This window comes from Cryptomeria japonica, chromosome 6 (genome assembly GCF_030272615.1).
Source record: "Cryptomeria japonica chromosome 6, Sugi_1.0, whole genome shotgun sequence".
Lineage (NCBI taxonomy): Eukaryota > Viridiplantae > Streptophyta > Pinopsida > Cupressales > Cupressaceae > Cryptomeria > Cryptomeria japonica.
In genome coordinates, this window is record NC_081410.1 from 95,795,124 (window position 1) to 95,867,212 (window position 72,089).

A 72,089-nucleotide genomic window follows, 5' to 3' on the forward strand; every position below is an offset into this window, starting at 1 on the left:
ATTGAAGCCAAAGGAATCATTTATTTCATTGCTTGTAGATCGAGGATGTCATTGACGTCAAACAAGAGATCATATTAAGAGGAAAGGGAATTAATTAACATAGAAGAATAGCCAACAAATCAAGATGTATAGTGAGATTGAAGAGAGTGCAATCAATAAGGAGTTTAATGTTTGATAACAAGTGATAATAGTATAATAAGACTATATCATCTCAAGGACTATATTATAATAATGCCTTTGAAGATCTTGGCACATACAAACACACACACATGCACATGAGATCAAGACAATAAAAACTCAGACTAAGGATATCTAACTATCTGACGTACTAATAAAATATACATGAGATCAAGACAATAAACTCAAACTAAGGATATCTAACTATCTGACGTAACAAGGGTGATAAACTAACTTAGGGTCAAGATCAATAGGATGATATGGACCTTACTCTACCAAGGCCGAGATGCTCAAGATGTACATCCAATTAACTAGACCTAGGACTCATTGGCAATGCTCATTTCTAATATCTGTGACTGTCTCCTTGATGATAGTCTCCATCCCTCTCGAGGGTAGTGCACATCCTGCATCCACTTGTTTGCATGAAAAGAAATCGATTACTTAGATCTTTAACCAATGATTTTTAGAAATGAAATATCGATTATCAAAATAATTTCTGCAATCATTTCCTATTCATTAAAACTTTTTCATTCATATGAGAAAATAAATATTAACCTTGATTATCCAATCATAAAGACATAATAATCATAATTCCAAAGTTACAAAAGAGGGATGTAACACATACATACATATACATACATGTATTTATGCATGTATATATGTATACGTATATGTATATGTTTATGTATGTGTGTGTGTGTGTGGGGTTGCTAATTTTTCTTGAACCCTCTTATTTTTGTGTTGCTTCTTTGTGTAATAATATTTTTATGTATAGGTACCAATGTGATGGGGTTGAGAGAGGTGTAGACCATCTCTCATGGAATAAAATATGAAGTATAATGTGATTTGGGTTTTAAGAGCCTCATAGATATGAGCATGATATAAAATCAAAAGTATAATATGTTTTGGGGCTTTGAAAACCTAATGGATATGGGCATGATTGAAAAGAATGGTTGAGTTTGTGTGTTTGCATTAAGATGGTGTATATATTATGGTTGTGATGGATGTTGTGTTTTGAATAAGATATTGGGAGTGATTGATGTATGCTGATGGTGTTTATACTATAGCATGCATTTCTAGTTGGAAACATTGTTATCATTAATATCAAAGGAAGACTACTATCTCAATTGAAATCGAATGAATCGTTGCTTATACATGAAGGATGTCATTGCCGTCACCTCCTCAATCTTTCTAAAATTGTATCTCTTTATCTCTCCTTTCTATTCATATCTCTCCCTCCCTCTCCCTCTTTATATATCTCTATAGAGGTCTCCTCTCCTCTTTCCATTTTCCTCTCCCCTCCTTCTAATTAAAACTAATTATCACATTTTAAATTCTAATTATTTGTTAGTAATAAATAATTAGTGTGTGTGTGTTGAAATCAACACCTAACAGGCTAATTTCCCGCAACGAATCGTGCACGTCTCTCTAACTACTGTAAATTAATTTTCCCCCTTTTTTCTTCAACGTGTGAGAACAATCATATCAGCTAAAAGCAAAAAACTTTAATCAGTCAAAAACAAAAAACTATGCCAGCCTGGTGAAGAATACATAAAAACAAAAAACTTTAATCAGTCAAAAAACGAAGAATACGTTTCTGTCTATAGTTTCATTAAACTTCTTAAAATTTTGAATTGATTAGATGTGCTTAAGAAAAGCGATTATTGAAACATAATGGGCTGTTGAAACATTTCCCCTATCTATTGAAAACCTTAATTTCTAACATATGTTTACTTTTGTCAAGGCGGTCATTTATTTGCAATGGCCACTAATTATTTTTCAGGCCCCGCTTGAAATGATGAGTCGATAGCCAAGAAACCAAATTACTGAAACATTACTTTAATTGCTGTCAAATTCAAGCGTTTTGGAATAAATGAAAATTAAAATTGACGTGATTTAAACTTCGACGGTCTCAATGAAAGACGAAGATGTTTCTGTCAATTCTAAACCAACTGTCCCTCCCATTTTTCTCCCTCAACCTCTACCTTTTCTTTCTTGATCACCTCATCCAATTCTTTGATCTGGACTAGCAGCTTTAATGCTTCCCATCTCGACCAAGCCTCCATTCTGCGGTGGAATTTACATTGCCTGGGTGACCACCTCACAAAATGAATTATTACCTCCTTAATTCCTTCACCCTCATGTTGTAATCCTTCAACAATGTCAAACCCCATGCCTGGTACTTTCCATTCTAACAGAGAATCCAACTCTCCCAGGTATTCAGACGAGAGCAACACCTCCATAATTCTCCTCACCGTCCCTGTATCATCTCCACACTCCAATCCCCATGCCATTACCAAGGAATACACATCCAGCCATTCTTGTTTTGTATCGGTGTTTGATCCCTTCAAACACTTTTCCCACAATTAGAACTAAACATGGCGTCAAATGTTCATCCCAAAACTTGAAGAAGCACCACACTCTTCATGAATTCAACTCCCAAGTTAATTTCCCAAGTTAATTTCTTCTTTCATTCTATAAACATTTATATTACACTTATCACCATGCACATTTCTATTAGCTATGTTCACATTCATGTTACAATAATCAATTTAATATCTCTTGATCAAAAAATTTATCTTTAGAATAATGTGAAGTTTTAACTTGTTCTTATCTCGCATAATAAATTGAGGTTTTTATCAATGAAATTGAGCTTTGATTGTCACATTGATAAGTGTTGGTCAATGTACCTTTTCTCCCATATGTTGAAGAATGCACCTTAACCAAATAGCTTCCAAAATAAAATTGGACAATGCTCTATACTCCACTTCAATTAAACTTGGCTGTTTAAGTATTCAATGCTTACATAAAACTTGTATTTAACAACACGCTCCTTAAATTGTGTTTGACGATAGAATTCTACCATCATATCTTTTATTTTTAATTGTTGGATAAAATGTTATTTAGTTTTATGTAACTTGGATATTAGTTAGCTAAAAAACATCTTTATAGTGAGGCATGTAATAAAATTTTGAGAATCAATCTATAATCATTTAATTAAATTACTGATATCCAATAGGATTTAAATTTTGGTAAGGTTGATTATAATGCTAATATTTTCATATTAAAGTCAATTCTCATCTTTTTAGGCTCATATTGAGTTCCAAAATATTTTACTATAATTATATAGCAATGTGCAACACACAATTTTGTTAATTTTGGTTCCTTGCCTAATACTTGACAAACTTCATTTACTCTCCTCTACACATTTCTATGCATGTCACTTATCTCTATCCTATTCACACCAATATTTGCATATATCACAACATTATTAGAATTAGTTTCCTTATACTTGATTGCCTCCTGAATATCTACTTGCTCTAATATTTCTCATGCCATTTACACACGTGTGAGATAAAACATATTTATTCTAAATTATCCTTTACAAGTATCAAATTTATTACTAACAAGATATATTCTACACAATGCAAAAAGAAATCTTAGAAATTATTAAGGAAAATTTGTATATATTGTTTGCAATGGAGATCATTATTCCTATTTGTTAGTTATTATTTGGTTTAAATTTTTCAATTAGTTTATTTACATTATAATTATAATATTTTGTAGTTAAACAATAGACAAGCATTAAAAAATGGTGAATAGCATTGGAAGCATTCAATGAGTGCAATAGGTTTTTAGTGTTTGTCATGGTTTTAATTACTTAGCACAGATATAGTTGACAGGTTCAACATGTTATTTTAGAGCATCATATATTACATGGGAAACATACTATATAGAAAGGAAAGAGTTAATGTTGCATCACATCTTTGGTGACTTGCTTTGTACACCATTCTATAAAAAAATTGGCCATGTGTATCTTTAAATAGTTATATAAAATGTCATTCTAGTATATAAGGAATTATTAAAGTTGGTAGATATTTTCTTAGAATCAAAATTAGATGTCATGATAATCATGATACAAATAGAGGGGGTGTTTTTATTGATCAATATTAGGGACCAAAAGATCTATCCAATAGAGTGGAAACTAGAATAAAATTAACTATTTATTTTTCTCATCTAATTGTAGAATTGAGGGCATTGCAGATATGATATTAATATTGCAAACTAACTATTTTACACAAAGTGGACAATCCTTAGAGTGTTAAATTAACATGAAAGTAGTTACACATGACTAAACATATTACATGATTGATTGCCATGTCTTCAAATCTTATTTCAAAATGATTAAATCAGATCTTCATGGTTTGACCAAAGGATAGGATCTTTCCCTACCAAAATTATTGAAGGTATTTGTTAACTTTTTTTGTGTGTAAATTTAGACTCCAAAAAGTGGGCTAAGGAAGTTCTAGTGACCAAAATGTATAAGATGAATGCATAAACATAGACCAAATTGGTGTATGTCAATTGAATCTATGGGTAAAATAATGATATATATATAATTTTAAAACAAATATTCCTACCTAATAACAATCATATGACAACTCACATATTAATCGATATTGAAATCTCTATGCCTCTTCCTGAGGATGTGGTTCTTGTGGTTGGGGATAGATCTTGGACTCAATCATTGGATTATGAGGGCCTCCCTTTTCACTGTCAAAGATGCTTCTCAACGGATCACTTAACTTCAAGATTGTTCACTCTCACACCATAAAGGTGCTACTACTTGGTGGAAAGATGCTACTGCTGATCATTTAACCGTCAAGGCTTCTAATTCTAATGACTTTGATGACTCCTCACAGATAGATGACGACCCCTGCTAGGATGAGGTTTTGCCTCTTAATGTTGAGGCCCTTGCTGGCTCTCTGGTTGCTATTGGTGTGGCCTCCTCTGGCCCGTGGTTTCTCCTACTGCTCATGTTCTACAACAGTGATCTAGTCCTAGTAAGTCTACTCTTGATGCTATTTTGTAGCAACAATATACTCCTGATGCAGACTAGAACCCCATGGGGACCTCCCCACTTGATCCTTTTTATGATGGTCCTAACAATAGTATTGCTTGGACTGTTGTTTGTCGTAGGCAGAAAGGTAAGTCCCCCCCCCCCCCCCCCCACCTCAAAAAAAACAAAAAACAAAAAAACTCTGTGTTTGGTTTTGGGTGTTTTTCCCCACTCTTGAGTTAGGTCCTTTGGATTTTTAGTGGTTCAACAAGCCTCTAACTGTGGTATTTTGACTTTTTATTAAAGTCCTGTCCAACCTGAGTTTGTTAAGAGTCAGCACCCTTTTATTGTTTCCTTTCTTTTTTTGTCACCTATGGGTTGTTTGTGTAAACGGCCAACACCCTTGTTTTGCTGCTTATTTTAATCAAAACAATTTGTTAGCACCCCTCCATTTTCAACCTTAAAACACTTGCTTTCATTTTATGAGTAGTCTTCTTTATCAGTTATGCCTTCATCAATAAAACTTTAAAGGTTCTTGAGTTCTAATTAGACCCGATGTCGTGATTCCAAAGGAGGAGTCGTTATCTATCAGGTGATCGAGTGACAACCAAAAATCTGCACTATTCAAAATGCCCAATTCTTACCAATGACTGATACTCCATTAGAGGAAGATGTCAGGGTATTAGAGAATTCTAATTCTCTTGTTGTGTTCTCCAAAAGCTCCCAGGTCAATCAGTTGTCGTACATTACATGACTCCGAAAGAACAAATCAAATGAATATTTTCAAGTACCCAATTTAATGGTTGATTAAATGGATAAGGGCACGTAAAGGTGGCAACACGACTCACAACTTTCCATATTGTCACCTTTTACAGATGAAATTTAATGCACCACCCTTTGAGCTAGCCAAAGTAACATGCACTATCATTGATAATGAATTTCCTTTGTCAGAATGGTTCTACCTTGTGATAACCAATTGCTAGTTGTTGATCCTAATTTAAATTGGCCAGATAGATAACAAGGGAATATTATCCAAGGGTTACATGCCCTTGCATGGAAACAATAGTGGTTTAGCAAAATATAGAAAGACAATCACCTTATTAGGTAAAATTGTGGAGCAAGCTGAAAATCACGAACAACGGTTACAAGAAGAAATAATTGTGAGAAGAAACCTTGGTAATTAGCTTTTCAGACAACAAGGAAGATAGTGCTCAAAGGGAAAGCTCCAATGATGCAACCTAATGTTGAGTATATGCAGGAGGACATCCTCTTCGATTTGACTGATTTTGCTTGAGAATAAATTCAGAATGAAGTGGAATTTGCAATGGTTCTCTAGGTACTGATTGAAGAAGAGACAAAGACTTAGATGATTGAAAATCAAAATTGCGAGTAGGAATCTAGGTTCCGATGAAGAAGTAGAAAATTAGGATTATTTATGGTATGCGTTTAGTGTTAAAGATACTTTTTGATGAGTTTTGCTTTGTTTAGGGTAATTTTTGAAATGGTCATTTCCAAGACTGTTACCTTCCCAGAAACTGTTACTTTGAAACTACAAATGGATGCTAGCTATAAAAAGGGGTTTTTAGATAATAGAGGGGGGGGCGGGGTTGATCTTTTCATGCAATCTTATTATAAAGAGAGATGAGTATGTGAACTCATGTTTTGACAGTGAAAAAATAAAGAATATATGTTTAAACCTATGAATTTCTTAATGTTTTATTTAAATTACAACGATCTGTGTTTCTTTTTGGTTACTCTTCAATGTAATTTTGATATAATGAGTTGTATATGTATTTAATTATGGAGCTTTGAATTCAGATTAAAGCATTTATTGAAAAGAGTTTACTATTCTTTCCTAGATAACATCTGTGGGTGTGGAATAAGTAAACTTTGTGTTATTTATCTACATTCACTTCATTTTGAGTTTAATCTTTCACATCTATTTTCATGGTTATGGGTAGGTGTTAGTTTACCTTTTCTGCTTTATGGTGAAAAGCAAACCCCGTTTTCATTCATTTCATATCATTCGAAGGTAGTTTCGCCTTGTAAAATAAGTAGAGAGTACTTGCAAATACCATTGCAAGTGACTCAACTGTTGGTCAGATTGTCATTGATATGGGCAAGTGAGTATAAAACTGCAATGACAAAATCTATTAACTAATAGATTTTTTGGGGACTCGGCTGGGAAAAGAAAGACTAGTACTTGTTTCAAATATAAAATGGTGCCTTCAATAAATGAAGGTTGGCGACTCTATTAAATCAAGGTATCTTAGAATAATGGTTTGATGCCAAGCCAAGCAAGGAAGTTAGTTCACACCAAGAAATAGATCTACACCAATGATTGAAGAAATCATTGTTGTGAATGACCAAATACTTCAATCTTTTTGGAATATTTTCAAGGAAAGTAACTTTGAAGCTTGAAATATGGGGTTTAATCCTTCCAAAGATCACTAATCTGCATTACTGTTGAAAAGTGTGCATTAGAGATATTTTCAACTCAAGGATCTTGAAAGAGAGATTCATCAATTGCAAGCTTTGATAAACGGATTAAAATTGTTGGAAGAAGATAAGGAACTAGTATCTTATAACTTCTCGGTTCTTGGTGGGAGGAATACTGTGCAAACATTAGTGGAACCATCAATGCCTTGGGTTCACAATCAACAACATAATAATTTTTTGCACCAAGCTGAAGATGAGGAACTTGAATCTTTTCCATCATGCATGCAGATGGAGCAAAGAGAGCACTCATTAATTTCTCTTGAAGAAAAGGTGTTACTAGATGAAAACAAGACTGTCTTTGTTTCAAGTTGGTTCTTGAAAGGTTCAAAAGATGAATTTGGTGTGGAGTTGAGGATGAAAATGGTCATGTTACTGAAGTGGAGATAGAGGTGCTCACTTGCAACTCCGGAAACATTGAAAGAGGTATAAATGTGTCATTGTTTGAATCTTTTGATAAAAGTTTTAAAGAGGAGAAAATATCAGAAAAAGAAATACATACATACATGTAAAAGTAATCTGGTTGAATCAGTTAAAGGTGGGAATAACTTGTCTTTTCAATCCTCTTGCTTTCTCAATGAATATTTTGTTTATGCAAAGGGAAAGGATGTGGTTTATATGTTAAATTTGACCTCATGATAGTAGAAAGTAATATTCAAAAGTCATAGCCATCAACTATTTGCCCCAAAATTAATTTATCCTATGGTTTGTAAAAAGAATCTTTAATTTTTTATGCTTCTCTTTTGCGTCAAAGTGAGATCATGATAGATTTTGCATCAAAAAAGAATGTTACAATAGTGATGAAAATGGAGGGTAGATGATTTAATGCATTATATGTGCCCACATAATATTGTGAGGATTTGAAAGTTAGAGAGAATTCGCTCTTCAAATTTTATGACTCTGAAAAAGATAGTTTTGAGACCATGTCGCAAAATCATATACATGTCGAATCTAATGTTTTTGGATATTGTAGACAAGTAGAAGGTGGTCATGCTCATAATCTTTACATTCCAAATCAGTGCTTAAAGATTCCTACTCATGATTATTTTCTATAAAATAAAGTTACCATGCCTTGTCGAAAAACCATGGGCAATGATTCTTCAGCTGATGAACAAGAAGATAGAGAATTGGTGCTCGGAAAGGACAAGTTGATTGAATTGGTTGCTAAAGAAGATAGTCTGGTTTCTTTTTTGGATGGTTCCTGTTCATCTGAAACAAAGCAAGAAGTTGTGGATGGTCATATTCAGGAGATCTATGATGAAAGATGGCTCTTTACTTGCATGTTGATATAGAATGGCTTCTTATATCTGGCGAGTCTCCAATTGACCTACGTGCTATTTTTTAGTTTGCAAGGGATTTGTAGGTGCATCCCTCTTTTCTATAGTGGTTTTGCATGATTCAACATGGGCTTTCTCGAGGTAAGGGTTTCCCACCCCTGTACATTTTTGTAAATAGTTTTTGGTGTGCTATAGTGTTAGTTGGTTTTGGTGCACTCATTTTTATCTTGTGCCCTATTCTTCTCCATTGCTTCTACAAAGTAATGCCATGTCTTCCTTCTATGCTTACTAACTCTGTAGCCCAATATATAATGCACTAGTCTTATTTGATATTCTGGGTCCCTTGCTTTGTCCTTCGCAGTCCTTGTCCCCAATCAAAGCCAGTTGTTAGCAACCCTCCATTTTCAAACTTAAAATGCCTACTTTCATTTTATTAGTAGTCTTCTTTATCAGTTATGCCTTCATCGGCAAAAATTTAAAGTTTATTGAGTTCTAATTTGACCCAATGTCGCGATTCCAAAGGAGTCATTATCTATCAAGTGATCAAGCGACAACGAAAAATATGCACTATTCAAAATGCTTGATTCTTACCGATGACCAATACTCCATTAGAGGACGACGTCGGGGTATCATAGAACTCAAAATCTCTTGTTGCATGCTCCACAAGCTCTCAGGTCAACTAGTTGTCATACATTACATGACTCCCAAGGAACAAATCGAATGAATATTTGCAAGTACCCTATATTAGTGGTTGATTAAATGGCTAAATGAACATAAAGGTGGCAACACAAGTCACAACATTCGATATTGTCACCTTTTGTAGATGAAATTTAATGCACCACCCTTTGAGTTGACCAAAGTAACACACACTATCATTGATAATGAATTTCGTTTGTCAGAACGATTCTACCTTGTGATAACCAATTGTCGGTTGTTGATCCTGACTTAAATTGGCTAGATAGCGAACAAGGGAATATTATCCAAGGGTTGCATGCCCTTGCATGGAACCAATAGATTGATTTTGTAGAATATAGAAAGATAATCACCTTATTAGATAAAATTGTGGAACATGCCGAAAATCACAAATAGCGGTTACAAGAATAAACAATTGCGAGAAGAAACCTTGGTAATTAGCTTTTCAGATGACAAGGAAGATGGTGTTGAAAGGAAAATCTTGATGCAACCTGATGTCGACTATATGCAGTAGGACATCCTCTTCGATTTGATCAAATTTGCTCGAGAATACATTCATCATGAATAGGAATTTGCGGCAATTCTTTGGGTAATAATTGAAGAAGAGACAAAGAACGAGATGAGTGAAAATCAAATTGCGGGAAGGAATCCAGTACCTGATGAAGAAGCAGAAAATTAGGATTATTTATGGTATGGGTTTAGTGTTAAAGATGCTTTTTGATGAGTTTTGCTTTGTTTAGGGTAATTTTTGAAATGGTCATTTTCAAGACTGTTAACCTCCCAAAAATCGATACTTTGTAACAACAAATGGATGCTAGTTATAAAAAGGGGTTTTTAGATAATAAAGTGGGGGGATGGGGGGGGGACTGATCTTTCAAGAAGCCTTGTTGTATAGAGATATGAGTCTATGAACTCATATTTTGACAGTGAAGAAATAAAGAAGATATGCTTAAATCTTTGAATTTCTAAATGTTTTCTTTCAATTGTAGTGAACTGTGTTTCTTTGTGGTTACTCTTCAATGTCATTCTGATATTATGAGCTGTATATGTATTTGATTTGGAGCTTTGTATTTAGATTAAATCATTTATTGAAAAGAGTTTGTTGTTCTTTCCTAGATAACATCCATGGGTGTGGAATAAGTAAACTTTGTGTTATTTATCTACATTCACTTCATTTTGAGTTTAATCTTTCACATGTACTTTCACATCTACTTTCATGGTTATGGGTAGGTGTCAGTTTACCTTTTCTGCTTTCTGGTGAAAAGCATACCCTATTTTCATTCATTGCATTTCTTTCGAAGGTAGTTGCGCCTTGTTAAATAAGAAGAGAGTACTTGCAAATACTGTTGCAAGTGACTCAACTATTGGTCAGATTGTCATTGATATGGGCAAGAGAGTATAAAACTGTAGTGACAAATCTGTTAACTAACACAATTATATGACAAGGTCTTACCACTCGTCATAATGATAAATTAATAAATATATTGTATCAAAAGATATTTTCTAACAACAATCATACAACTAAATCCCTTAATCATAGAGCTAAGATTTGATAGGACCAATCTTTTTATGTGAAATCAGTGATACAAGAAAGTTTGAGGATATTGCCCCACTTAAAGACTTTTACTATCTCATTTTGAAATGATAAACAAGAAATTAGGACAACAAGTGAAATGAAATAAAACCTCACACCAACTCCACTCATAAGTTATACATGTTTGTACACCTTATACAAAATTATATCTCTCTATACCTATTGTAAATTAATTTCTCCACTTTTTTCTTTGCATGTGAGAAATCACGGAGTCAAATTCAAGCTTTTTGAAAATTGAAATCGACGTGATTTAAGATGGACGGCCTCCGTGAAAGAGGAAGATGTTTCTGTCTATTCTAAACCATCGCTCCCATTTTTCTTGCTGACCATTTACAAGTGGCCGGCAAAGTGAAAAAGACTTTGGACCATTGCACATGCCCTCGCAGCTTTATAATAACCACACCATTTCAGGACACAACACACAGACTTGGATACTCAGTTTAATAGAGATGAAGATGCCTTTGGCTTTGCTTCTTTCTCCCCTCCTCCTCTTACTCTTGTTGTTTCTCTCTGCACTGCCTTCTTCTCAAATGTCCTCTTCTCCTCCTCCTTCCTATGATTCTGATCTACAAGCTCTGCTGGCTTTTAAGCACTCCCTCTCCCTCGACCCCTACAACTCCTTGCTCGATTGGTCTCCTCGCCACTCCTTTTGCAACTGGACTGGGATTCTCTGCTCTTCTCGCCATCAGCGCGTGCTTTCTCTGAATCTTACTGGTATGTCTTTACTGGGACCAATCTCTCCTTTCCTTGGCAATCTCTCTTTTCTTACAGTACTTGCTCTCAAGAATAACAGCTTCCAAGGCCGAATTCCTCCTCAACTAGGCAGGCTGTCTCGTCTTAGAATACTTAGATTGTCGATTAATCAATTGGAAGGCTCCATTCCCACCACTCTAACATCTTGCCGCTCTTTGCAAGTTCTCATACTATCCTATAACCTTTTGAGCAACACCATCCCTTCTCAACTTAGCCTTCTTTTACAATTGGAAACCCTTTATTTAGGAGGGAATCAATTCACAAGCACAATCCCACCTTTCTTAGGAAACCTATCTTCTTTAATTAAATTGGGATTGGAAAAAAATAGATTCCATGGTAGTATTCCTATTCAATTGAGTATGCTTACTCAACTCAAACAACTTTGTCTTTGGGGAAACAATCTCACTGGCACAATCCCACCTTTCCTAGGAAATCTATCCTCTTTAACTAACTTGGAGTTATCAAACAACAAACTCCATGGTACTATTCCTATTCAATTGGGTATGCTTACTCAACTCAAACAACTTTATCTTTGGGGAAACAACCTCACAGGCACAATCCCACCCTTCTTAGGAAATCTATCCTCTTTAATTGACTTGGAGTTAGCAAACAACAAACTCCATGGTAATATTCCTATTGAATTGGGTATGCTTACTCAGCTCAAAATACTTTACCTTTGGGGAAACAACTTGACAGGCACAATCCCACCCTCCCTAGGAAACCTATCCTCTCTAACTAATTTGTCATTGTCAAAAAACACACTCTATGGCAATATTCCTATTGAATTGGGTATGCTTTCTCAACTCAGTTTTCTTTATCTTGGGGGAAACAACTTGATAGGCATAATCCCACCTTCCTTAGGAAATTTGTCCTCTTTAATCGAATTGGAGTTAGGAGACAACATACTCCATGGTAGTATTCCTATTGAATTGGGCATGCTTACTCAACTAAGAAGACTCTTTCTTTCACGAAACAACCTAGTAGGCACAATTCCACCCACCCTAGGAAATCTATCATGTTTAACTTTCTTGGGATTGACAGACAACAGACTCCATGGTACTATTCCTACTGAATTGGGTATGCTTACTCAGCTCAAATATCTTTATCTTTCAAATAATATCTTGACAGGAGCGGTTCCATTCGAGTTTGGATAAATTTCTCAGTTACAAAAATTAAATTAAAGTAAAACCAAATCATTGGAGAAATCTTAAGCTCCCTCTCTAGTTGTATTTGAGAAAAGAATTTATATGTAATTGTTCCATAAGTTTTGGGTCAAGAAAAAAGTCTCATTAAGTGAAAGCATCTTTCCACAATTATTTCCAAATACTCTTGATGATCTCCCACAATTAAGACATCTTGCTCTTGATCACAATCTACTTTAAAAAAAAAACCTCCCAATTTAAGGAGATAACAATCTTTGGAATAGGTGGACTTATCTTGTGACAAGCGAAGAAGAAATCTGTAATGTATGGCAAAAGTCTAGAGATTTAAAGATGATATGTAATTTTTAGCCATTTATATGAAAACATAATTATTGATGTATATATGTATAGAAATAGAAAGAACATCCAAATAAAAGGAGTATGAGCTTATATTCTTAACATTGTCTTCATTCTTATTTACATGTGATTATTAAAGTTTGTAACTTTTTATAATATTATCACTAAGATTGTGGCACTATCTCAAATATGACCTTCCTGATTTCATGTAAAATGAATTAAATTTATATTCACCATTGCCTTAAAAGGTCTTCTATTTGTGAAATGTGCTTATCAAAATCATTGGAGATGAATTGTACCTTCATATTTTTGACATATAGGAAATCTATTGAAAGAAATGGTTATAAATTTTGTATAATGGAATAGTGGTCATTTTACATAATTTTTTTATATTATATTCACTATCAATTGTTGTATGTCAAACTAATTATTTGTTATGAAAGGCTACTTAGGAAATATTGAATAATACATTAATAACCCTTAATTGTTGTAAGTCACCACCTTACATGTTTTTTCTTGTTATGGTTTACTTTGCATGAGCAAAGGATTTAATTTTATATTAAATTTTTTTTGTACGATGGTGTTAGTCAAGGAGGGCATATGAGAGAATAAATGCAACAATAGCAAGTAATACCAACACTTTATTTTTACAACCACTTTTTCCTCAATTGATATCATGCTTTATGGGCTTATACAAATGCATTTATGTATTTTTTACTATTATATACCATCAAAATTTATTCAACACCATTTTTTAAGCAATATCATTTGCTTCAAATAACACAATGAATGTGATCCATAGTTGTAGTACTAATGCAAATTGCCTTAGGCTACATTCAAATTATATTTTTTCTTTAAATTACCTGATTTAACTTTACAATAAAATGAGTTTTAACATTAGATCTTTAACATAATATTAATGTTTAAATTTAACTTTCATGATTTGGACATTTTGAACTTACTACTACGTCTTTGCTTATTGTTTTATGTTTAAATAAAATACGAAAGTTCTTTATCCATATGAAGAATTCATTGAGAATCAAATTATTTAACACGATAGATAGGTGAGATAATTGTAGTTTTGCAAAGATTCTTTAGATGTTGGTTATATATCATTTCCCCTTAGCATACTTTTCTTCTCACAATAAGGGTTTAATGCAATTTTTGAGAGATAGTTTACACTATGGAGGGTCAATACATTTTTCCACAAATCTACCATGTAATACATTGTGATTGTGTTTTGAAGTGATAAAAATTTGGCTTCCAAATGCCCTCCTCTATACAAAATCTAGGTGTGTAGAAAACCTTTATGATATAGGATAATCAATAAATAGAAGGAACATTGAAAAATCAAAACTAAGTAAAAAGAATTTAACATTTCCATCTGTCATTCAAGGATTTAAGAGATTTACAACAAAGAAAATTCATGACTAGAACTTTAAGATTTTTTCTTGATATATAATTTTTCTCCTCTAGAATAGTACACAATTTTTTTTGTTAGAACATAATGTTATTAGGGATCACATCCTTATAACATTTATATATAAGTTTTTAATATAAGGTTATAAATTCTTATATATTATATGCTTTATAAGCATATCCCATTTGAAATAATTATAATCTAATAACTATTAGATTATTGATTATTTATGAGTGGGGGTTTTTGAAAAGGTGTGACTAGTGAAGCCACTCTTTCTCCTATATTTAAGGAGGTTCTCTCTCATTTGAGAGGGTGTGAATTTGGAGCTTATGGTGTGTTGTATCAGTATGCACAAGAGGTATTATTGGCCACGTGGAAGTATTTGAGGAGTGTCCCCAGGTTCATGTCTATTTTATTATAGACTATATTTGTAAGTGTTTTAATTAAATGATGCTTTATGGGGTTTTTTACCCGAAAGAGTTTTCCCCATGTATATCTTGTGTAATGTGTGCATTTATGCATGTATGTTTCATATTTCATTTACTTTATAATCTTGTTTATAATGATTAGTATCCTAAGATCCTATTTTCTAACATGGTTTCAGAGCGGGATATGCTATACTAATCATTTTTACAGGTTATACTTAGAAGTTATTGAACTTTATGGGAAACCTCTTTACATCCAATCAACACATGTAAGGCCATTTTTGCAATCCATTTGGTGTGTCTTTTCTATTACCGTTAAAATCATTTTTTTTTTTAATAATGTACACTGATTTACAACCCTATTTAGTATACTTAGTTTCCTTGGCTAAAACCATATGCATGATTGATAAAAATATTTTGGCCTATTTTATTTCTATTAATTATGTTTGTACATTAGGATACTAGAAGCTATAGTCATGAAATTTTTTCTTTAAACTTGCCAATTGTTTTTTCTTGAAAGATTCTAAGTTTTTTTTAATCAAGCATTCAAGATGTTTGCGCTATACATCCAAGAAGGATATGAATTTATACTCTAGGAGGATAGCATTTGAGATGCTTTACTTTTCTATGACTTATGTTTGAATCTATTTTCTTATTATTTATATTTACATTATAATATTCAATCTAATTGATCCATAGTTTATATTTGTATACATAGTAGCTAAAAATATTTCTCAAACATAATTATTTTATCATGTTCATAAATCATTTTTCCTTTTATCTTTATATGAACATTTTTTTTCATACAAAACCATCCTTTTAGATCTATTAAAAAATATGATTTAATGATTTTCAATAAACCTATTTCAAAACATATAAGAACATCCATTAAAACTTATTTTTTAAATATTAATTGAAAATTTAAAATATGATCTATTATAATATAAAATTAAATAAAGTCAAGACATGGAACTTATCAAGTACACCTGTATCTTGATAGACTTGATTATATATCCAGCATATTCTCCTTTTAATAAAAAAAGTTCCCGTGTGAAAGATTGGAAAGACGTGATTGTTTTGAGGAGCAATACGAAAGAGTGTATCCAGTTGATTAACAAAAGTCAGTTCCATTATCCTTTAAGAGAGTGTCATTATCTTTTCTTTTAAAAAGAGGCACGTCGTTGAAAAGAGTTGCCTCCTCCATAACTATAACTATTCAAATTATCCATCTAGAACTATTCATGAAACATGTAAGTGCATCCTTTGGTGCATTTCCAACTATAATATTTGTCAAGAATTCTTTATGCTTGGCAACTATCCATACAAACTACAACTATTTCAAATGCCATATAAAATGGTCACTCATAGATATCTGATCACATGTCATTGTAATTAGATTTTTAAATGGATTTTTCAGCATAACTGTATTGAAGTGTTGCTTTGCCTATCCACGTCTTCATTTTGTCTATGTCTTCAATCTCAATATCACTACATTTGTTATATATACTCACACCAGTAAAGCCATTAATTAGATAACATGGAAAGATGTGAGGGGTAGAAAACTCCAACAAAGAAAATTTTGTAATTGTTTTTATTCCTTGAGGAGTACACCCATATGAATTCTTTTTGGAGCACATAAGTTGTTATTTTTCCTTTATATATAATGATGATACATGTGCTCTTCAAATTTCTCTTTTTAATCATCTCACAAAGAAAAGGAGGCATGGTCGAACTGGTATCTATTCCCTCCTTGGTCAGTCCTTGACTACATATTTCATGGGAAAATGAGATGGAATGGTTGGGGATTTATTATAGCTTTGAACTAATCCATAAAAAAATAGGCAAAGTATCTCCTTTCACCATAGCATTATTTACATATATATTTCTCCTTTGCTAAAGTATCTCACATGTTCTTGAAATTGTAATATAAAACTTTCTTTAAGTGAGTTTCATTATTAGATACATCATTGATGTTCTCTATTGAATTTGTCCTTTAAATATCAATTCATTGTGATCGTTGAACCTAGATCATTTGTAAAAATATTTATTATTGTGACTTGTGCATGTATTTTTTCTTTTCTAGATTTTCTAGCTATTTCATTTAAATCGAGATCTCTTAAAAGATGAAATTTTCTATAGGATTACCTTTTTTGAAGGGCCCCCTCTCATAATTTAACTTGATGGATTTAATGCATTAATTTTATTTGAATGTATTTTACTTAATGTTGTATAAAACAAACTTTTTATCTCATCTTATTGAGAAATTATAAGAATCTATTTAAGGAATACCAAGGTTTACAGATATTTTTATGGGAATTTATCCTAAAAGGTAGTCTATTAGAATGATCTTGTTTAGGCTTCATGCATGTAATTATTTACAAACATTTAATATGTATCAACTTTGATTAAATATGATGGACCTTTTTGGACCTTAAACTACATAAGTAGCCTTCAAATATCAAGAGTTGTGTCATGCTTGAAGTTAACCATGAACTCTCCTATTATTTGGCATGAATTCATAAGTCCATGTGTATGTAAGCTATCTACCTCTTAGAAACATTAGACATAAACTTGCATACTTCATGTAAATGTAAATAATCTTATCATTAAGAATGGTCAATGTAAAAAATCTCATTGTCTATGATTAATGTAATATTATTATTATTATGTTTTTTCAATCACGACATTGAAGGTACATTGGATTAAATGATATGATCTATGTTTGATAAGAAAATTCCTTAATATAAAACTATCACAATGATAAAAAGGAATTCATCTACCTATCCATAAATGTCAGATAAAATATTTATTTATGGAATGTACATGCTAGTATATTTGCATAAGTAAATTAAAAAATTGATAAATTTCTCATTAGAATTGTATGGAGATAAAAGAGATTTATTGTTATATTTTTTGTATTTGATCAATTTTTAAAATTATTCTATTATGAAAAATAAAGCACCTTATATTGATCTTATAATGGGTGGCTATCGCCCATGTAAACTGTCCGAGGAGAAAATTTGGAAAGGATAGCTCACTCGTTACTTAATTTTTTTATGGATCATTACTATATGTAGTAGTATGTCTATTTTTTAGACAAGACAACTAATTATTCATGCTTATTATCATGAAAATATATGTTGATCTCCTTGCTATGAATTATTGAGCTATATTTTACATTTATGAGGAATATTATATGATCTTTGGCAAATGACAAAAAAAAAAATATTATGTTCTTTGCACCAAAAAATGAAGTTGATTACTATGTTACTAAGTATATTGTTTCTTTTATTGAGAGGTTATGCCTTCATAACATATGGTGCAAGTGTTATTACATGGATTATGCAATACTTTAATAAGAAGATTATCTTCTATCTGTCTTTGAATCAAATTGGCAAAATATGAGTGTAGCTCCTAAAGAATCAATATGACCTTGAAGATTTATGAAAGAGTTCCATTTGGATACATGTAAAAGTACCATCTTACTTGAAGTTATTTTACTCTTTCCAAAGAATATCATTTTTAAAGTTCAAACCAAACTTCGAAGATTATGGGCACCTCACTCAAGTGAAATTATTCTATAACAAAGGCACCTTGAATATTATGGGAACATCACTCAAGTGAAATCATTATATAATAAAGACACTTTGAAGATCATGGGCACATTCTATATATTGGAATTTTAGCCATCACTTTGAAATCCTCTCTACAATGATTGTTTTAAGGTGATGCCATTAAGGGGGAGTGTACATGACACCACCTAGTGGCTAAATCCTAGATTTAAGACCTAATAGGAATAAGAACTTTAGGAATTATATGCTCCAAATTCAAATAATGATTTTCCTTAGGTGATGTCATTGAGGGCGAGTGTGCATGTCAATGACACCACCTAGTGGCTAAATCCTAGTTTTTAAAATCCTACGGGTAGGCATATGTCCTAATAGGTATGAAATAAGACCTATATAGGCATTAGTAAGTCCTTTAAGCATGAAGATAGGCATATGTAAGTCCTTTTTTGTTTTAATTATTGCAGGTAGGCATTAGTAAGTCCTATAGGCTCATTTGTGCTTAAGTCCTACAGGCATTTGTAAATTCTTCTCCTTGTAAATCTTCCACTTGTAAAAGCATTGTATTAAGTCCTACGGGCACTATGTAATGAACCTAGGGAGAGGCTAATTTGAGGAGACCGTGACTCCAATATAATTTTTTAAGACCTCATAACATTATTTTTAAAACACTGGGATTATAAATTGTGACAAGATGACTTTCATGTAGTCCGGAATGCATGATCTTCATGTTGGCATATATTTCTGTCCCTCTTTATCACTGTCAAAGAAGACCTACGTTACTGGTGTACTTCATTTTTTCTTTTACAGAAATTGACATGTGATCCCCTATTAACATTAAGGGGGAGTGTTAGAACATAATGTTATTAGGGATCACATCCTTATAACATTTATATATAATGTTCTAATATAAGGTTATAAAATCTTATATATTATATGCTTTATAAGCATATCCCATTTGAAATAATTATAATCTAATAACTATTAGATTATTGATTATTTATGAGTGGGGGCTATTGAAAAGGTGTGACTAGTAAAGCCACCCTTCCTCCTATATTTAAGGAGGTTCTCTCCCATTTGAGAGGGTGTGAATTTGGAGCTTTATGGTGAGTTGTATCACTATGCACAAGAGGTATTATTGGCCATGTGAAAGTATTGGAGGAATGTCCCCAGGTTCATGTGTATTTTATTATAGACTATATTTGTAAGTGTTTTAATTAAATGATGCTTTATGGGGTTTTTTACCCGAAAGGGTTTTCCCCATGTATATCTTGTGTAATGTGTACATTTATGTGTGTATGTTTCATATTTCATTTACTTTATAATCTTGTTTATAATGATTAGTAGCATAAGATCCCAATTTCTAACAAATTTCCACTCTAAGATCAACAAGAAATGCCAAATTTTTATTCAAAATATTTTACCATTTTAAAATGAAAAAAAACACTCTACAAATCAATAAGAAATTTGAAATGTATGTTACAAATTGTTATTGGAAGCTTTTTGCCTATGCGGTTTTCTTTCTTAATTTGTGATTCCAAAGGTAATTACTCTCAAATTTATACCAAAAAATTACATTACAATATTTGGAATTCGTTTTGATTTTTATTTAATTTATTTTCTTTAAATGAATTTATTATTTTTCAATGTTTAATTCCTGATCAACTCTTCAATTATGGATATTAAATTGTTTCAATTTTTTAAATTTTGTAAAAAAAATAAATTAAAAATGAATGTGATATATATGCTTCTGGATTTAGTTGTGTAGGAGTTTTTTGCATCAATCCAAAAACATATATATCAATTTAGCATGGACTATGGAAATCTCATCTCACTAAAAATGAATGTCCCTATGGATAGTTGGGTTCATGTTTTTTTATTAAGGTTCAAACAGGTTTTGAAGGGACTCGAAACCTTTTTACATTAACCTACCATAGAGATAAGAACTAGTAAATTGATAGCAAACCATCAGCACAAAATTAGGCCAAAAAACACAGATACAAAAAAAAAAAAAGCTTATTTTTTTGTTCTTGAGAGCCTCCACTGCCTTGGCATCCAGTTGTCATACTGAGGGCGATTTTCTTCAAGTCCTAAATGTCTTGAGAGGATTGTTCTGCAATTATTGTCAAGTTTTCTCATGCATGCTTGCACTTGCCTTTATCCTTCTCATGTCCCTTCATCTTGTCCAATGCTTCAACATCCACCACAACCCCTTTTTGTTGATATTTTTCCAATTTCCAACCTAGGTATTGAAATTATCAACTAAACTCTTGACCAATCTGTGGCTAAAAGTAACAAGGGAGATGAGGTTTTCATTTATATTTTTAAACTTGTTCTCTAGGTATTAAATTCTCCCTTAATAATCATTTCTCAGAACTTCCACATTTTTCACAGTCTTTTGTAGAGAATCAACAATAGACTTCCTTTCCTCCTTACTCCATAGTCCCTCACTACTTCTCTCATGTTTGCTATTGACTGATCAGAGCTTGAGATTGATGTCCTCGATTTCATGAAACATCCCTAAGAAAATATCCCTATAGTTGGGTTCATGTTGATGCTAGATATTTTGTACGAAATCCCTAAGAAAAGCATGTTATTGTATGAGATCTATTCCTATTGATCTTTGAAAAAAAAAAAGTTCCTTGTATTGCATGATTCACACAAAATGTTTATTTTTTGGTTTTGAAAAGGATATTGAAATATTCAAACAAATACAATTTATAGGTATAGAGATGAATTCCACAACCTTTTGCTTTCATCTTATGCATATGCCAAAATGGAAGCTTTGTATTAGGGTATGGAAATCTAACAAAGCATTAAAGAAAAGGGTTTTGTTAGCTCTCTCTCTCTCTCTCTCTCTCTCTCTCTCTCTCTCTCTCTCTCTCTCTCTCTCTCTCTCTCTCTCTCTCTCTCTCTCTCTCTCTCTCTCTCTCTCTCTGAATTTGTGATTGGAGTCAAATACCACGTTGCATTGGAAAGAAGAATTAGTCTTCTAGTTTAAAGCTCCCATAATCCCTTGCACTAATCTTGTAGAGAGCACATAGCCCCTCTACCTAGAAACAATGACATCACCACTTCATTAATATCAATTTCCTCAATATTCTCATTGATTGATTGAGGAGAAAGTGTTTTTCTCATGCAAGCACAAGCTAACAAATAAATCAAATATAATTTCCATTGTGTAGTTGGCCAAACATGTCTATATGTGTCCAATTTACTACAAGGTTCAACTAATTCTTTAAGCATTGTAAATGTTTGGTTTAAATAGTCATGCTCATTGTTTGTTAGCTAGCTATGTCAACTGTTGTAAATATTTGTTGTTGGTAGTCATGATATATAAAGTTTTATTGTTCACAGTTGATTGTTTCAGCTGTTGTCAAGGTTTGTGGTGCATAGTTTGTTTTTCATTCAATGCAATCCTATAGTTGGCTTGCTTACTCTTTTTCTTTGTATTAATTTTCTTTTGACTTCATCAATAAAAAAAAACAAATAAATCAAATAAATTTTCTCGTGTAAATTATTTTAATTTGAATAATTTTTTCTTAATCTTTACATAATAATAATTCACTTAACTATTAATTAATTTATTTAAAACTTATTTAGTATACTTTAATTCTATATATATATATATATATATATATATATATATATATATATATATATATATATATATATATATATATATATATATATATATATATATATATATATATATTAATGATAATAGAGTATTGCAAGAGCAAAACCTACCAAATTATAGTATATCCGATACAATATAATAGTAACAATATCACTATGGGGTTACAGTCCCACAAAGTATCATAATAAAATTGCTATACAAAAATGGTATAATCACTAGACTGCTACAGATAACTAATGCAAAGCCTAATCAAAGAGATGGTTGAAGTCTTCATATTTTGCAACCCATCCTTGTTGGCCCTCCATCCAAATTTGTCTGCTCCTTGCAAAGTCTAGGAGAGGGATGGCTTCTAGGATGTCAAATGTAACCACAACTGGGGTTGCTGCTACAACAACTGATGGTTTCCTCTTTATCTCCAATTGTACCATGAAGTTAGGAAGCCCTTTCTCAAAAGCATTCCTCTTCTATGGATCTCTGTCAGGTATAACCATGGAAAATCTCTCTCAAATACATCCTAGCCTTTCCATCCCCAAGAAGCTATTCAAACTTCTTCCTGGATATCCTCATAACCACTATACCCTACCGAGATACAATATAGAATATGACTCTACTGAGAGACTCTGTAAGGATTATTTCAATGCCATTAAAATATAGTTATTTCCAAATTGTCAAATTGACCACAATATAGCAGATGAGAGAACAGACCAAAAGACATTGACACTTTTTGACAATCCTAACACATTCCCAATTAATGATATTTGCATTAATAGATATTCCAAACATCGTCCATATTTCGTTAGCAAATAAACATTCAAAGAAAATATGGTTCATAGTCTCAGGAACTCCACGACAAGAGAAAAGAATAGGACCACCATCTGAAAAATAAATAGGCAATCTGTGCAGGAGAATGCACCAAGAAAAATATTTTTGTTTAGGTTCAACTAGCTTGGCCCAAAGATGACCAAGGAGCTTGTTCCACTTAGAGGCCTCTAGGTTCACATTCCAATATTTATTAATTTGGTTCAAAATATCTTCTTTATCAATAACCTAGGTATAAATGTCTTTGGCTTTCATTTTGTGAAGAGGGGTGCCATTGTGCATTTCAAACTGAGTAAACCTACCCTCATTAGCACAGTATCTAGGAAGGGAGAGAGTAGAACATGCTTCTCTCAGCATAGTGTAAGTTATCCATTGAGAATGGGGAATGCCAAATTTGTTGCAAAGACTAGGCCAAGAGATAAGATGACCATTTCTTAGGATGTCCTTGAAGTATCTAATACCTTTAGTGGTCCAATTCTTAACCGAACATCCCTGAGTGAGAGAAAGTGGTTTTCCCTTATTGTACAGATTCCACAAAATTGAACGAACTCCACAAAATAGATAATCTTCACTAATGATCTCACCCCTTCCTAGGATCTCTAGATGGCCTTGAAAACCACCGACCTTGATGATTTGACCGCAAAATGTCCTGCAACTAGATCATCTAGGGGAAAAGATCTCCATGTTTTACCTTGCTTAGGGATTGACTAGGAAATATTAATTTTAATCAACACCTTTCATGGTTCCTTACCCTCTAAATCTTTGAAGATCCATTTAGAAGCCAGTGCCATGCCTTGCAACCGAAGATATTTCAAGCCTAGGCCCCTTTTGGATTTTCTCATAGTGCACCATTCCAATTTGACAACATGAATCTTCTTCTTACCTCTACCATTTGACCAAAGAAAATGTCTTATTTCTTTCTAAATATGGCTTGACTGATAATTGTTAAAATGCCTAATAGAAGCATAGTAGATGTTGTATGAAGATAGGATTTTTTGACAAACTTGCACCCTACTTGCTAGAGAGAGGAAATGTTTATTCCATTTTTTGAGCTTGTAGTCATTTTTCTCTCTAATGCAAAGCCACATATCTCTAAGGTTGGGATTGACTGAAAAAGGGATCCCCAAATATTTAACCTGATGATTTGGACCCCACCATGAGATAGAGTATTTTCCAAACCATGGGGGAGGTTGGAGGTCCCAACCAAGCATAATTGAGTTGGTCAAAGAAATATTTGTCTGTGATGCTCCACAAAATATATCCATCTTTTCTATCAAGGATGCAAAATTGACTTCAAAGAGATCAATAATGATAGTTGTGTCATCCGTAATTTGCACATTGGACAACTCCTCTTTGTTCGGTAGGGATAAGCCCTTCACCTTGGGAGATAAATTATTGTCTCTCAATAATTAGTGCATTGCATTAGCTACAATAACAAAAAGGGCAAGGGATAAAGGGCATCCCTATAGATCTGGAGAGACCAAACCTTTCAGATCTAAGCCCATCCACTTCAACACATGCACTAGCATCAGTCAGTAGTGTTCTAACCATGTTGCAAAAAACTTTAGGGAAACCCAGACCTTCCAACATCATGAAGATAAAGTTCCATTAAATTATGTCATAAGCCTTTTCGAAGTCAAGCAGGAGCATAGCAGTGAGTTTCCCTGAGTCTTTGGCCCAATTCATGACCTCCTAGCAAGTAATTAAATTCTCCATAGTATATCTCCCCTTGACAAAAATAGTTTGGGTGTGGTTTACCACTTTGGGAAGAATATCTTCCAACCTTGTAGCAAGTAACTTTGCTAAGATTTTATAAGATACATTCAAGAGAGTGATAGGTCTCCAATTCTTGAGTAGAGATCTATCCCCTTCCTTAGGAAGCAGTTTGATAAGACCAGTATTGATCTCCAAGTTACCCAATAAGCTAGAGGAAATGACCTCCTTGTAGACCTTCAGTAGAACTTCACCAATCCATTTAGAATTTACCTTATATAATTTAGCTGTAAGCCCATCTGGTCCATGGGCCTTGTCATTTCTAAGAGAAGAGATGGCACTCATTATCTTATCCACTGAAATATATTTGCCTATCCTATTACTATCCTCCTTATTCACCATGTTGGGAATGATTGATTTGATTTTGATCCTATGATTTTCCTTCTGGGAGTCATTTTCCTCCGAGTGGAAAAGGGAGGAATAAAACTATTTAAATGCATTGAGGATGTCATTAGAGTCCAAGATGGTATGGCCTTCCCCCCAAATAGCACAAATTTTCTCTTTAGCTTCTTTACTCTTGAGAAGCTAGAAGAAAAATCTAGAGCCTTTATCCCCTTGATCCACCCAATTAATCTTGGCCCTAGTCCTAAGACCTTGTATCTTGTGATGTTGTAACCTTCTAAGGGTATCTCTGGTGAGCCATATAGCTTCAAAAAGGGATACATTGTTAGGGTGGCTTTGACACTATCCTTATACTATCGATAATGAGTCATGCAGCTCAGATTCTAACCTCCTGGAGTTTTTTCTTTTTTTTCCTTAATCTATCTCAGAGACCAACAATGTGTTATGCTCATTGAACATTCTGATTAATAGCACCGTCTGATTGATATCATCATCTAGGAGTAAACTAGAGTTAAGGATAAAGTAGTCTCTTTTGCACTCTGACTCCCTTTCAGTACTTCCTAGAGAAACCACAATTCAGATAGGGTGATAGTATGAAAGAGAGTAAGGCACCACCCTAACACCAAATCCTGAGTAATTTCTATTGAATTGGAACACCTCTTTGTTGGCATAAAATCTGTCTAGTCGAATATATTCTTTTGCTGCCTTTCTGGAAGTTACACCATGAAAGCAAAATATCATTGCATTCACTCTTCTGATTGGCCATGGGATAAAATATCTTTAGTTTGTTAGTCAATCTGTTCCAATAGAACTTTTCATCCCCTTTCCACTCAAATTTCCTACCTCCGAGTTTATCAGAGGACCTTCCTATCATATTGAAATCACCACCAAACAACCAAGGAACTTCTTCCATATGAGAAGCTCATCTCCAAAGCTCAATCCTCTCTTTGACATCATTATAAACATAGACTAAGTTGATTCCAAATTCAACCTCCTTAACCTTAAGAATCACCCACACCAACCTATTGCAAGGAGAACATCCCCATCTCACTATGGCATTCCTCCATCTGTGGTTGATTAGGATGGATGCCCCTCCCTTACCCTTTTGATGCTTAGTGGTAAAGTATTTTGCATCTCTCGAAATACATTGTAGGTTGATTTCTAGAGAGAATTGCACTGCCTTAACTCTTGGAGCAGTAGCACATTAGTGTTCTTATAGAGTTTGAGGAATCTCTTAACCACATATTTTGTATCAGGGGATTCCAATCCCCTAACATTCTAGGATACACAATTTAGCTTCTTCATAAAGGATTAAGAAGAGGTATCCATGGGTTCCCTTAAGGTTTTATAACACTTAGGAAACTGCTTAGGATCACCTTTCTTGCTAGGAAAGGAGGCACGAAAGTTATTTGGCCTGTCCCTCTTCCTTTTGAATACAAACATTTTCTCTGCTCCTAAGTCTTGGGAGACGACCTTCTTTTTATCGTCTTTCTTCTTTTTCACTTTTTTAGTACTGATTTTTGAATTCCATAGGATTTCATTGCTTCAACTAACCACTCTTGGTTGGGATCTTTAGTGTATGGGACAATTTCACAAGAGAATCTCTAGTCTTCCCTAGGCTCAATGCCATCATGACCCTTCTGAAGAGAATCTTTGCAGTTAGCTACTTCCAAACAAACATCCCAGACCTGCCTCAACACCTTGGGTAAAATTTCCCCTATTTCCTTCCAATTATTTCTGAGAAGGGCATGAGTGAGGGGGAAAGCCTTGGCATCCCCAAAATTTAGATCAAGAGAAACGCTGAGGGTTCCAAAGCTGGTTTTAGAATGTGACGGAGTCAAAATTATTTTAAGAATTACACCTATTGTTGGGATGTCATTCCCCTCACTAGCATCCTTGCACTATTCAAAAATAGGTTTAGGGGAAGGGTTATCTAAGGTTTTTCCCATAGGTTTGGTAGGGATAACTACCAGATCAAAATTATTAATTTGATCTTCAGTTCTTTTCCTGGTATCTATCATATTTTATAAATTTTTCCATCACAATTTGCTAAGAATTCAAGTTTTTGGATTTAAAGAGTGATTCCTGGGATTATTTGTCATTCATGACTTCACCAACATTATCTAGAATGGGATGGGGTTGGTTTTGATAGCTGTTTTAACTGTAACATGAAGAGCATCCAACTTAGAGAGAGTATTATCTTCACACATAGAGGAGGAGAGCCCAGGATCGACTTTATTAGTCAGGAATATTTTAGGCGAGGAGTCATCTTTCCCTTGAGAACCAGAGGGAGGGAAGAAATCTAGGGTCTTCATAGGCCCATCTAAGTCAGGGGCATTTTCCACCTTATCACCCTGATTAGGGATGTTTTGCTTAGACAGAGGAGGGAGTTTTTTACCATCAGATGAAAAATTTATAGGTTTTCTTAGAAGTGGGTAGTTCTTCTAGATGTGCCCTTATTTTTTACACAAAAAAAAAGCATTAATACCACCTAGGTATTCAATCAGGCGTACAAATGCCTCTTCTTCCAACTCAAACTGAAGTTCGCTCAGAATATCAACTCTAGGTTTAATGGAAATGAGAAATCTAGCATTCATATGAGGGAGGAGAGACGAGTAATTATACATCCTTATCACATTGCCAATGGAAGCCATGGCCTTGGGAAGCCAGGGCCTTGGGAAGCTAGGGCCTTGGGAAGCCAATTCCATAGAACTGGAGGAGCATTTGTCACTGTGACCCATCTAGGGCAAGGATTTCATCATGAGTAGCCTTGGGAGTCCACCCTATTGATCAAAAGCATCCATTGCCAATAGACCAAAAATATTTTTTGGCAACTTCCTTTTGACTATTTGGCTCTTTAAAGAAAATAATATATAACCCTGTAGACACTTAAATTAATTATTTTAATTAATTTAATTCTCACATAGTTAGTTTATTTAATTATGTTAATCCGTGTTCTCCTCAGTATTAATTAAATTAAATTTAATTACTCTTGTCACTATGGTACAATAATTTATTTATTTAAATCAATTCTCCCCCAGTCTTCTAATGTATCAAAAATTAATTCTTCCTAAATCCCCCCTTTAATTAATTAATTTCGATTAATTAATTCTCTTGTGATTCCTATAAATCACCTTTTTTTGATCCATCATTAGCCTAATTAATTCTTCTAGAAACTCTCCTAATCCCACTTACCATTATTCCTCTAATTTTTAATTGCCTCCACTCATTCTCTCTCCTAGTCAAATCCTCCTACAAATCCCACTTTCTCTAACCTCACCTAATCACTTTTCTAATCTCTCTTTTAATAATTTTCTAGTGGCTAATCCTCATGATTAGCCACAAAGTCAACTTCTTGTCCCCTCACTCAACCACTTTCCTTAAATGATCTCCTCACATCTATCTATACATCCCCCTATCCAACTACCTTCCTTAAATGCTCTTTTCCTAGGTGAATGTGAGATTTTCACATTCCTCTAGGTATTCCTTCCCCCAAGGAATTTTTAATTCCTCTTTATTCTTCCAATCCACATGCTCCTCTTTTTAGGTAATTTTTTATTCTTCCTTCTCATCATCCAAGGAATATTTTTATTCCTTTTGTCTTCCCTAGGTGCATTGGGAAGCCTTCCCAATGAACCTTGAGGAGTGTGGGGACAAGAAATGCCTTTATGGCATATCTCTTGGACTCCACACTTGTCTTGTCAACTTCTCTTGATCCCTGTGTGGGTTCACATGCAATCTTGACCCTCCATCTTGGATCCATCCTAGCCCTCCATTTCCTCCCTCCTATAAATTGGAGACTCCACTCCCTCATTTTCTATCTCCAAATCAAGTAAGTTCATACTATCCATTTGAGTTTAGATAATCATCCAAAGCACCCAAACTATAGCCAAATCCATACTCATCTATCACTTAGCCATTTATCCCTCCATCTCACCCTCCCATCAATCATCTTGTGCACATTTTGGAGAGCCAACCACATCTAACTAAAGAGAAAATCCAATTAGTTTGGAGAAGGACGCTATTCCAACCTTATCACACTCAATCCCAGGAACAAGTGGAGATCTATGGAGGTATAATGGTGTTTTACTAAGTTTGTTTGAGTGTTTCATGTTTATTTATGCTTAAACTAACCATTTTCTTCCTTTTTAGTTTTCCCTTGGTTCATTTTGGTACGCCTGGTGGGATCCATGTCCCTTATTTAACGATTTTGTGAATTTTTAGTAAGTTTTTAGTCATAGGTATCACAACAACGTGAGCGATTGGAGACCAACGTGGGCGATAAGGTTTTTGGCACATGTGCATGTGCTTCAGTGTACACGATTGAAATTTGAATCTACCTAACCCACATTTTTGCAGGACTTCCAATCATCGCGAGCACTGAGGAAACAATGCATCCAACTATAGCATTTTTTATTCGCTTTCCTAGTTTTTATTTTCATAAATTCTACTTTCTATTTTATAATTAGTCACCTTAAAAATACCTAAAAAGTAAGAAAAAGCTCACAAAATCAAAAATAAAATTAGTTAATCTTTTTAATCTAGTTTTTTTAAATTTTAAAAACACTGCTTTAGCACAAGCGCTCTGTGAATAGCGTGAGCACTTTGTCAGAATCCCACCTTTTTTCAAAATTTTAAAATTTCAAATTTGCGCTAACCCTCTAACTTGTGTTTTCTATTTTTGGCACGAGCGCACTTGCTTTGGTGCGACTGACAGGCAAAAAGCTCGACCGCTTACAGGTATAACCTTTTTTTATATATTTTCTACATTTTCTTTAATCTATTTTCTGACTTCACTGCAGTGCGTATGCAGGTGTTTCAGTGCCTACGCAGGCACTTTGGTGCGACTGTCTGTAGAACAGTGGAAGCACTGTTTCTATAGAATTTTTGTGTATTAATAAGATTTTGTGAGTTTTTGTAGGTTTGTCCGATTGGTCCAAGATACAATTTGAGACTACTAACTTGTGTTTCTGCAGAACGTTGGACCAAGACTCCGCTTGTCGAAGAATTCATTACTCCAAACCATAAAGATGACTAATACGTTGTTTTTGTAGGTTGCCCAAGGAGCTAGAAGCAAACATTGTGTCTTTTTAATTGTTTTCTTAGGCATTTAAATATAATTGGGTAAAAGAACAAGATGTTTTATGTGTTTGAGGAAAGCATAGAGGTAGGAGAGTATTCTCTTGTCTATATAGACAATCAGAAATCCAGACCCTTGAAACTTTTTCTAATTTTCTTGCATGCTCTTTACCCTTAGCAGGCCTGCCCTCCCAATTTTCCTAGCACACTTGCACAAACATTGGTGAGAGGGGAATGACCCAAGTGAGTATGGCTAAAACCCAAGCATTCCAACTCACTATAATAAATAGGTCTCTTGAGATGAAAATCTCGGAGGATGGAACTATTTGAGAGTTTAATCTCATATGGGGCATTTTGTAGGGTCTTTAGTTCTCAGTCACGCTTGCGTGACTACATCTTACTTAGTACTTTGTAGGGCTATAGGCCTCAATTGCACTTGCATGACTACAAGGGGTAGTCTTCGAATGGAAATCCTTACTAAGAGCCCTAGAAATAGAAGCCACCCAGTTCACCTCCGAAAGGTGGTTAATCTTTGTGCAAGGGAGATAGTAACTCCCCCAAGAGACATGCCATTTCATGCCCCCATTAGCATTTGGAGTCAGCTAATATGATGTTGAGAGTCCATTGTGTGAGACTCAGCAATCATATTCTAATTATCTATTGGGTGTGTATCCAAGTCAGCAAGCAAAGGTTTTCCTCCTCAACCAACTTCCTAGGATAGCATGTTGTGCTTGATATCTCTATTTGAGTCCATGAATAATGTGTTTTCTATGTCTTCTTTCCAAGAGTAGAATTAATATATTTGAGTCAACGTCCTAGTCATCATAATCCAAAGTCCAAGTCACCCCCTTTTGTCACATCATAATCCAAGTCAAACATAGTCCAAGTCAAAGTCCCTAGTCATCCCCACATCATGTCCTAGTCATACCCAAGTCATGTCCTATTTTTGTCCTAGTCATATCCTAGTCCAATTTTGAATTGATCTTAATCAAGTCCATGTCACGCTTAAGTCCAAATTTTTGAACAAGTCAAACTACGTCGGAACTTCGCCCACCTCATGTTTCATAAGCCTAAGTGTTATTCCCTACATATCTATCCCCCATTAGTTTCCTTGTGTTGAAATATGGGTCCCTCATTTTCGCTTTGTGTTGCTTTGTTCTTTTGTTCTTTTGTTTCTTTCACCTTGGAACCCCAGAGTCCCAAAGTCCTAAGGTATATTTCCTTTTGTTTCTTTACTTTGTCCACCCTGGAACCCCAGACCTTCGAAGTCCTGAGGTTGGTCTTTTCTCTTGTGTTTTGTGTCTTCCATCTTGGAACTCTAGAATCCCGGAATCCTGAGGTGTGTTGTGTCTTCTCAACCTCAGAACCCGGAACTCTGGAGTCTCGAGGTTGAGTGTTCGGTTGCTTCTTTTTGTTGATCAGCCCCAAAATCCTAGAACTTTGGAGTCCTGAGGTTGATCCTCTTGTTATTGCTTTTCTTTTCTTCACCCCGGAACACCAGAGCCCTGGAGTCCCGAGGTGAAGTGTTTTGTTTTGTGTTTTGGTATAAATATGAATAGTGAGATTTTTGAAGCTCATTTGTGCATTCCACCTTCAGAGCTCTTTCTTCCTTACCTCCCGACTGCAAGCTTCTAAACCTCTGAGCTTCCTTGCGTTCTTGAGCATTTTGTTTCACCAGGTCGGTGATTTTTCTTGCCCTCTTTGTTGTTTTTTAGGTTAGATCTTCTTTTTTCTTCTTTTGTGGGTTTTGTTTGTCTTCTTCTTTTTTGTTTTCTTACTTGTTCCCACGTGCCCTAAGTTTCCTACCCCGGACCCCCAGAGTTTTAGGTTGTTTGCTTCTTCCTACCCCAGACACCCAGAGTTCCAAGTTGATTGCTTGTCCCCACCTGTAACCCCGAAGTTCCGGATTATCCTTTGTTAAGAGGACATGCTCCCACTTATCCTGAAACCTCAGAATCCCAGAGTTCCAAGGTCCACCTTTATAAGTCCTCTTTCTAAAAGTCCTATTGAGTATCTTTTATTTGTCTCATGACCCTAGAGTCCTAAAATGAGCCTAGGTTCCCTACCTCGGAACCCTGGAGTTCTGGAACCATGTGTTATCTACCTACCTCGGAACCCCAGAACCCTGAAGTTATAGACTTCATCCATGTGTACCTATACCAGAACCTTGGAGTTCTAGATCTTGTTTTAAAAGGAAAACTTCCTACCCCGGGACTCTAGAACCTTGAAGTCCTGAAGTGAATGAATTTTTAATATTTTGGATAAGGAACTGAAACTTGCTTTCTTCTCACAGATTCAAGCAATTAGATGGACTCATCCTCTAGTAAAATAGGCAAAGATATTGATTGACTTCCAGCGACCATGAAATACCACTATCAAGGAGAGGTCTAAGCCTCAAAGTTGGACGATCAAGTCAAATGAGTCACTGACACTGAAATTGGCCATATAGAAATTGAGGATAGTAGAACCTAGCTAGATAAGCCAAGATTGGAGGCCCCACACATGAGAATTAAAAGACCAAACCTAGTAGAGGCAACCATCTTTCCACAATCGGTGCAGGCACCTGAGTTGATAATGACAATTGCCCAATTTTACAATCCTGACACCAGAAAGTGCACCGACGCACAAGGAAAAACATTCATAGATTTATCCCTTGACATGTTGGGATTTGTGTTTGGAATCCCAACCAGCGATGAGATATTCCTCTCAACTGAAGAGGAGGCCTTAAAGGTATGGAATGACAAAGTTATAGTAAACAAAAGGCACATGAAAGAGAATTGGTTGGAGGAAGAGATGAAAATAGTTATGAAGGAAACAAAGATCCTGAGAGAAGACTTCAAGAAGCCCCAATGGGACCTAATTATCATGCTAAATAGGGCCTTTGGCAAGCCCAATTGTAAACACTTTCATTCATGGATGTTTTAGTTCATGAATACTATCTTGGTGGAAAAGCAATATTTTGATTGGCCTCAGATCCTCTCAGACAACATCTACAAACAAATGAAGGAGGTCTGCCAGACTAAGAAATTCTTCTTCACATCTTATGCCATCTGGGTGGCTGTGAGAGCTACCAAATTCCCAGTCTTGCAGGTGGAGGGTGAATTAGGAGATAAAGAAGGACAAAAGAATGTATGGGCATATTATTCCCAACTTCTCCTAGTCAATGCAAAGGCTCATTTCAAAAGAATCAATGATGCCTTCATTTTTCCAATGATAATTAAACTAACGGGAGATATAGGATAGAGGATTAGACTGGAGGCTATGGCTATTATCCGAGAGTGGGCATGTTGGTTTATAAAAAACCCATGCTCCACTTACACCAGGGTCAGTGGATTCACAGGGAACCCAATGCTACTTCTCAGGTATTGTAATTACATAATAATTTTGTTAGAATATGTCAGGCAATTATTAGGCCTCCAATCCCTCCTATTGTCTAAGAACAAAACAAGCATTGATTTTTCAATATCTATTGGATACTTCTCATGCTCTAAGATACAGGTGGCGAAGTTAGCAGAGCCAGAGTTGCAAGATTTGAACCTAGAAGAATTTGATTATGCTAGGGAATTCTATGATCCCTACAGGAAGCTCAAGCAAGCTATGCCTAAGGCATATGAGGGACACAAGCCTAGACTGGAGGATTTTGGGGCTAACCTACAAGACAATTTTGAAGTAAGAGAGAAAAATTATAATAGGTTATCAGTACCATAGATAAGAGATTTTGAAATCGAGACCAATCTCCCTAAAGACCTCAGGGACGATGGAGACCTGCTTGATGCTACTTACAAAGGATTAGAAATTGATAAGAATGCCCTCTCCCCAATAAGGCGGCCCACAAATGAGGATGTGAATATAGAAAAGATTTCCCAAGTGGTCATCAATAGGACCAAACAATGGCTAAGTCAAAGGGTCAAGCGAAGTGCCTCAAAGGGAAAGAAAAAGGAGTCTACCTTAGGGGTACCTCAATTAAGGGGTTATAAGGAGTATGCTTGGAAGACAAGATCAAACTCAAGAAAGAATACATCTACTGACCCTGATGAAGAAGTGGGGCCCCAAGATAGCAATGAGGAGCTGATGAGAAAGCTTAGCGAGAAGATGAGGGAGTCTGAGTTGTTAAAGAAGGTGGCAGACCTCAGAGTGACAGATGGATTAGGAGAAGTACCATTAGCCAAAGTCCTTCCACCAAGGACAACTATAGGGTAGGTTGTAGGAGAGGGCTCTCAGGAGAAAGAGGAAGTAATAGAAATAAATGAAGATGTGCCGACTCAACCTCCTCCAACAAATATAGTGAACATTCCAGTTACCAACGCTCCTGTACCACCATTACTTAATGTAACCAAAGGGAAGCTGGGGATACAAGGGTTCATGTCTAGCACTAAAGAGGTAATTATTAGAAATGTAGAATCAGATTCATATCAAGAAGAGGATCAGCCCGAGCAACATAGGCCACTTGGGGAGGAGAAAGAACAAGATGAGGCAAAAGATCTTCTAAACGAGAGATTAGTCTTAACTCCTCAAGACCAAGAGGACCTCTTCAAAGACATAGCTATCCAGAAAGGTGGAACAAAGGTGGAAGAAGATGAGGAGATAACATTCAATGAAGCAGTCAACAATAAGTTGGGAGAGTTGCACAAGAAGCAACATCTGAATACTAATATTTCTCTCCAAATGAATTTGGCCCATCAAGTCACTTCACCTCATGATCTTGAAGAAACAAATCCAGAAGAGAGGGATGAAGCAAAGGAACAAGCAGAGGTGCATATTGTAATTGCTGACATAGTGTCACATCAAGGTGACAAAGATCAAGACATACCACATTGGCTCGAATTTACTTTTGAGAAGAAGAATAGAAAGGAAGACCTCCCTAAGGTGACATTGCAGAAGGTAATCATGGAGGAGCCCCGAAAGGTTAAGAAGCCAAAAATTGTGCATCACTTATGAAAAACAAGTTCTGGTGAAGTTTTTGTAGATGTGGCAATTCCACTCCAGGCTGAAGGTCAAGCTTCTCCTAAATATCAAGTATCCCAAGTGAATTTGGGTAAACAAACAAAGTGGGTAGAGCTAGACACTCTAGAGCTAGCCACTAGTGTTGTCAGGGGGCACGTGGAGAAGGAGAATACCTCCAACATGGAGCTTAAAGCACAACTAGGAAAATACAAGTAGTTGTTATTAGAAATGAGCAAACCTCTAGACTCTTGTAGGGTTGATGACCTACCGTCAACCTCATCACTACCAGAGGGAGAAGTGAAGGCATTAGTGGAGGTGAGATGGGTGGCCGCTGTAGCTAAATTATGGGCCCAAATAAATGCAGCTAAAATTAGACTATTTTTGCACGATACCATGGGGATATACCGAGAGGCAGTACAGGCAGGCAGAGTATTAGTTTCTTGTTCTATGCAATGGGAATGGAAGCTAAGTATTTTTAAAAAGTAGTTTCAAATTTTGAATAAAGTTCTGCATCTAGGGGAAGAGGTAATAATGGGGGAAGATCTCTTAGGAGGAGATAGTTGCAAGAACCTGCAATCTTACGCATACATTTTGGAATTGAAGGTCGAAATGCTTTAGCAGTATGTGAAGGATATGGAAGAGATCTGAGTCCCTCTCCTTAGAGAAATTTTGAAATATGATATGTGAAGTATGTAGACTCTTCCCATATTCAATTGGGGAGAATGAATACAATTGGTATGTAACCCTACTTGCAAATTCTATCACGGGCAGGGATGTGTTGGAGAAAGCTTTCATCGATCAATTCCAAGTGTATGTAGATCCTAGAACACTATACCATCAGTTCGCTTCTCTTAAAAAGTCACCAAATGAGCCTTTAACAACTTTTAATACTAGTTTCCAAAGGGCATTCAAGAGGCTACAAGCTCCTTACCAAGTAGAACCTAATGTAGCAATCAACTCATACCTAAGAGCTATCGACCCTTGGACTGCTATGTTTATTAAGAAGAGTGTTCCCCAAGATCAAAGAGACACTTTGGAAAAAGTCTTTGCGCTAGCAATTAGTGTGAACCATGAGTTGAACCAAACCCCAAGAGGGATCAGATATAACCTACCCATAGGGGTGAATCAAGGGAACTACAACCAACTCCCTGGCGTACCCTTGCCTCTACCTGCAGGTGCCCCAACAATGAACCTGATGCCAAACTATGCACCCCAACCTCAGGCGAATCAACAGTTTGCTGCCCAAGCTTTGACTTGACAGAATAATACCAATACCACCCCCACTCAAACACAATATGCTAGTCAAGTGCAAGGGGGAGATCAACAGTTCGGTAATACTCCCACAACAAACCAACCTTCAACTACGATGCCTAAGAATCAAGGATCTCATATATCCACTGAAGTAGAAGTACTTAAAAAAATGATCTCACAAGTTACTTCAGACTTGAGCCAGCTAAAGATGAATCCTCCAGGAGGGTATAACCAATCCCAACCATATAATAATCAGCGGAACTACAACAACCAGAACCAAAATCAAAGGTATAACAACAAACCTTACAATAGGTAGTGGAACACGGGTCCAAACAAGGGTGGGGTGAACCATGATCACCCTGATGCATGAGATAACCCAAACCACACACAAAGTGTTAACCTTGTGGATATGAATTTGCTAACTAATTGGTGTAGGTTGCATGATACAACTGCACATACTGAGGTTAATTGTGCCCAGTTCAAGAAGATCATAAGGATTGCTTAAGCAAATTCTCAACCAAAAGATTGCTCTAACGACGAACCCGATAAAGTTAATACCGCGATGTTGGTTGACACGTTCCTATGCAAAGAATTTTAGGCTGAAGATGAAGGTGAACCATGTGTCTATGATGCCAAGGCCTTTTAGACCAGAAACAACTACAATCTTAGGAGTCAAGGCAAAGCTCCATTAACAGAGCCACCTCCCCTGAAGGGTGGATTTGTACCTCCTGATGCGAATGCAAGCAACAATTTTTCACCCTCCTCAAAATTTTCAAGGAGCACGCCCTAGTCAAGATCAAGGGAAAGAATATGTTATGAAAGAATCATTTGATGTTACCAAGGAGATGGAGAGGACTGCCACCACTATGTCCCTGACGGAAGTACCAAGATATTTCCCTGATCAAAAGAGGGCTCTCCTTAGGAAGTTGGAATTTTTAGAGTCATAGAGTAATGAGGTTAAGATGGCTGACCTTAATGAAGTCAACGCCAATGTCAGTAGTGATGTAATTGAGAACCCATAATTTTTACTGAGTTTGAGATTATGTGGAAAGAATCTACATAACTGTTTGTAGATTCAGGGGCTTCAAGAAATGTAATGCCCTACTCTATACGTCAGAAGCTCAGTCTCAACCCAGTACATGCAAACAGTAAGGTGGTACAACTAGACAAGACTGAGGTTAATGTAATTGGAGAATTAAAAGATGTATACATCCAATTGGCTGTTGATCCTTGCATATCCCATTACATCAAAATTCAAGTGGTGGATATTCCAAAGGTATATGGGATGCTCCTTAGTAGGGTTTGGTCAAAAAATTTGGGAGGATATTTCTCAACTTGTTTTACATACTTATGGCTTCCATGGAAGGGGGTAAGAAACCAGATCTGAATCGATAGTTAATCTAAGTTGAAGAAGTTAGTGATAGATTATGACGCTCCCAATGAGGTGGCATATGCTGAAGTAAGTCCAGGAGTCTATAGTGTCAATGAAATCCGCTTTCTCTACACAGGTTCCTCTCCAGTTATTTCAAGCAGACATGACTACATATAAAGGGTGGGTCAAAGGCTTTTCTATAATGATAAAACAAGGGATGTGTTTGTTGGGAGATACTATGAAAACACAAGATTTGTTTCTTTTGAAATGGTGTCTGATACATCATGAGGAGCACTCAGAAATGTCATGTATCCCATGTCAGAACGAGATTACAAAGTTGATGAGCTCGGTCTTATATGAAGATGTTGATCATACCATCAACATGGAAGAAATTCAAATTCCAAGTTGCGAGGGAGTAGTGCCCCAGATAATGGATCTTATGAGTAAAATTTCCCAACCAAGAGAGTGCAACAAGGAGATCTTCATGGTTGAGATTATCAAACAAGAGAAGGAGGATATCCCACCCGAGCATAAGAATCAAGAAACACAATCTCAAGCGCAGCCTCAGGTGGAACAAATCACTCGTAACACCCCTGAAGTGTTGTTGCGACCAGTAATCAAACAACCTCAGGTATTGCAAGATCTTGAACCCGAGAGACAACAATCCCCTCTGGAAGCTAACCTGATCACTAACCCTAAGGTGAAAAATGTAAAGAGACCAAAATATGAAATATGGTTTCTAAATTTTGATGGGTCAAGATCCAAGCAACGCAGTGGAGCAGGCATAGAGTTAACCAACCCAAAAGGGAAAACCCTTTTAGCCTCTTACCGACTCCAATTCCCTTGTACTAATAATATGATGGAGTACGAGGCCCTAGCTAGAGGATTGCTCTTCTCTCATAAGAAGGGAGCTAAATGCTTGAAAGTGTAGGGGGATTCTGAGCTGGTGGTTAAATAAGTCCAAAGCCAATATGGATGTCACAATAAAAGGTTAGCAACATATAGGAATAGAGTATGGGATTTGATTGAGGATTTTGATTCTTTTGATATTCAGCGGGTACCCAAGAAAGTAAATGGAATACCGGATGCATTAGCCATAACCGCCAATACATTAGAAGCAGTGAGCCAATCCCCTTTGAAGAAGTTTTCCATAGAGTTAATCTCCACACCCATTGTACCTGATAATATCACACACTTTCAAGTTTTCAAGGATGATGCGCACATTCTAGCCTTTCTTGCCCATTAAGGGGCTTTCGAAGAACAAATCATTGATGAGAAAGATAAATCAGATGATCTTGATGTCGGAAATGATGCTAATATTATGGATTTACCAACTAACGTTATTCCTAAAGGTATGGTCACCTTAGAGAGAATTTTTAACTCTGATCATAGAGTAAAAGAGAGATTAACAATGGATTCAGATGCCGGGAAGTACGAGCCACATAATATTGGTCCTAAAGGCCAAGAGAAGATTGTCTATATTAGGAAGATTTGCACTCAAAATGAAAGAGAATTTTTGTTTACAAATCTTGAAAGAGTTCATTGATGTAATAGCATGGGGGTACAAAGATTTTAAAACATTTGATACATTGATCATCACCCATGTTATCCCCCTAAAACCTAACATAAAGTCATCCAGGAAGAAGCAATGACCGGTTAATTCACTAATAGAACCCTTGATTTTCAAGGAAGTACAAAAGTTGCTCTCTGCCAAGATTATTTTTCCAGTAGGACATTCTACTTGGGTCACCAATTTGGTACCAGTAAGGAAAAAGAATGGAGAAATATGACTTTGTGTGGACTTTCGCAATCTCAACAAGGTGTTTGAGAAAGATAATTACACACTTCCTTCTTTGGATGAGGTACTACAAATAGTAAATGGTTCATAAATGATGTCATTTTTAGATGGTTGTTCTAGATATAACCAAGTTTTGGTCAACTATGAGGATCGTATGAAGACAACATTTACGACAAAGTGGGGAACATATGCATATAGAAGGGTGCCATTTAGGTTAATTAATGTTGGAGCGACCTTCCAAAGAGCGATGGATACAGCCTTCAAAGATCTGATTGGTAAGTGTATTATTATATACATGACGACCTGCCTATATTTTCCAAGGTTAGAGAAGATCACACAGACCACCTCCAAAAAGTACTGGAAAGATGTCGAAGATATGCGATTTCCCTTAACCCCAAGAAATGTGTATTGAGAGTGGCTGAAGGAAAGCTACTCGGCCACGTAATCTCTGAGAGGGGGATATCTATAGACCCAGATTGACTAGAAGCGTTGTTGAAGTTATAAATTCCTGACAGTAAAAAGGAGATGAGATCTTTCTTTGGCAAGATCAATTTTGTTAGAAATTTTATCACTAGGTTTGCAAAGATAGTCAAGCCGTTAAATGAAATGATGAAGAAGGATGCTAAGGTTGAATGGAAAACTAAAGAAAAAGAGGCTTTTGCCCAGATCAAGAAATCCATCACTGAAGCTCCCGTGTTAACTAGCCTTGACTACACTCTATGGTTTTACATATATTCTTTTTCTTCATTACACTCGAGAGCAGTTGTTTTGACACAGAGGCAAGTAGGGGATGAGAAACGCATTGCATTTATGAGTTCTCCTTTAAAAAGTGTTGAGGTTAGATACTCTGCTCTTGAAAAATAGACTTTTGTGTTGGTGAGAGAAGTCAATAAATTCAGGCATTATATCTTGAGGAGTAAAATATATGCGATTGTCCCTAATCAAGTGGTGAATTCATTACTCATGTAGTCTGAGGTGGGAGAACGTCAAGGGAAATGGATGGCAATATTACAAGAATTTGATCTAGAGATGCATCCAATGAAGTTGGTCCAAGGCCAAGGATTGTCTCAAGCCATGGCAACTGACATCCCTCAAATCCAATGCCAGCAGTACACATTGGAGTCATTCACTCAGGACCCATTGTACATGGATTTGGTATTTATATTGCTAAATAATAGGTGTCTCGAGGGGTTGACAGCCACACAAAGATGACCATTAAGGCCCAAAAGTGCCAATTATATGATCAAGGATTCGACACTTTATAGAAATAATTTTGAAGGTATTTACCTTCAGTGTCTTGGTCATTAAGAAGCCCATACCATGATTGAGGAATTTCATGAAAAATATGGTATAGGTCATGGGTTGGCGGATGCCATTGCACATCAAATCTTGAAGGCTGGATATTGCTGGCCTAGTATATTTAAGGATGCTCATGAGCATGTTCGTCACTATAACACATGATGATATTATGTTGTCATTGATGTCAATATGCTGAAGAGAGAATCGGTAATATGTTGAAGAGAACTAGTTTATAGAAGTTAAGCAACTGGCAAAGTGAACCGGTATAATGTTGTGAACCGGTATTTGTGCAAAAGGTGAAGTGGTATGTTTTTTCAAGTGAACCGGTATATGTGCAAAAGGTGAAGCGGTATGTTTGTTCAAGTGAACCGGTATGTTGAAATGTGAACTGACATATCAAATTTTTTCTATCAAGGTTTAATAAGGTATGACTACCGGTTGGTGGTCTTAGCCTCAGGGTTTCTGGTTGAAGTGTTTTGAGCCTGTGTGATTCAACCGATGATATTGTGTGATGAGTTAGCATTGTAATAGAGATCAAATCATGTTGCCATGTTAGCCTCATGCACGTGAAGGATCTTGCATGAAGGAGATTGATCCTATCTACCTCGGGAATGTGTGTAGTCTCTGTAAACAGTGGAGAACGCATGATGGGTTATAGCCTCCATGAAGCGGTGAAGCGGTAACTTGTTGATCTCTAACCACTTCAATAGTTGGAAAATCCCTTAATAGGGTAGCTTTAACTAGCTTGCTGTAAATCCTTTAGTAGGGTGACTCAAAGCCAATGAGTTCATAAAATCCTCTAACAAGGTAACCTTTAACAGGGTTTAACCCTTAACCGGGTGTTCTAGCCATCCCTTAACCGGGTGATCCCTAACAGGATCAGTTCCTAACAGAACCTATTGTAAGAGTCTTTAACCAAACTAGGCTCCTAATAGAGTGGACTTCTAAAGAGTTCAAAAACATCTTGTGGGTATTCATCCCCATCGTGGTTTTTCCCAGTTGGGTTTCCACATGAAAAAATATGTGTCATGTGTGATGCCTCTTTCATGTGATGTTTTGTTATTTCCTGTTTAGTGGTGAATCATGTTGAACTAGTAAACTATTGTATCTCTAATGATAAATTATCTGTTTATGCATAAGGATAAAGTGCAAATGAGGGAGTAGGTTGTATGGAAAGCTAAGTGTTACCGGTTTATGTCTTTCATAGTCGCATTGTGTTTAACCGGTAGTAATCTGGTTCAGATCGGTGTTAGTGATTGCCAGTCAAGTTCACTATTTGCAGTCAAACCGGTTCAGGAAAAGTTTTTGTGTTTGTACTAATTCACCCCCCCCTCTCAATACCAGTTTGGTACTCACTATTCATCATTGAGTTATCAATTGGTATCAGAGCATCCTCCAGGTCCTTTATGTTGTAAGCTTAACCGCTTGAGGAAAAGATCCTACTCTAATGATGAAGAGGGAAGGTCCAAAGTTTAACAGAGATAACTTTAAGATATGGAAGGACAAAATGAAGATATATATTAAAAGCATGGGTGCTCAACACTATAGCTATGTTGAGAATGCTTATGTTGTCCCTACCGGTACTCTCACCAATGATCAAAGAAGAGAAATCCAGGAGAATGGGCAAGTAATGGAAGCTCTTATCAGTAGCCTTTCTGATATTGAGTTTATTGATGTTCAGGAAAAAGAACATCCCAAAGATGTATGGGATACTATGGAATCTATCTATGGCAGTGATGAGCATGTGAAGTAAGCTAAGGAAGAAAGCCTTAGAGGAAAGTTTGAAGACATGCAGATGGTTGAAGGTGAGACCATTCAACAATATGGAATAAGAATCAAGACTGTCATTGGAGACATCAAGAGTGCAGGAGGTAAAATAGATGATGCCACTATTGTTAGCAAAGTCTTGAGATCCTTGTTACCGGTCTATGCAATAAGGGTTGCAGCTATTCAGGAGTTGAGGTCAATAGACAAGACTAAGGTATCCCTAGACTCCATCATTGCAAAGTTGACTGCATATGAGTTAAATAGTTTTGATGGTAGTGTTCAGAAGACTAAGTCAGCCTTTAGAGCATCTGCTGCACCATCTAGAAAAGGCAAAGAATCAAGCACCAATGGTGAACCAAGACAAAGAAGAGAAATGGATGATGAGGAGATTCTGATGGAATTTGAATCTCTTTCCTAGAGACTTCGTAAGGGAACCGACAAATACAGAGGTAAACTCCCTTTGAAATGGTTTTCTTGTAATAAGATAGGATACATTGCTGTAAATTGTCCTAATGGTGATAGCAAGGACAAACTGGAAAAGTTAAAAAAGTTCAAAGGAGGAAACAAGAGAAACTATTTTGTAGCAGTTGATGAAGGTGTCACTGATGAGGAATCAGAAGATGAAGAAAATGAAGATATTGTGTTTGTTGCAGTCAAGGAAGATGTGTTAGACAAGAAGGCTCTTGTCTCCTGCTTTGATAATACCAATGAGTGGATTATTGATAGTGGTTGTTCTCACCATATGACTGGTGACCAGAGCAAGTTTCTATCTTTGGAAGAGTATGATGGTGGTGTGGTTCATTTTGGTAATGATGCACCATGTATGGTCAAAGGCAGAGGGTCCATATCTCTGAATGGAAAGAGCAGTGCTGACAATGTGTATTGGGTAGATGGTCTCAAACACAACCTATTGAGTGTTGCCTAGCTGAATGATAGTGGACTCACTCTAGAATTCAAAAATGGAGTGTGCAAAATCAAAGGAAAGAATGGTGAACTAATGGCCACTCGTATGCAAACTAAAGGTAACCTATTTCAGCTAAATGCAAATGTTAGTACATGTCTTATGACCAAGTTTGATGATAGCTGGATATGGCATAGGAGACTCTGCCATGTCAACTTTGATAACATTACGAAGGCCAGTAAGATCAAGGTAGTTAGAGGATTGCCAGTGCTGAGCAAACCGAAAAATCCTTTGTGCAGAGAGTGTCAATTGGGGAAAATATCTTCCTCAACTTTCAAAGGTAAATCTTTCATTGCAGACAATTTACTTGATCTTGTGCATACTAATTTTTGTGGTCCTATGAAAACTAGGAGTGTGCAGGGAGATAGGTATTTTATGATTCTTACAGATGATTTCTCAAGAATGATGTGGGTCACATTCTTGAAGGACAAGTCTGAAGCCTTTGGAAAGTTCAAAGCTTTCAGAGCACTAGTAGAAAAGGAAAGCGGTAGGAGAATCAAATGCCTTAGAACTGATCAAGGAGGGGAATTCACTTCTGGTGAATTCAACAAATATTGTGAAGAGAATGGCATCAAGAGGCAACTGTTTGCTCCCTGAACTCCACACCAGATTGGCTTAGCAGAGAGGAACAACCAGACTGTGGTTGAAGTGGCTAGAACTATGTTAATCCAAGGAAAGGTTGCCCACACCTTTTGGAGAGAAGTGGTGAGCACTGCAGTCTACACAATGAACCGGGTACTCATCAAGAAAGGAAAGGATAAGACTCCTTATGAGTACTGGACCGGTAAGACACCAGTGGTAAGCTACTTTAGAGTATTTTGTAGCAAATGTTATATCAAGAGGAGTGAACATCAGAGCAAGTTCGATGCAAAATGTGATCAGGGAATATTCCTAGGATATTTGAGCAAAATTAAAGCTCTCAAATGTTTCAATAATAGGACTCAGAGAATTGTTGAAAGCATCAATGTTAGAATTGATGAAAACTCTGAGAAATTGGTAGTGAGCAAGTAGGAGATGAACTAGTAGTAACCTTCTGGGAACCAGTTGCAAAACAGCCAAGCACCAGTAACTCTGCTCCTGCACCAGTAGATGTTGATGCTGATGAAGATGAGGATGAAGAGGAAAAGGAAGAGGAATTTGTTAAGAATATACCTAGGTATGTCAAACTCAATCATGATCCAAAGCAGATCATAGGAGACAAAGATGCAGGAATTTTTACAAGAAGAAAGGTCAGAGAAAACTCATGTATGATCTCTAGATTTGAGCCTAAATCATTCAAAGAGGCACATAAATATGAAGACTAGATCAAGGAAATGGAAGAGGAACTTGATCTGATAGAAAAGAATGGTACATGGTCTTTGGTACCCAGACCGTAGCATAAAATGGTCATTGGAACCAAATGGGTTTTTAGAAATAAGCTGAATGAGGATGGCACAGTGGTAAGGAACAAAGCCAGACTAGTATGTAAAGGATATGCCCAAGAAGAAGGAGAAGAGTATGGAGAAACCTTTGCTCTAGTAGCAAGATTGGAAGGAGTTCATATGCTTCTTGCATATGCATCTTTTAAAGGATTCAAGGTATACCAAATGGATGTAAATTCTGCATTTCTGAATGGAATTCTTGAAGAGGAGGTGTATATAGAGCAACTAGATGGGTTTGCCCTATCAGAAGATAGTGACATGGTGTGTAGGCTACATAAAGCCTTGTATGGACTGAAGCAGGCACCTAGAGCATGGTATGAACACTTGCACTCCCATCTTGTGAAGATTGGATTTGAAAGAACAAGTGAAGATATCAATATCTACTTGAAATCAAAAGGAGATCAGATTTTGATCTGTGAAGTATTTGTTGATGACATAATCTTTGGTGGAGATGATAAGATGAGTCATGAATTTGCAGATGAGATGAAGAAGGAATTTGAGATGTCACTCATAGGGGAGATTAAGTTCTTCATTGGACTATAGATTCAACAAATGAAAGATGGAATCTTTATTACTTAGTCCAAGTATGTCAAAGAGGTGTTGAAGACCTTTGGCATGGAAGAGAGAAAACCGGTTGGTACACCAATGGTGACCGGTTGTAAACTATCAAAAGAGGATGACTCAGCATTGGTAAATGAGAAGGAATACCAATCAATGATTGGTAAGTTGTATTATGTAGTGCATAGTAGACCGAACATTGCGCATGCAGTGGGTATTACCACTTGGTTTCAGAAAATCCCAATAGAATCTCACCTGGTAGTAGTCAAGCGAATTCTTAGATATCTGAAGGGAACTATTGACTATGGATTATGGTATCCATACAATGATGATTTCAACCTGAAAGTGTTCACAGATGCTGATTGGGCTGGTAATGTGGATGGTTGGAAGAGAACAACCAATGGTGCATTCTTTCTTGGTGGTAGACTGGTCTCATGGATGAGTAAAAAGTAGAGTTGTATCTCTCAGTCTACAGCAACAGTGGAGTATGTTGTAGCATTTATGAACTGTACTTAGACTATTTGGATGAAGCATGTATTGAATGGCTTCAAAGTCCCTATATCTAAACTGGTAAGTGTATTTTGTGACAATACAAGTGCAATTAACATCTCCAAGAATCCGGTTTTACATGCTAGAACCAAGCACTTTGAACTCAAGTATCATTTCTTGAGGGAAAAGGTTCAAAACAAAGAGGTGGTATTGGAACATGTTTTTAGTAAGGAGCAGTTAGCAGACATATTCACCAAGCCACTATCGAAGGCTACATTTACCTATTTGAGAGGTGAATTAGGGGTGCTGCCCCTTCAAGAGGTAAACTAAAGGTATGTGCTCCACATCAGTTAGGTCTTACATTGATATATCCTTTCAGGATTGATGTGTTGAAGGATGCTACTCCTCAGGGGGAGCAACATAGTGGAACAAGGTAGCTTGTGCCTCCACTTTGGCATTGTTGTCAAAGGGGGAGAAGATGTAAAGCAGAGAAGATATCTGTAGTATTAAGGAGAAGATGTGATGCAGAAAGAGAGAATTCTTTGTATATTGCCATCAATGCCAAAGGGGGAGATTGTTGGCATATGTGCAGAGTATGTTGACATGATGATATTGTGTTGTCATTGATGTCAATATGCTGAAGAGAGAATCGGTAATATGTTGGAGAGAACCAGTTTATAGAAGTTAAGCAACTAGCAAAGTGAACTGGTATAATGTTGTGAACCGATATTTGTGCAAAAGGTGAAGCAATATGTTTTTTCAAGTGAACCGGTATATGTGCAAAAGGTGAAGCAGTATATTTGTTCAAGTGAACCGGTATGTTGAACTATTAAATGACATATGGAATGTTTTCTATCAAGGTTTAATAAGGTATGACTACCGATTGGTATTCTCAGCCTCAGGGTTTTCGGTTGATGTGTTTTGAGCCTGTGTGATTCAATCAATGATATTGTGTGATGAGTTAGTATTGTAATAGAGATCAGATCGTGTTTCCACGTCAGCCTCATGTGCGTGAAGGATCTTGCATAAAGGAGATTGATCCTATCTACCTCGGGAATGTGCGATCTCTGTAAATGGTGGAGAACATGTGATGGGTTATAGCCTCCATGAAGCGGTGAAGAACAAATGATGGAGAATGTCTTGAGATCTATCCAAGAACATTGTATTCAAATACAAAGTGTTCAATGGTTAGGATTGAACCATCCAAATTGCTCAACCTAAATTTTTAGGGTTTAGGGTTTATGCTACCGACCTATCTATTTCCTATAAGGTCGATGTGGTGTTTCATGTTGAGGTTGTTGGCAAAAGTTGTATGTGTATTTAAGTACATAGATACGTGATACTTTCCAGACCAAATAAGAGAATTGATACCTATAGAGAGTGTGTGTAGAAGGAAGGAACTAGAGTGGATCTGCATTGGCATTGAGTGCTATTACTAGATATTTGTAATACTTGTTGATCTCTAACCACTTCAACAGTTGGAAAATCCCTTAATAGGGTAGCTTTAACCAGCTTGCTGTAAATCCTTTAGTAGGGCGACTCAAAGCCATTGAGTTCATAAAATCCTCTAACAAGGTAACCTTTAACAGGCTTTAACCCTTAACCAGGTGTTCTAGCCATCCCTTAACCAGGTGATCCCTAACAGGATCGATTCCTAACAGAACCTGTTGTAACAGTCTTTAACCTGACTAGGCTCATAACATAGCAGACTTCTAAAGAGTTCAAAAAGAGCTTGTGGGTATTCATCCCCACTGTGGTTTTTCCCAGTTGGGTTTCCACATGAAAAAATATGTTTCATGTGTGATGCCTCTTTCATGTGATGTTTTTTTATTTCCTATTTAGTGGTGAATCATGTTGAACTAGTAAACTATTGTATCTCTGATGATAGATTATCTATTTATGCATAAGGATAAAGTGGAAATGAGGGAGTAGGTTGTATGGAAAGCTAAGTGTTATCGGTTTATGTCTTTCACAGTCGCATTGTGTTTAACCGGTAGTAATCTGGTTCAGATCGGTGTTAGTGATTGTCAGTCAAGTTCACTGTTTGCAGTCAAACCGGTTCAGGAAAAGTTTTTGTGTTTGTACTGATTCACCCCCCCTCTCAATACTGGCTTGGTACTCACTATTCATCATTGACACTTTATAGAAATAATCATGAAGGTATTTACCTTCGGTGTCTTGGTCATCAAGAAGCCCATACCATGATTGAGGAATTTCACGGGAAATATGGTACAGGTCATGGGTTGGTGGATGCCATTGCACACCAAAGCTTGAAGGTTGGATATTATTGGTCTAGTATATTTAAGGATACTCATGAGCATGTTCGTCATTGTAACATATGCCAAACTGCCACTTCCAGGGAGAGGAATCCCTCCATGCCTCTCCAACCAGTATTTGAGGTAAGACATTTCGCCCAATGGGCACTAGATTTCGTAGGTGTCATTAATCCTAACTTGTCTGTAGGACATAAGTTTATTCTTACCATGACGGATTATTGCACCCGATGGATAGAAGCCATTGCGTGTCGAAATGCTACTGCTAAGGTAGTCTTGAAATTTATTGAAGAGCACATCATCACAAGGTTTGGTATGTCGTTCGCTCTGGTATGTGACAATGGCCCTGCTTTTACTTCTGCACAGTTGATGCAATGGCCATACGAATATAAAGTGATATTGAAATTTTCATCCAACTACTACCCGCAAGGTAATGAAGTAGCTGAATCTACAAACAAGAACATCCTAGATGTCATTAAAAAGCTACTTGAGAAAAATTCCAGGGATTGGCATAATTAGTTGAGATACACCTTATGGGCTGATCGAACCAGAGTAAAATCTGCCCTGGGAACTTCTCTATATTACCTTGTTTATGGACAAACCCCTATCTTCCCAATCAAATTTAAATACCATTCCTCCAATTAATGAAATAACTTGAAATTGAGGATCAGGTAGAGTTTCGACTCTTAAATTTATTAAGACTTGACGAAAAAAGGATTAATACTCTACAACACTTTGCCAAGCACCAAGTTTTTGTTAAGCGATGGTTTGACAAGAGGGCTAAGGTGAAAGCTCTTCGGATCTTTGACCTAGTCCTATTATGGGACAAGGCCAAGGAGAAGAAAGGTGATCACCATAAATTTGAATTGTTGTGGTTAGGTCCTTACCAAATAGCCGAAATTGTAGGGGAGAACACCTTTAGGTCAAGCTCTTTGAATAGAGAACTTGTACCATTTCCCGTTAATGGTAAATTCCTCAAGCATTACTTCAATTAACCCCCAGTGAAGCTTGATGTATTGTATATAGTAGATTAGTTGTTTTTGTTAGTTCTGTTGTTTTGGTTTCTTTTGCTTCGTTTGTTTGGGTTTTTTGCATGTTTGTTGCGTTTCTTCTTTGTTGCATGCTTGTTTCCCTTTTGTTTTGTTTGTTTGTTTTATTTCATTCATTTTCTTTTTGTTGTGTCAGGATATACATATTTGTTCTCAAAGATTCTAAAAGGAAGGTGTCCTTTGCATAACATGTTGCCAAATTCTGAGAGACTTTGACTCTTTGCTATTTATGACTTCATTGTCATTTGGTTAATTTTGAAACCTTTGTCTATACTCGTTCAAGGTGGTATATAATGGTTTAAATATGATTTGAGTTTTTGACCTTCAATTGGAAAAGGCCAGCTTGATAAACTCAGCACTACTGTCACATTAAGATACATCAGAAGGTTTTGTAAGATATCGGATAAACTGGTTTTCAAGTGAAAAATCTGAAGTTAGGATGTTTCATGTTATCCACCGTGGTTCCCAACCCAGTAATTAGACTTCAATGTTTGAAAAGTTTCTTAAAGGTTATTAGGGAAATGAGTCATTCTATGTTCTATAATGTTTTCAAAAAAAAAAGAGAGAAAATAAATGATCCTCTTAAAGCAACTAAAATGGGTGTTTCAAGTACCTCCACCGGGGATATGGATGCCTAGTTGGCAGTGGAGCATTGCTTGACGAGAACCAGAGGTATCTCTATCAGGGCTATAGACACCTGATTGGCAGCAGAGCTATTCCCAGGATAACTTTGGACGAAACACATTGGTTGGCTTCACCTACGTAGCTTGCACCCAGTTTTCTCTGATTATTTGCATTATTGAAAATGATGGAGTAATAAATCATACGCACACACTTAAGAGTTAATCACGTTCAGTTCTAGACTTAATTGTTTGTTCATTGGTTCACTCATCTTTTTCTCTTATAGACCCTTTTGAATGATAATAGCCTTAGGTGTCGAGTTAACCAGAGATTCTGAAGTTCTAAATTTCCTAGAGTCATTTTTCCCACATAGTCGCCATTTGTTATGCCTTGCATATCTATCCCCCATTAGTTTCCTTGTGTTGAAATATGGGTCCCTTTTTTTTTTCTTTGTGTTGCTTTGTTCTTTTGTCTTTTTGTTTCTTTCACCTCAAAACCCTGGAGTCCCGGAGTCCTGAGGCCTCTTTCCTTTTGTTTCTTTGCTTTGTTCACCTTGGAACCTCGGACCTATGGAGTCTTGAGGTTGGTCTTTTCTCTTGTGTTTTGTGTCTTCCATCTCAGAACTCCAGAATATCAAAGTCTTGAGGTGTGTTGTGTCTTCTCAACCCCAAAACTTTGGAGTCCCGAGGTTGAGTGTTCGGTTGCTTATTTTTGTTGATCAACCCCAGAATCCTGGAACCTCGGAGTCCCAAGGTTTATCCTCGTATTCTTGCTTTTATTTTCTTCATCCTAGAACCTCGGAGCCCAGGAGTCTCAAGGTGAAGTGTCTTGTTTTGTGTTTTGGTCATCGAACTCGAAACCTTGGGACCCTGAAGTCCCAAGGTCCTTTTGAAAGCATTCGTATGAACGAGTTTTGGGGGGGGGGTATAAATATGAATAGTGATATTTTTGAAGCTCATTTGTGCATTCCACCTTCAAAGCTCTTGCTTCCTTGCCTCCCGATTGCGAGCTTCTGAACCTTCGAGCTTCCTTGCATTCTTGGACATTTTGTTTCACCAGGTCGGTGATTTTTCCTGCCCTCTTTGTCATTTTTTAAGGTAGATCTTCCTTTTTCTTCTTTCATGGGTTTTATTTTTCTTCTTCTTTTTTGTTTTCTTACTTGTTCCCATGTGCCCTAAGTTTCTTACCCCAGAACCCTAGAGTTTCAGATTCTTTGCTTCTTCCTACCCCGTAACCCTAGACCCCTGGAGTTCCAGGTTGATTGGTTGTTCCCACATGAAACCCCAAAACCTCAGAGTTCTAGATTATCCTTTGTTAAGAGGACGTGCTCCCACTTAGCTCGGAACCTTAGAACCCCAGAGTTCTAAAGTCCACCTTTATAAGTCATCTTTCTATAAGTCCTATTGAGTATCTTTTATTTGGCTTGGGACCTTGGAGTCCCGAGATGAGCTTAGGTTCCTTGCCTCAGAACCCCAGAGTTCTGGAACCATTTATTATCTACCTACCTTGAAACCCCAGAACGCCAAAGTTTCAGACTTCATCCATGTGTACCTACCCTGGAACCCTGGAGTTCCAGACCCTGTTTTAAAGGAAAACTTCCTACCTCAAGACTTCAAAACCTCGAAGTCCTAAAGTGAATGAATTTTTAATATTTCCGATAAGGAACTAAAACTTGCTTTCTTCTTGCAGATTCAAGAAGTTAGATGGAATCATCCTCCAGCAAAAGAGGCAAATATATTGATCAAATTCCAGCGACCATGAAATACCACTATCAAGGATAGGTCTATGCCCCAAAGTTGGATGATCAAGTCAATTGGATCACTGACACTAAAATTGGCCATATAAAAATTGAGGATAATAGAACCTAGCTGGATAAGCCAAGATTGGAGGCCCCACATAGGAGAATTAAAAGATCAGGCTTAGTAGAGGGACCATCTTTCCACAATCGGTGCAGGCACCTGAGTTCATAATCACAATTTCCCAATTTTATGACCCTAACACCAAAAAGTGCACTGACACACATGGAAAAATAGTAATAGATGTGTCCCCTAACATGCTAGGATTCGTGTTTGGAATCCCAACCAGAGATAAGATATTCCTCTCAACTGAAGAGGAGGCCTTAAAGGTATGGAATGACAAAGTTACAGTAAACAAAAGGCACATGAATGAGAACTGGTTGGAGGAAGAGAGAAAAATAGGTCTGAAGGCAATAGAGATCCTGAGAGCAGACTTTAAGGAGCCCCAAAGGGACCTAATTATGATGCCAAGCAGGGCCTTTGGCAAGCTTGATTGTAAACACTTTCATCCATGGATGTTTCAATTCATGACTACTATCTTGGTGGGAAATCAATATTTTGACTGGCCTCAAATCCTCTCAGACAAGATCTGCAAACAAATGAAGGAGGTCCACCAGACTAATAAATTCTTCTTCACATCTTATGTCATCTGGGTGGTCGCGAGAGTTGGCAAATTCCTAGGCTTACAAGTGGAGGGTCAATTACGGTATAAAGAAGGACAAAAGAAGGTATGTGAATATTATTCCCAACTTCCCCTAGTCAATGCAACGTCTCATTTCAAAAGAATCAATGATTCCTTTATTTTCCTAGTGATAATTAAACTAATGGGAGATACAAGATACCGGATTAGCCTAAAGGCTATGGCTATTATTCAAGAGTGGGCCTGTTGGCTTATCCAAAGACCAGGCTCCACTTGCATTAGAGTCTATGGATCCATAGGGAACCCAATTTTGCTTCCAAGGTATTGTAATGACAAAATATTTTTTTTAGAATATGTCAGGCAATTATTGGGCCTCCAAGCCTTCCTGTTGTCTAAGCACAGTCTAAGCACAAAACATGCATTGATTTTTTGGTATCTATTGGATAATTCTCATGCTCTAAGATACAGGTGGTGAAGTTAGTAGAGCCAGAGTTGCAGGATTTGAACCTAAAAGAATTTGATTATGCTAGGGAATTATATGATCCCTACGGGAAACTCAAGAAAGCTATGCCTAAGGCATATGAGGGACACAAGCCTAGACTAAAGGATTTTTGGGCTAACCTCTAGGATAGTTTTGAAGTAAGAAAGAAAAATTATAACAGGTTATTAGTACCACAGATAAGAGATTTTAAAATCTAGACCAATCTCCCTAAAGACCTCAGGGATGATGGAGACTTGCTTGATGTTGCTTACAAAGGATTAAAATTTGATAAGAAGGCCCTCTCCCCAATAAGGTGGTCCATGAATGAGGACATGAATATAGAAAATATTTCCTAAGTGGTCATCAATAGGACCAACCAATAGCTAAGTCAAAGGGTTAGGGCAAGTGCCTCAAAGGGAAAGCAAAAGGAGTCTACCTCAGGGGTACCTCAATCAATGGGTTATAAGGAGCATGCTTGGAAGACAAGATAAAACTCAAGAAGGAATACATCTACTGACCCTGATGAAGAAGTGGGGCCCCAAGATAGTAATGAGGATCTGATGAGAAAGCTTAGTGAGAAGATGAGGGAGTCTAAGTTGTTAAAGAAGGCGGTAGACCTCAGAGTGGCAGATGGATTAGGAGCAGTACCACTAGCCAAAGTCCTCCCACCAAGGACAACTATGGGGCAGGTTGCAGGAGAGGGCACTTAGGAGAAAGAGGAAGGAATAGAAATGAATTAAGATGTGCCCACTCAACCTCCTCTAATAGCTAGGGTGAACATTCTAGTTACCAACGCTCCTATACCACCATTAGTTAATGTAACCATAGGGCAGCTAGAGATACAAGGATTCAGGTCCAACACTGAAGAGGTAATTATTATAAATGTAGAATTAGATTTAGATCAAGAAGAGGATCAACCCAAGAAACATAGGCCACTTGGGGAGGAGAAAGAACAAGATGAGGCAGAAGATCTTCTAAATGAGAGATTAGTCTTAACTCCTCAAGACCAAGAGGATTTCAAAGAAATAGTTGTTGAGGAAGGTGGAACAGAGGCGGAAGTAGATGAGGAGATAAAATTCAATGAAGTAGTCAGTGACAAGTTAGGATATTTGCACAAGCAGAAACAACGAAATACTAATATTTCTCTCCAAACGAATTTGGCCCATCCAGTTGCTTCACCTCATGATCTTGAAGAAACAAATGCAAAAGAGAGGGATGAAGCAGAGGAACAAGCATAGGTGCATATTGTAACAACTGACATAGTGTCACATCAAGGTGACAAAGATCAAGACATACCATAGTGGCTTGAATTTACTTTTGAGAAGAAGAAGAGAAAGGTAGACCTCCCTAAGGTGACATTGCAGTAGGTAATCATGGAGGAGCTCCCAAAGGTTAAGAAGCCAAAAATTGTACATCACTTATCAAGAATAGGTTTAGGTGAAGTGGTTGCAGATGTGCTAGTTCCACTCTAGGCTGAAGGTCAAGCTTCACCTAAATATCAAGTATCCGAAGTGAATTAAATTTGGTAAACAAAAAAGTGGGGAGAGTTGGACACTCTAGAGCTAGCCACTAGTGTTGTTAGGGGGCACGTGGAGAAGGAGCACACCTCCAACATGGAACTTAAAGCACAACTGGGGAAATATGAGTAGTTTTTATTAGAAATGAGAAAACCTCTAGACTCTTGTAGGGCTGAAAACCCACCGTCAACCTCACCATTTCTAGAGGGAGAAGTGAAGGAATTAGTGGAGGTGAGACAGGTGGCCGCTGTAGCTAAATCATGGTCCCAAGTAAATACAACTAAAATTAGATTATTTTTGCAGGATATGATGGGGATATACTGAGAGGTAGTATAGGTAGGTAGAGCATTAGCTTCTTGTTTTGCACAATGGAAATGGAAGCTAAGCATTTTTAATAAGTAGTTTTGAATTTTGAATAAAGTTCTTCATCTAGGGGAAGAGGTAATAATAGGGGAGGATCTCTTAGGAGGAGATAGTTGTAAGAACCTGCAATCTTACACATACATTTTGGAACTGAAGGTCGAAATGCTTCAACAGTATGTGAAGGATATGGCAGAGATTTGAGTCCCTCTCCTTAGAGAAATTTTGAAATATGATAATTTTGTGATGCATATGCTCAGAGCTTTTGGGTTAGGATTAACCAACACCAGGTTAATGGAGGAAGATAAATTTTTGAATTAGTGGGATGCATATGGGGCCCAAAATTTGGGGCCTCTGGCTCAGTTTGATGTCGCTCTCATGGACAGATATACACACTTGGTTACCCAATGTCAAGAGGTGGCAGAGATAGTAGGGGAGGTAGAGAAAGGAAAGAAGAATGCAAATGAGGTTTTGAAGAAATACAAATTTAGAATTAAACATGTAGCTGATCCTCCTATTCAAGTTGTTGCATGCATTATTGATAATTATAGATCTTTTATTAAAAGTGAGAGATGGACACATAGCTGCTAAAGATAGTAGGCCTTTTCCATGACTCCCAATTTTATATTTTCAACTGCAGCTCCAACTCATGTTGCAGTTTTGAAAAAAATTCTGTATGACTACGAAAGCTTGGCTCATCCAGCATGGTCTTTGTAGTGCTCATGCAACCTCCACTTCATAGTAGTTAATTGGAGTATTAAGGTAGAAACTTGCAAGCTAACTGTGACTCCTAGTTTGAGTTCTTAATTTAGGTAGATTTATTTCTTAGATAATAGGGTAGAAAACTTCTATAAATTGAGAATTTGGATTCATTTGTAAGGGTCCCCAAATTGATGATTTGTGGCCCACTTAGAGATTTTTGGATTATTTTGCAGATTGTTAAGAATTTGAGTTATTTTTGTTATACATTCATTGAGATTTATACAAGAAGTAGCTTGTAGATTGCCCGATCTACATCTATATTCTACCAAATCATTTTGTGTAATCTGGTAATGTCTTTTATTTGGAATTAGCAACATGGTTTGATCTCCTATTTATTTCTTTATGAATCATATTGTGCACGTGAGTGGTGTATGAGAATTATTGTGGTAGGCGATATTGTTGATGATTTTATTTGTATAAGTCTATGAAATTGATGATTTTGCAGGCTTACTAGAGGTTCGTTGTTGAATGGTAATTTGAATAATATTTGATAATTTCTTGGATTGCAGGGAGTTAACTAAGTGGTTTGTTAAGTTGTTATTGAATTGATTTCATTGTTCTTTTCTTGTTCCCTTTACTCTTCACAATTTATTTTCCAGAGAATCTTAAATCATAAAAATACAAAAAAAAACAAGTTAAGACATTCATGATCAACGGGACTTAGTTTCAACTAGCAGGCTCCTTAATAGGTACAACCACATCAACCATTGGGCTTCCCATTACCATTATGACCCAAATATAAAGACCTTGGAGTAGCGAGTTTTCCTAAACTCATTTCTTTTCAGGAGAGGAGGTGAGTGTTCACATTGGCTACATGTCTGTTGGTGGGTGTGTCAAAAACAATTGTCAACACTAAGTTGTACAAGCATCCTAAGAAGTCAATCCATCATCCAATCAAGAAGAATAAGCTCATGCAAGCACAACTCATGACGTCAAAAATTTTGGTATACCAATCACAAACTCTTGCTCAAGCATAGGACCTTTTTGCACTGATATCACGATTATATTCATGTTCAGAGCAATGAGTTTGATGCAAGTGATGAACTAAGAGTTTGAGCTTTACACCAAGGATCTGACTTGTCTTTCAATACCAAGTATCATCAAAATCAGGGTGGTTGCATATCTTCATACAATTTGCCATCCAAACCTATCATTTATTGAGTCTTTTCCATTCCAAGGATAATCTAGTCATCAAATTATTCTAATCATCACTATTTCGCTTCTTTGATCTTTCATCATCAACCTTTCCTAAGGACTTAGCGCATCAATCAATCTTTAATCCATCATCTTTGATCAAACCAATCCTCAATCAATCATCCTTAATCAATATTCCTTCAATCAAATCAACGTTACATTAAGGTCTTATGCCTTGTGAAGTTCTATTTAGACCTCATCTTTAATCAATTAATCATTTGGCCTTTGTACTTGGGAAAGAATCCCCCCTCAAGTACCTTTGCCTCATCCTTTGAGTCGATAAAGACTCTTATCCTACATCTTTATTTTTCTTTGGATCGTTAGTCAATCCTTAGTAGAAGAGAGACTTTGATTATTATCCTAAGGTCTAAATTTTACCCAACTTGTTCATTATCTTTCTTGTTGTTTCATCAACATCTCCCACCTAAAATCATCATCCAAGGACTAAGGTGCAATCTTAATCAAACTCGTGTCCTAATCCAAGGACCCCGTCAATCAATCTATCCAATCCAGATCGAATCCAAAATTGAATTTTTTTTTGCTAAGTCATTTCATCAAGGCTTTGTCTTCCAATCAATCCTCCTAAGGTTATTCTTGTATGGTCACAAGTTGATCCCAAAAGAAAAACATGGACAAACAACAATATGGCATGCCAGACATTAGTGTCCTATATCAAGACTCTACACAAGATCCTATGCAAAGTGCACAGCTCAACATCTAAGATCCATAATTGCAAGGGGACCTTAACATGGTTGATCAAGATGATGTCTCCCTAGAAGTGCGAACATTCCTAGAAGACACATACAATCAATAAATGATGGATAAATTCATTCGACATAATCCTAGTGGTCTTCTAAATACTCTTATTGAGAATGAAGCTTGACTTCCCCCCGATTTTGATAGATCCATTCTTGATTAAAAACCACAAGGAGATTTTTCTCCTACCCACATTGTTACACCTATCCTTCAACCCCAATCAATGGCACCCCCATCTATCATCCAACCCCAATCAACAGTTCCCATGACATCCATCCCCATGGTCTACATCCCACCTTCTTCCTTCTTGACATCCATCCAATATCCAATCTAATTACATCTATTCTCCAATATGCTTCCATGCCATCTTCTTCTACCTGATTGCATGTATTCATTCCACAATCCTCCATTTCTCTCAACAATGCCCCTAATTTCATCCAAGCCTCACTTCTACCCATCACAACAATTCATGGGTCGCAACCAATTTTCACTCAAGTCCCCATGTCATCAATCATCACATCCCATATTCCCTCTTCTTCATCATATCAATATATTAGTGGTGGTGGCACACCTTCCATGACTCATCCAATACTAGGGGCAAACATAATTCTTCATGTCCAAAATCTGCAACAAGATATCATCAAGGAAATCTAGGACATGAAAAACATCATCAAAAACATGAAGGAAGGGACTAACAAGAGATAACCTTATTTGTTTGAGGAATTTTGTCCCTATCCTTATGACTTGTCGATATCAATTGCACCTTACCCACCAGGGTTAGAGATGCCTAAGTTTATGAATTATGAGGGCCAAGGGGACCCCCAATACCATGTCCACGATTTTCATATCTTATGTCAAGAAGTTTCCTATAGGGACTTATATCTTTGAAGGATCTGCCCTAAGAGTCTCACGGGAGATTATCTTGCATGGTTCTTGTCCTTGCCTCAAGTTTCTATCACCTTCTTCCCAGACTTAACAAAATTTTTTTTGGCCCACTATGCTTATAACATTGTCAATGTTTTTTCTATGATGGACCTATGTAACCAAAAATGGAGGCTTGGAGAAACCTTGACTAATTTCTTGTAGAGGTGGTGACACCTTATCAAGAAATTCCAGTGGGATATGCTATAACATCATCAAATTGAGTTATTTTAGAAAAATCCGGTGCCCGAACTATCAAAACCCTTAACATATCAATGCATAAAGTCTTTCCAAAAGTTGATTGACAAGGGCCTAGCCCTTGAACATGTCTTGTTAGAGGAAGGTACCCTAAGACATTATCAAAGATCAAGTCAAAATTCCTCCTCTTATCACAACGACAGACCAAAATTTTGGTCTAAGAACAAGAACATAGTCAATGATGGTGTTACTAATGCAAAGTGGGTTCAGACCATGGCTGCTCCTCCAAAGTCCACCACCACTAATCACCAATTCAATATTCATCAAAATAATCAAAATCAATCTCGACAACCTCCCAACAATGTCTCAATCCAGAGGTGACCACCCCAATCCAACAATAAGGCTCCAAGAGAGTATACTCCTCTTGCTGAGCCCCTTGAGGTTGTGTTCCAAAAGCTCATCCAGGCAGGTGTGGTTGTATTTCCAATAATGTGCCCATTTGATCGTAATCAACCCAAACCTAGGTGGTAAAATGAGAATGAGTATTGTGAATATCATCGCATCAATGGGCATGATACACAAAAGTGTATGAAGCTGAAGAACTACATACAAGAGTTCATTGATAAGGGTGATATTGAGGTAGCAACAACAAAACCTGGTAACAATAATGACAAACTCAAGATGTACCAGGAGTCATTCCAAAGCATGACAAAGGCAAGGGCTCATCATCTTGTTGGCATTCCAATTACAATGAGAGATTGTTGTCATTTCAATAAGGATATTGAGAAGGTTGTTAATGATTATGGATATAATTGATCGAGGATGTTTACTGTCTTAATATTATTATTTTGTCATTGATGTCAAGAAATTGATTTTCTAATTCAATATGATGTTGCCATATCTTAATAAATATGATTTGATGAATATAAAGATGTCCGTAAAAGACACAAAAAGAATGTGATGAATAAGGGGAGAAATAAGTTATTCAATGGGCAACTATTACTGAGTTAGACAATGATGAGATCATGATGTTTAGATTGTTTTGATATCCTACATATGTTGTTGATTGTAAGGTTAATACTATACTTTGTCACTGAGAAAAGAACCTAGTTGGTAAACCCTAAGGAACCTAGTTAGTAAACCCTAAGGTTATCGTTATCGATTAATGAAGGCGGAATGTCTACCGAGTGAAGTTTAGTATTTACCGAGTTACAACCGAGTTGTAACAGAATGCATTGGATGATTAAAAGCATTATTTAATGAAGGAAAATGATGATCTGGAATTGATTAAATGATTGGTATGTCGAGCATGAAGTTTGTTAAGGATCTATGGCAATGGAAGATCGGTAGGAAGATCTACAACTCAAATTGAACCGCAATACCCTGGCACAAGTTCCAAGAAATGTATGTAAGTTCCTAGGCGAGGTAAAATGTTTTCAGATCGAAGGATACATTGAACCTGGTCAAGTTTGAAGATCTGACGGCTATGATTGATCATGGGAAATGTGATCAAGGAGATTCAATGGTTAGCAAATTGTTTATAAATAAGGAATTGTTGATAAACAATGTATGCGGGCAAGTGTAAGCACAGGGATTCTACATAGTGATTACCAAGCATAGAAGCTTGAAGACCTGTTTGATTAATAGAGTATAGAGCCTAGCAGAGGGACAAGATAAGTCCTATGACTAGGAAGTATTGAGAAAATAAGAATCTACTTTAGCATTTTAGATGTAAAGTTGCAGATATATTCTTATTACTGTTATTTTGTAAAGTGACAGAAAATCTCTTAACCGAGTGGACTTAATAGTCTTATTTTTAAAACCCTCTAGCAAGGTAACATTCTAGTTGAGTGTTTGAAATCCTTTGACAAGGTCACTTCTAACAAAGTGAAGATCCTAACAGATCTGAGGGAAATCCCTTAACGGGGTCACATCTAGCAATGTGTTTTGTAATCTTTAACAGGATTTGCTTTTAACCGAGCTTACTCTAGAAGAGTATATTTCTTAGTGGGTCCGAAATCCCATATTTGTTTTTCCCTAATTGGGTTTCCATGTTAAATCTGGTGTTGAATGTTTTATGATGTTATCTGCTTATGAGTTTGCATGTTTTATAGTTTTGGTTACATATATCTGTTAAAGCTACCGAGGTTGAATCTGTTGATTTTATGGGAGATTAAGTTTGTATGATTCATCCCCCCTCTCATCTTGTTAGCTTGGCATCTGTACTTTACATTTAGTATTAGAACTTAACACATCTAATGTCGTGAACTATGATTATACCAATTATATAATGGGATTCATCTTTTTAGTGGGTCACATTGAACCTGCAGATACCCATGCCAATGTCATCACTGTCCAAGGAGCTAGTGCTCCCCCTTCCCAAAGCAAACCTAGAATCACTGTCCAAGGTAATCCCACCCCATCTCAACCATTAAGCAGACCTAACCCTACTAAGATAGTCATTCAAGGCACCACACCTTCCACTTCTCACTCTCAGAATGACAACAATGTAACTACCCGTCATGGGAGAGTAAATGTCCAAGGAGTACCTCCTCCCTTGAACCCTCCCCCCATATCCTCCACTCATCAATATTACCTCCTTGACCATCTTGGAAAGAAACCCACAAAAATCTCTATCCTAGAGCTCCTCAAGACCTCCCCTATTCACAAGGCGATTTTGGAATAAGCCCTCCTTGAGTGGCGTGTCCCCGACAACATCAACATTGCCCAATTCCAAGCTCTCATTGGAAACCTTGCTGCCCAACAACACCTTGTTTTCACCTCCAATGATGCTCCTGCAAATGAGGACCATAACAAACCATTGCATATTGAAGCCCTTATCCAAAAACACAAGGTTAAACACATCTTGATAGACAATGGATGTGGACTCAATCTTTGTACATATAAGTTAACAAAGCAATTGAGGCTTTCTGAGGACTTGGTTGATACATCGTGAAGAATCACAATTAAAGCCTATGATGATGAAAAATGGGTTTCTAAAGGAATGATAAGTTTGCATCTTCAAGTGGGCCCTATTAAAATTGAGACCCCTTGCCAAGTTCTGGATCTTGATCTCCCCTATAACATTCTCCTCAGATGCCCGTGGATTCATTCCCTCCAAGCCATCCCTTCCACTTGTACCATCAATGCATCAAATTCCCCTTTAATGGTAGAGAGATCACTATCAAAGGTGATCTACAAACCTTCCAATATTGCAAGCTCTTAGAGGGAAAGAATCCATATCATTACCTGTTAAATAGACCCGCTCCAAATCCTCCATCTGACACATCAAATGTCACCTCCACCTCATCAAAAATAGATCCCAAATTCAAGATCCTAAACAATGGTTATAGAGAATACAAAATTGAGGATGTCTTATTAATAGGAAATCTCCCCTTGTCTCTAAAGTCATTTGGTAAGCCCAAAGAAATAAAAAAAGATCAGAAACTTGTTATACAATGTAAGGATACTACCTTCAAACAATGGGGTCCACTTGGTGAGGAGAGTCTTGAGACAAATATTTCTTCATGGTTGTACCAGGAAGAAGATGAGGATCCAACAAAAATACCCAAGAAGATGTATCCAAAAGCATCAGCCATAGTGGAGAAGATGGGTTATAAAGGACATGACTTAGGGCTGGAAGAGAAAGGAATCAAAGCACCAATAAATCCCATCTCATACAAGTATAACATGGGCTTGGGGTATACTCTGGTGCCTAAGATCACTATCACTGGTTCCTCTTCAAGTCCTTCTTTGGATGTTGAAGACTCTAATGAAAAGGAGTTCCATGAAATGCCTTTTGAATATGAAGATGACATCTTCTTTGATACCCACGTCAACACCATCACCCCCATAGCCCCTTCCATCCTACATGAGCTATAACTTTTCCATCCCAAGCTTATAGACTAGAGCCAACGAGACAACCTCGCTCTAGACATCTGGACCGATGATAATGCTCTCATGACTCTCTTGACTATGCACAATTTGGAAGACTGCAATAGAGTTCATGGGATTCAATTACATGAAATAGGATACTTTGGTAGTCAAATCAATGCCCTTAGTCACAAAAAAGATAATAAAAAGAAAAATCATGATTCCCTAGGTGAAAACCTCTCCGAGGCACCTTTGGATGAGGAAAAAGTAAAAACAATGGCTATATCCGAAAGTGAAAACCTGGATCAGGCACTTGAGGATGAGGGACTTGACCTTCCTACCATCGTTCCTCCTTAGTAGGACAGGTTAAATTTGCTAATAGAGGAAACAAACACTATCAATGTGGGCGTTGAAGACACTCCAAAGAACGTGCTCATTGCCAAGTCCTTGATGGATCAAGAGAGACTAGACTTTATCAATTTTCTGACAGAAACAAAGATCAATTTTGCTTGGTCCAATGCTGACATGCCAGGCCTAGATCTCAACTTGGTAGTCCATAATCTTGTTGTCCATCGAGATGCAAAACTAGTAAAGAAAAAGTTACGTAAGATGCATCCATACATTGCACTCCTTGTCAAAGTAGAACTTCAAAAGATGTTGGATGATGGATTCATAAAACCAATAGAATATCCTGAGTGGGTATCCAGCATTGTACTTGTCAGAAAACCTATTGGGGGCATCCACATTTGCACATATTTTTGAGATTTGAATAAAGCCTTCCCTAAGGATGATTTCTCGCTCCCTAATATAGACATAATTGTAGACCTCACAACGGGACATGAAATGTTATCTCTTATGGATGGATTTTCTGGGTACAATCAGATTAGAATCATAGAGGAAGACCAACACAAAACAACATTCACAACACCATGGGGCACCTTTTGTTATCAAGTCATGCCTTTTGGTCTCAAGAACGTTGGAGCTACATACCAATGAGAAATGACAACAATTTTCCATGACCTTTTGCACAAAATCTTGGAGGATTATCTGGATGATCTTCTAGGAAAATCCAAGACATGACAAGAGCACATCCCTATCTTAAGGAAAAATTTTGAGAGATTGAAAAAATACAAACTACGCTTAAATCCTAAGAAACGTGTCTTTGGTGCCAAATCAGGGAAACTGTTAGGATTCATTGCTTCCCATAGAGGCATAGAGGTTGATCCCGCAAAGGTGAAAGATATCATGGAAATGCCCCCCCAAGGTCCTTGAGATAGTTGTGCAACCTCCAAGGAAAGCTCCAATCTATCAAATGTTTCATTTCATAGCTTGTAGACAAATGTCACCCATTTGCTCACCTATTACACAAGGATACTAGATTCAAATGGGACTGCTTGTGTCAGAAAGATTTTGAGAAAGTCAAGGAATATCTTTTATTTCCTCTGGTTCTTATGCCTCCTATTCGAGGAAAGCCACTTCTTTTGTACATATCAGCTACTACATTGGCACTAGGGGCATAATTGGCACAAACAAATGATCAAGGAAAAGAGCACACTATATACTACATCAGTCACACACTAGTAGGGTATGGGCTCAATTATACCCCTATTGAAAGAGCATCCTTAGCACTTGTCTTTATCACACAAAAACTTTGGCACTACATGCTTAACAACAAAACAAAATTTATTGCTAAGATCGACCCTCTCAAATTTCTCTTGTCAAAGGCTGTTCTCATTGGCAGAACTGCTAAATGGGTCATATTGTTAAGTGAATTTGACATTGAATATGTGGATAAAAAAGAAATCGAAGGACAAGTAATAGCAGACTAGCTGACCGATGCCCACTTCCAGGTGATCACCCGATCCTCACAGAATTTCCAAATGAATTCATAATGATTGTCACTACATCCTCCACATGGCAGTTATACTTTGATGGTTCTTGCACCCAAAACAAATCAAGGGTAGGAATACTATTGATCACACCCCAAGGAGATTGCATCCCTAAATCATGCAAGTCAGACTTTGCATGCACTAACAACAAAGCAGAATATGAAGCACTAATCACTGGGTTACATTTGGCTATCCAATGGAAGATATTGGAATTACATGTCTATGGTGATTCCCAATTTGTCATTAAACAAGTCAATGATGAGTATCAAACAAAATATGACAAGCTTCTTCATTATTGTAGTATGGTTGAAGACCTCAAGCAGCATTTTACATCAATCAAGTTTGATCAAATTCTACGTACAAATAATAGAGCTGTAGATTCAATGGCCACTATTGGTTCCCTCCTTCAGATGTTGACACATAGTTAGAAGTGTGATTTTTTGGTTGAGCAACTCTTCATACCGGCATATGACCTATCAGAGTCTAAAATGGTGTGCGTACTTGTTGGTCCCAAATCCCCTTGGTATCAAGAGACCTTCACTTACCTAAGAGATAACACCATACCCCCACACCTCACCAAAACTAAACAACAAACCTTTATCGATTGATGTGCCCCCTATAACATCCTTGGCAACACCCTTTTCAGAAGGCATTTTGATGGTTCCATCCTAAGGTGTTTAGATAAACAAGAGGCTGAATGGGCACTATGTGAAGTGCACTAAGGTATCTATGGGGCACACTCAAGTGGTAACACTTTGGCTAATAAGCTTTTGCGAATAGGATACTACTAGCCTACAATGGAAGTAGATGCCTACAATTATGTGAAGAAATGTATCCCTTTCCAAAAGCATGGCAACAAGATCCATGCTCCATCATAAGATCTACAACCTTTTATTACACCATGACCCTTCTCAAGTGGAGGCTCGATCTCATTGGGAAAATCCACCTTGCATCCTCCAACGGTCATAAATTCATCATTATCGCCACTGAATACTTCACCAAGTGGGTGGAAGCCATCCCTCTTACCTTCACCACTAGTAAATAGATCTCTAAATTCATTCTGAACTACTTGATCTTCTGATATGGAATCCCCAAAGTTATCATCACTGATAATGGTAAACCTTTCAAAAATCAGGATGTTAAAGAGCTTTGTCAGAACTTTGATATCCAACACCGCTTCTGATAGTTATGATACTTAATATAAGTACAGATCCAATACCCAACAAGATGAGAGGTGGGGGGTGAATCATACAAACCTCATAAACCTCATAACACCAGATTTAACGTGGAAACCCAAATAGGGAAAAACCACTGTGGGATTTCAGACCCACTAAGAAATATACTCTTCTAGAGTATGCTCGGTTAAAAACAAATCCTGTTAAATATTACAAACACATTGCTAGATGTGACCTGGTTAAGGGATTTCCCTCAGATCTATTAGGATCTTCACCTTGTTAGAAGTGACCTTGTTAAAGGATTTCAAACATTCAATCTGAATGTTACCTTGCTAGAGGGTTTTACAAATAAGACTGTTAAGTCCACTCAGTTAAGAGATTTTCTGTCACTTTCACAAAATAATAGTAATAAAATCTATTTGCAACTTCACATCTAAAAATGCTAAAGCAGATTTCTATTTGTTCAATACAATCTAGACATAGAACTAATCTTGTCTATCTGCTGGGCTCCATACTCTGTTATTCAAAACAGGTCTTCAAGCTTTTGTGCTCGGTAATCACTATGTAGCATTCCTGTGCTTACACTTGCCCGCATACATTGTTTATCAACAATTTTCTATTTATAAACAATAAGGTAACCGATTAATCTTCTTGATCACATTTCCCATGATCAATCATAGCCATCAAATCTTTAATCTCATCCAGGTTCAATGTATCTTTCGATCTGAAAATGTTTTACCCCACCTTGGAACTTGCATACATTCCTTGGAACTTGTGCTAAGGTATTGCAGTTCAATCTGAGCTGTAGATCTCCCTGCCAATCTTTCATTGCCATAGATTCTATAACAAACATCATGCACGGCTTACCGATCATTTATTCAACTCCAACTCATCAGCTCCCTTCATTAAATAATGTATGTAAACATTTAATGCATTCGGTTATAGCTCAGCTGCAACTCAGTGGATACTAAACTTCACTCGGTAGTCATACTGCCTTCATTAACTGATAGTGATAACCTTAGGGTTTACCGACTAGGATCTTTAGGGTTTACCGTCTGGGTTCTTTTCTTGGTAACATAGTATAGTATTAACCTTACAAACAATAGCATATGTAGGATATCAAAACAATCTAGACATCATGATATGATCATTGTCTAACTCGGTAATAGTTGCTCATTTAATACCTTATTCATTCCCTTATTCATCATAACTTTCTATGTCTTTTACCCACATCTTTATATTCATCAAATCATACTGCTTAAGATATGGCAACATCATACTGAATTAGAAAATCAATTTCTTGACATCAATGACAAAATAATAATATCAAGACAGTAAACATCCTTCATCAGTTATAACCATAGTCATCAACAACCTTCTCAACATCCTTATTGAAATACCAACAATCTCTTATTGTAATTGGAATGCCAACAATCTCCCTTGTCTATTATAATGCCAACAATCTCCCCCTTTGGCATTGATGGCAAAACCAATTGATTTGACTTTATTGATTCTGATTGCAGAAATGCTGAAATTCTTTTCTTCTGACATTGGTCTTCTCCCTGATTCTGAAATGTAGTCTTCTCCTTCAGACTTCTCCTATAGTCTTCTCCCCCATTCAATAGTCTTCTCCCCCTTTTACAACAATGCCAAAAATTAAAGAACTAAAACATAATTTATGTTGCTCGGAAGTGAATTCCTTGTTGTCATGTATCTACTACGTCTTGGTTTGAGCATTATGTATACAATTCCTGTTCCTTGTAATTGGTTCCTGCACACCTTTAGAAAGAACTTCCTAAAGTGTGTAAATCAACATCAACTCTTAAAAGATATTTGGTAGAGTCATTGAATTGATGCTTTCACCGAACTCGGTCAGTGAATGGAAGATAGGGGTAGGACCCCTAACTGACTTTTGAGATATTCAAAAGTGTCCCTTGGTAGTGGTTTGGTGAAGATATCTGCTATTTGCTCCTTTGTGCTAACATACTCCAACACCACTTTCTTCTCTTGAACTTCTTCTCTAAGATAATGATATTTGATAGATATGTGCTTTGTCTTAGAGTGCATTACAAGATTCTTTGAAATCTTAATGGCACTAGTATTATCACAGAATATAGTTACTAGCTTGGTAACTTGCTCATTTATGCCTTCCAGCAATTGTTTGATCCATGCTATATTAGTACAATTCAATGTTGTTGCAACATATTCAGCTTCTATTGTTGACTATGAAACACATCCTTGTTTCTTGCTAAGCCAACTCACTAGTCTTTCTCCTAAAAAGAAAGCTCCTCCACTTGTGCTTTTCCTGTCATCAATGTTGCCTGCCCAATCAGCATCAGTATAAACCTTTAAATCAAAGACATTTCCTTTGCGATATACTAAGCCATAATCTTTAGTGCCTTTCAAGTATTTGAAAATTCTTTTGATTGCTGTCATGTGTGTTTCCTTGGGATCTAGAGAGAATCTTGCAACTATTCCTACTGCATGTGCAAGATCAGGCCTGTTGTGAACAACATATTGCAACTTTCCAATCATAGATCGGTAAAGTGTCTCATCAACAGATGCAGATTCATCATTCTTTGATAGTTTATAGTTGGTAGTCATAGGAGTACTTACTGGTTTTGAATCCTCCATACCAAATTTCTTTAAGATTTCCTTTATGTACTTGGATTGGGTAATGAAAATCTCATCTTTCATTTGCAGTATCTGTAAACCTATAAAATACTTTATCTCACCAATTAGTGACATCTCAAATTCTTTGCTCATTTCATCTCCAAAGTTCTTGCATAGAGAGTTATTTCCACAAAATTTAATATCATCAACCAATATGGCTGAGATCAATATTCCATTTTCATCATTCTTCATGTACATATTGTTATTTTCACTTGTTCTTATAAAACCAATTTTGATCAAATATGAATGCAATCTTTCATACCATGCTCTTGGTGCTTGTTTCAAGCCATACAAAGCTTTATTCAATTTACATACCTAATCATTATTTTCTCCTTCAACAAATCCTTCAGGTTGTTCAATGAAAACTTCTTCTTCTAATATACCATTTAGAAATGTAGATTTGACATCCATTTGATATATCTTGAAATTTTTGAATGCAACATATGCCAACAATGTTCTTACTCCTTCAAGTCTTGCCACAGGTGCAAAAGTTTCACCATAATCAATTCCTTCTTCTTGAGCATAACCTTTGCAAACCAATCTTGCTTTATTCCTAATGACTTCTCCTTTTTCATTTAGCTTGTTTCTGAAAATCCACTTTGTACCGATTACATTTTTGTCCTTCAGTCTTGGGACCAGTGTCCATGTGTCATTCTTCTTGATTTGATCAATCTCTTCTGTCATAGCATTTATCCAATCTTCACTGTTAAATGCCTCTTTCACTATCCTCGGTTCAAATTCAGAAATCAGACATGTGTTTTGTCTCAGTTTGTTCCTTGTCATCACTGGATCATCCTTATCTCCTATAATCTGATTTGATGCATGATTCCTTCTAACATACTTGGCTAATACAGGCTCGGTAGACTCTGTATGTTCTTCTTCATCACTCGGTAACTGGATATTCTCTTCATTTCCTTCAACAGTCTTCTCAGTAGGACTTCTCAGTTTAACATAGACAAATCCTTCATAATCTTCTGGTTCTTTGGAATTTCCTTCATCATTTCTATCTATAAATTCATCAATTTTCACATTTGCACTTTCTACTATTTTGTTAGATGATTTGATCATACATTTAAATGCTTTGCTTCTAGAAGAGTAACCTAGAAATGCACCTTCTTCACTTTTCTGATCAAACTTGCCATTTCTATCATCTTTGTGTACATAGCATCTACTTCCAAAGATTTTAAAATAACTTACATTGGGTTTCTTGTCATACCAGATTTCATAAGGTGTCTTCAAAGTACCTTTCTTCAATTGTACTAAGTTCAGGGTGTAAATTGCTATGCTTATTGCTTCTCTCCAAAATGTTTGTGACACTTTCTTTTCAATCATCAAGGTTCTGGCACAATCCACAATAGATCTGTTTCTTCTCTCAGCTATTCCATTTTGTTGTGGGGTTCTCGGTGCAGAGACTTGCCTTTTAATACCATGATCATTGCAGAACAAGTTGAACTCATCAGATGTGAACTCTCCTCCTCTGTCTGATATAATGCATTTCAGTTGTCTACCTGTTTCATTTTCAATTCTTGCCTTGTACCACTTAAACATTTGAAAAGCTTCTGATTTTTCTTTTAAAAACATTATTGACATCATCCTTGAGTAGTCATCCACAAATAATATGAAATATTCATCACCATAATAACTTTGAACTTTCATAGGACCACAAAGATCAGTATGCACAAGATCTAAAATTCCCTTAGAAGTGTAGGACTTACTTGTAAAGCTTGATCTTGTCATCTTTCCCATCTGGCATCCTTGACACATAGCATTCATAGGTTTTTCAAGACTCGATAGCCCTGTTACTTGGTGCTTCTTGCTTATTTTGATCAGATTATCAAAATTTACATGACAAAACCTTTTATGCCATAACCAGGTATCATCTATCTTTGCATATAAACACTCATTCTGAGTTGAGTCAAGGTGAAATGTGTTACCTTTTGTTTGTGTCCCGGTAGTAGCTAACTTTCCATGTTTGTCATAAACATTGACAATTCCTTTCTAAAACTCTATTCAATAACCTTTGTTGTTTAGCTATGCTACACTCAACAAATTGTATTTCAAACCTTCAACCCAATAAACATCAGTACATTTTGCATTGTCAAGAAGTGTTATGGATCCTTTACCTCTTACCGGACATGGTGCATCATTACCAAATCTGACATAGCCTCCATCATAATCATCTAGTTTAACAAACTTGTGTTTATCACCTATCATGTGATGTGAGAATCCTCTATCTATAATCCAAGAATAATTTTTACTTATATGAGATAGTAGGGCTTTTTCTTCATACCTTTCTTCATCTAATCCATCTTTGATAGCCACATAAACAACTTCCTCTGTATCAGTATCATCTGATTTATCATCATTAGATTCCTCATCAGCTATTAAGCATGTCTTTTTATCTCTTCTCCTAAAGTCTCAGTGTCCTCTGTAATGATTATCTTTCTATCTGTCATCTCGGTAATCTCTCTTTTTAGTAGAATCTCTGTCAGGACAATTAGAAGCCATATGTCCTATCTTATTACAATTGAAACATTTCAAAGGTAGTTTTCCTTTATACTTACCTTTTCCTCTCAGTAACCTTCTGGCTAATTGTGCTTCAAACTCTTCTTGCTTTCTGATTTCCTCATACAGTTTGTGTACCTCCTCCATGTTTTTGCAAAATATTTCACTTGCTCCAGTGTGAACTCCTTCAGAGTACTTATACTTTCTTTCATTGTAATCATTAGATTCATCAAGATGAAAAGAACTAAATGCAGATTCAACCTTATTTACCGATGATCCACTGTTATCAAAGTTACTTAACTCAAATGCATGTAGCTTACCAATAGTAGCATCTAAAGAAACTGACATATTGGGTACAGACCTTAATTCATTGATTGCAGAGACTCGGATTGCATAAGCTGGTAGAAGGGTTCTTAACAACTTACTTGTTATATTCTTTTCTTCAATAGTTCCACCTGCTCCTTTGATTTGATTGACAATCTCCTTTAGTCTTGTACTGTACTAGGTTATGTTCTCACCTTCATTCATCCTCATAGATTCAAGTTGTCCTCTTAGACTATCCACTTTTTCTCTTTGAACATGTTCATCTCCACCATACATAGATATGAGCTTATTCCACATTGCCTTTACATCATTGCAGCCTTCTAGGTCATTAAACTCTGAGTCAGTCAATGCAGATGTTATTTCAATCATTGCTTGGATATGTTCTTGCTTTGCCTTTAACTCTTCCATGGTCAATGGAGAGGTTCTAGGTGCGATGTAGTCATTCTCCAGATAATATACAACATATTCTCCTACTCTTGATAGGTGCAGCTTCATCCTTTTCTACCATGTAGAGAAACTAGACTTGTTCATTTTCGGTGCATCCCTCTTATACATCTTTGGATCTTTGCCTCAAGTTCTTTTAAACTTTTTCTCCTAGAGTCCAAAGCTCTGATACCAATTGATAGTTCTGATACTTAATATAAGTACAGATCCAATACCCAACAAGATGAGAGGGGGGGGGGGTGAATCATACAAACTTAATCATCCATAAAAACATCAGATTCATCCTCAATAACATATATATCAATAATATAACCAAAACTATCAAACATGCAGACTTAAAAGCTTAGAAACATCATAAACCTCATAACACCAGATTTAACGTGGA

At 36.5% G+C, this 72,089-nt stretch overlaps 1 protein-coding gene across 1 annotated transcript; it reads left to right on the plus strand.

Moving 5' to 3' along the window:
- The first annotated feature begins 8,598 nt into the window (after positions 1-8,598).
- LOC131876503 (uncharacterized) lies at positions 8,599-54,351 on the plus strand. The gene is made up of 4 exons (XM_059221922.1): positions 8,599-8,694; positions 33,892-34,062; positions 34,594-35,274; positions 53,947-54,351. The coding sequence occupies exons 1-4, from the start codon at positions 8,599-8,601 to the stop codon at positions 54,349-54,351; spliced, it is 1,353 nt and encodes a 450-aa protein (XP_059077905.1).
- Positions 54,352-72,089: the final 17,738 nt, after the last annotated feature.

Coding starts and splice junctions, on each gene's coding strand:
- LOC131876503 (XM_059221922.1), top strand. CDS start 8,599: ATGGGCAATGATTCTTCAGCTGATGAACAAGAAGATAGAGAATTGGTG. Junction 8,695..33,891: donor TTGCTAAAGAAGATAGTCTG/GTTTCTTTTTTG, acceptor TCTAAGATACAG/GTGGCGAAGTTAGCAGAGCC. Junction 34,063..34,593: donor ACCTACAAGACAATTTTGAA/GTAAGAGAGAAA, acceptor ACTATAGGGTAG/GTTGTAGGAGAGGGCTCTCA.